General features: G+C 50.9%; 3 protein-coding genes and 1 non-coding gene across 9 annotated transcripts in view; 1 reads left to right on the top strand and 3 right to left on the bottom strand.

Annotated features, from left to right (window-relative positions):
* The window catches only part of ZNF436 (zinc finger protein 436), a 9,662-nt gene extending 3,671 nt beyond the window's left edge, over positions 1-5,991 (bottom strand). The window contains exons 1-4 of one of the 6 annotated variants that reach the window (XM_073903190.1): positions 4,833-5,991; positions 3,437-3,529; positions 2,514-2,640; positions 1-93 (exon numbers count right to left, since the gene is read on the bottom strand). The exon at positions 1-93 is cut by the window's left edge and continues 3,671 nt beyond it. In XM_073903190.1, coding sequence (XP_073759291.1) covers positions 1-93; positions 2,514-2,640; positions 3,437-3,469 — 253 coding nt within the window. In that variant the 5' untranslated portion in view covers positions 3,470-3,529; positions 4,833-5,991. Of the gene's footprint in view, positions 94-2,513; positions 2,720-2,823; positions 3,405-3,436; positions 3,839-3,944; positions 4,327-4,832 lie in introns of those variants that run through there. The other 5 variants (XM_073903191.1, XM_025856922.2, XM_073903192.1 and 2 more) reach the window with 5 other exon arrangements.
* Positions 5,992-8,670: 2,679 nt separating this feature from the next.
* LOC112812421 (U6 spliceosomal RNA) lies at positions 8,671-8,774 on the top strand. Its single transcript, XR_003205278.1, has one exon. It is a non-coding gene; the product is annotated as a U6 spliceosomal RNA (small nuclear RNA).
* A 5,381-nt stretch (positions 8,775-14,155) lies between these two features.
* TCEA3 (transcription elongation factor A3) lies at positions 14,156-50,575 on the bottom strand. The gene is made up of 11 exons (XM_073903189.1): positions 50,286-50,575; positions 44,752-44,814; positions 43,897-44,002; positions 43,249-43,390; positions 35,596-35,658; positions 27,373-27,536; positions 27,149-27,204; positions 24,104-24,259; positions 18,623-18,769; positions 16,617-16,688; positions 14,156-14,352 (listed from the first exon to the last, which is right to left on the bottom strand). The coding sequence occupies exons 1-11, from the start codon at positions 50,352-50,354 to the stop codon at positions 14,344-14,346; spliced, it is 1,047 nt and encodes a 348-aa protein (XP_073759290.1). The 5' UTR covers positions 50,355-50,575; the 3' UTR covers positions 14,156-14,343.
* A 2,842-nt stretch (positions 50,576-53,417) lies between these two features.
* Positions 53,418-69,469, bottom strand: part of ASAP3 (ArfGAP with SH3 domain, ankyrin repeat and PH domain 3) — a 47,496-nt gene continuing 31,444 nt past the window's right edge. Inside the window, 22 exon segments of the mRNA XM_025855959.2 lie at positions 53,418-54,695; positions 54,698-54,731; positions 55,711-55,758; positions 55,760-55,802; positions 56,355-56,562; positions 57,441-57,636; positions 57,771-57,878; positions 57,973-58,040; positions 58,612-58,727; positions 58,887-58,972; positions 59,912-60,089; positions 60,326-60,420; positions 60,656-60,789; positions 60,879-61,075; positions 61,200-61,248; positions 62,623-62,710; positions 63,044-63,113; positions 64,041-64,156; positions 64,337-64,423; positions 64,553-64,628; positions 65,060-65,145; positions 65,363-65,474. Coding sequence (XP_025711744.1) covers positions 54,658-54,695; positions 54,698-54,731; positions 55,711-55,758; positions 55,760-55,802; positions 56,355-56,562; positions 57,441-57,636; positions 57,771-57,878; positions 57,973-58,040; positions 58,612-58,727; positions 58,887-58,972; positions 59,912-60,089; positions 60,326-60,420; positions 60,656-60,789; positions 60,879-61,075; positions 61,200-61,248; positions 62,623-62,710; positions 63,044-63,113; positions 64,041-64,156; positions 64,337-64,423; positions 64,553-64,628; positions 65,060-65,145; positions 65,363-65,474 — 2,233 coding nt within the window. The 3' untranslated portion in view covers positions 53,418-54,657.

Here is a 69,469-nt window from a genome sequence, read left to right as displayed (position 1 = left end):
TCTCAACAGGTCTTTCAGAGGCAGTCCCAAATTCTACATCTTCACTAATCTCTTGCTTTGGATTCACCTCGTTCTCACTCCTAATCTCAAAATCTGTAACAAAGGGTAAATAATAATAATAATACTGGCAAATACACACAAAAAATTTATCTACTGTGTACCAGGCATTGTGCTATGTTCTTTACCTGAATTACCTCAACCACCCTGAAAGTCGGGCATTATGATGATTTCTATGAATCATTCTATGAATGATTTAAATGATTTAAATCCAAGACCCAGAGAAGAGGGACACCTGGGTGGTTCAGTCAGTTAAATGTCTGCCTTCAGCTAAGATCATGATCCCAGGGTCCTGGGATCAAGTCCCACATCGGGCTCCTTGTTCAGCAGGGAGCCTGCTTCTCCCTCTGCCTGCTGCTTCCCCTGCTTGATCGCACACTCTCTCTGACAAATAAATAAATAAAATCTTAAAAAAAAAAAAAAAGACCCAGAGAAGTGACTTGTGCAGGCTCATAGAGTAGAAAATGGTGGAGCCGAGATTTAAATCCAGGTCTGTCTGATAATAGTTCATGCTCTCTACAGTTAATGGTTCTTTATGAAAATTGTATATATTCCTGGTGTTTTGAAAGAAAAGAGTCAGAAACAGAAAGTATAAGAGACTCTATTTTAGAATCTCTAAAAGCCAAGGGCCTAGGTATTTTATGTGTGATTGTGTTGCATGTTATGTTCTTAACTTTTCAAGTCTTCATTATTACCATTATATAATAGTTACTAAGAATCTACTGGGTTATTATGAAAAAAACAAATTTTTATCTAGCTATATCAAGTCCTAGTTGACAGGAAAGGTGACTGCCAAAAGTTACTTGTTACTTTCCAGTGGCCTTTTAATATGAATAGAGGAGGGAAGGTTGGAGGATGCAAAAACAATGCCTGGCTCAGAACATTCCTGACATTAACTAAATACAGTCTTCAAATGAAAATGAAAATAAACCACCACTTTCTACAAGAAACTTTCTACCAGACACTGTATTTTCCAAGTTGTGTTCTTAGCATACTCCTTAACAAAAGGGTTACTAGGTATGCTGGGAGAAAAGGGTCCATGAATAAATTCATTTGGTAAATGGTGCATCCAACATCTTCTTAGAATTCACATACCATTTAACACATTAAAGGTTCTGAAGAGTCTTGAGGTAAAGAAACCTCGTAAATATTACTAACCCAGTTCCAAATTTATTTGGGAAAGGAACTTGTGTGTGTGTGTGTGTGTGTGTGTGTGTGTGTGTGTGTGTGTGTGTTCTTCCATGCTTCAATCCTTCTAACAAGTGCTCCTTGGGCTGGACCACAGCCATATAAATTTACATTTTTTTTTAAAGATTTTATTTATTTATTTGACAGAGAGAGACAGCTGCAGGCAGAGGGAGAGTGAGAAGCAGACTCCCCACCGAGCAGGGAGCCCGATGTGGGGCTAGATCCCAGGACCCTGGGATCATGACCTGAGCTGAAGGCAGACGCTCAACCGACTGAGCCACTCAGGTGCCCCTAAATTTACATTTCTTTAAGATTCTCACTTCCTGCTTTTGTTGGATTGAGTGTAATATTGGGATTAGAGACTGTAATACATCTAGGTAAATAACTTCATTTCTAGTTACTTTTCTAAAGGAAAGATCCAAGAATCTTGGAACATCAGGAAGAGCCCAAGTTTAAAAGGAAAGCCCTCATAGTTGCCTTTTGTTCTGGAAAAGGCTACAGAAATAAAGGTTTCCAAAAAACAATTAGTCCTAATGAGTGGCAGATGACCTAGTGAACCATACACAGTTGCTAACTTCTGTCAAGTCTTACCAGAGGATGAACTGAGTCAAAGACCGTTCAGCTCAAGAATATACTGTTTATTATAGTTACACCCAGACCAAAGGATAGCTAAGAGAAGAGAGGTTTGCAGACCATCAAAAAAATTAGCTTCCCTTCCTAATAGCATCTGTGATCTCATTTAGTTCATGATTCTCCTGAACAACCTTTGACACACTCAAAACCTACAATTGACTCTGAAACATCTCTAGACAAGTACCTGCTCCAGATAAATAAAGGACCTCAGGCAAAGCCAGGGCTCTGAAGCCAAAACAAACACAAAAATGTGGCTTTTGCCCTCCCATGAACCTGGGTCAGAACCCCCCTCATCTTCCAGTAAAACCACCATTTACAGGGGCATTTACATCCTGGCACGCACCATTATGTCAGACCTGTTTGGTCAGTGATCTGTACAAACAGGCTGGAGAATGGTAGATGACTCAGGGCACAAGAAATCTGAATGTTTCTAAAATGGGCAGAAACAGTTTTTCTTTTTAGACAATATGACCTTGATGTTCCTACGCTCAAAGATTTGCCTGAGGACTCAACTCAAGCCAAAAGCCAATTAAATGCTTTTAAAAATCCAACAACTAGGTTGCATTGAAAGATTTAGCCATTTTTGAGAGTCTTGAAAATGTGGGGGTAAAGAAAGAGAGAGAATCCTTACTTACCTAATGAGACAACGTTTCCATAATTCTCCTGCATAACATCCCTGTAAAGGTCCCTTTGTGTAGGGTCCAGAGGTCTCCATTCTTCCCGAGTGAGGTACATGGCCATATCTTCAAATGTCACAGGTGCCTGAAATCACACAACGCTTCCTCATTACTTGGTATCCGGAGGTTAGTACCAGTTTTTCTTCTTGAAATTAGAGACATGGCTAGAATTGTTGAGAAGGCAAAAGGAATTAACTTTGATCTGAAGAGTCGAGAGAAGAAATAAGCAGGCAAAAAAAGAGATGTGGTAGAGAAGGGAGCCATTTACCAGCTGACTGCTCTGGTTCCATGGCCAGATACTCCTGCCCACTCCAGAACTTTATCCTCTGTATGTCTTCTCAGAACACATACAACACCTACATCACTCCACACCTTTACTCACAATGTTCCTCTTTTCATGGAATCTCTTTCTCAGACTAGTGAAATCTTACAATTCTTTAAGGCCCTGTTCCAGTACCAACTGTTCTTCAGTGACCCCTATCCCCCTGCTCCGCTCCACTCCTCCCTCGGACTCTCGAGAATTAATCACTCCCACTTCTTGGTTCCCACACCACGGCACTTTGTTCCTACGACAAATAAAACTGTTATCACGTTGTATCACGGTTAATCGGATGCGTCGGTCTCCCTACAGATTGTGAGCAGGCGGGGAGGGCCCGTTTCATCCATCTTTTGTCTCCCCAGTATTTAAAGGCATACAGCTGGTGTTCAATAAATGCTTGTTAGTGGCTATAATGGCTTGGTACTGAGGTTCCTGGAGGCAGGACACTGAAGCGAGCTAATTACTAATCCCCGGAATTTCCAACAGGGATTTGCAGAGCAAAGAAACGCCGGGACAAGGTGGATAGGCAGAGGCAGGGTCCGAGAAGCCACCCCCGGCTTACCTGGGACCCAGCCATGAGCAGGGTGGCTGCCATCACGGACTCAAGGATTCACCTCCCAGAAGATAGAGCAGGAAAAGCAGCTAGCAGACAGCGCTAAAGGAGGCGAAAAGCAGGGCGTGAGGCACAGAAAACAGGCCCTGCCCACTCCCCAGGGCTGGAGTTCTGGCCGCCAGGCGGGTGGGGAGGGCCCTGGACCCGGGGCGGGTCACTCTCCTCCCTGACCCTCAGGCGCGACCCGCCCTCTGTGTCTCCGCCACCGTAGGGTGGAGGCACTGCAGGAATCTACTAAGACAGCCCCCTGGCTCGGGCCCTCCGGGGCCGGGGGTCAAGCCGATGCTGTCTCGGGGAGGAGGCTCTCAGCCCAGCCCACAGAACGCCTCCGCTCTCCCATCTCGAGGCTGGGCCCTTTCCGGCAGCTACCTCAACCAACCAGCGAGCAAAGCTCGCAAAACCCTCTGCCAACGAGATGCCGAACACTAGGCCCGCCTCTTGTAGCGTGGCTGAGCACCTCTATCACGCGTGCGCCTGCCCCCGTGGCCTGCCGGGAGTTGGAGTTCCATTCTGGCGTACAAAGGCCAGTCAGAGGCCAAAAACCAAGGAGGGAAAAGAACAAAAGGGTGAAGAAAGAAGCACGGCCTCCTAGCCAGGGCGTAGTATCTTCCGCTTTCTTCTCTTGGAGACCACAGCCCGATTAAGCCAGTGAGGTTGCCCTGCATCTCCTCACGACCTTAGAAGCTTATCCTGAGTCGGGCCTTAACTTCCACGTCGGGCCTAATTTAGGCGCTGGCCTGTGTTGGGTTCTTCTGGGGTTAGCCCTCATTTGACAGCCGGGGCCCGAGAGGAAAGCGGCAGCCGCCCACTCCCCAGGGGAGACTCAGCGGCCGCGCTGTAACTTTGAGCTCCGCCCACGCACTACGTCTCCCAGCAGTGCCTGCGGCACTCTCCTCCGGCCACTCAGACTACAACTCCCAGGAAGCCCCGCGCCGCCCGTGCGCTGGCTAGTGCAGTCCGCGGCTTGGCCAGGGGGCGTCCCGGCCCCATCGCTATTAACCCTATAGGGGACTACAACCTTGTCCTTCTAAAGAGGGCGCCCCTTGAGGGGCGGGTTGAGTTGCGCCCAGTGGAGGGGAGGCGAAAACCCTGAAGGAATACAGAAGGGAGGGTGGGGGACAGGGCGTCTAAGGAGGAGCGAGTCAAGCTTCAGGGCTGAGAAGAGTCGTCCTTACCATCCCTGAGAGCTTGTCTCCTAAAAGGATTTCTGACGGTTTCCTGCACGGATGGGCTCTCGGGCCTCTGAGGGCCTGAGCCGGGGAGACAGACCATCAGGATGCTAGCAGTCCCTGACCGGCTGAAGGTGGGAAGCCGAAAGACCCAGCTGGGAAAAGAACAGACTTACCTCTTGACCCGCAAAAGATCCCCTAGCTCGCCGGCTCCAAGATCCGAGAGGCCTCAGACAGATTCCAAATCCGCAGGCAGAGTTCTCTGAGACTTCGGATGTTTGGGAAGATTCTGGAGATCACTGGCAGATCCCGGATATCTCAGCCCCGTAGGTAGATTTCAAATCCGTAGACTTGCAGGCAGAGCCCAGAGATCCGTAGGCGGATCCCAAAGACTCACAGACTCTCAGGCAGCTCGGGGAAACCACAGACTCATAGGCAGACCTCTGAGACCACAGCAGCTAGCCAAGAAACACCAGCAGCAGCTAAGCTGCATTCAGCTGGAGTTCTTCCGAACGGAAGGACTTGAAGCCTTCCCCTTCCCCAGCCAGGATGAGAAAACTAGACAATGGAAGCCCAGCATTAGGGTAAGCAGGCATTCTGCGTGGGGAAGAGCTCTGAGCTCGCTGTAGCCTTGGAGAGGGAAGTGATGGAAAAAGAATATAGCAGCTTATTAGGGACTCCCACCCTCTTCAAGTTATAAATATCCCCAGAACCTTGGCTATGTGCCCAGGAGCCTGTTGTCTCTAACTTTACAGGAGACTTCTCTGCCTGGGCTGGTAAAGGGGCTTTTCTTTTGTTTTGCAGATACATCCACCCACTGAGTGACTTGAATTCCCCCCCTTCACCCCCAACATGACTCCAGGCTATGCTTTTATTAGTGAGTGTCCTGTTCCCAGTGCCCAGTTATTTATGGTTAAATTACTCAAGTGTCTAAAAAGAACTAGGACCCTACCCAGCCATGAGGCGGACTCCCCCACTCCCACTCCTCTTCTCATCCCCAGCTGTGAGACTGGGAATTCTTTAGGTAGCTCAGAATTGTACCATCCTACCCGATCTGAGATTTATTTGGGTACCACAAAAAAAGGGGGGGAAGGAATTGTAGAGGGTCCCCGAGAGACAGTGTCCATGGTGGGAAGAATGTGGGGTATCAAGGTCAGACAGACCTGGGTTGGAATCCAGGCTGTCTGTCCTTTAGATAGTCATTCAATCTCTCCAGGCCTATTTCCCTTTCTGTAAAACAGGGCAATCATACCTCAGGTGGCGGTGAGCACTAAGCGAGGTGATATAAAGCACTCCACACAGAATGAACACTCATATGACAGCTGGTATTATTATTAATCCTGCCTTTGGTGGCAGGGGAGACTTCCAGAAAGGCCTGTGGATGTTTACCCTGGCTCATAAAATCTGGGAAGTCAGAGTGGCCCAAGAGCTGTGAGAATCTGCTGGTGACCTTCACCTCACATGGTGTTTCTGCTGGAAATCCAGAGGGAATTGGAAGTTGGGCCAGCGGGTGGATTCAAGCAAATTGGTAGATTGAGCCCAGTAGAGCAGAGGTATTTGAGCCTGCCAGAACCCAGCAAGTTGAGGCCTCACGCTCAGGGAAACTTCTGGGACAAGGAGGAGGGGGGTCAGTTCAGACTTTTGTGGAGTAATTACACATTTCTAATTGGGCCTAAGGTGAGTTGAGCGCCTGAGCCTCTCAGCCCAGCAGGGCTCCCTTTTCATCCCTTCTCTGACAGATTGCTTTGTAAACTTCCTTAGGCCTTTCTCCCCCTTGCTTCAGTGCTTTAAGTCCTTCTTTGTCCTCTCACTGTTTCTTTTATTCCTCAGGCCTGCCTGGGGGCAGGCTGCTGGCCTCCTTCTGTGGGTCTGTGCTTTTCTCTCTCTTCACCTGGGACCCTCAAGAGGGTGGAGGAGAAGAGAGGCTGAGAGCAAAGGGAAAGCCCCACTGCCTTTGGTGCCCTCGGGGAAGTAGCGGAGGAAAGACGGTGGGTGAGGGGCTTCCTGCTGCAGCCTTCAGCGGGGCTCTGAGGGTTGGGGGTCACTGGAGAAGGAGCTGGCTTCCTGCCCCATTGTTCAGGACTTCATTGTTTCTCAGGAATACTTATTGTATGTGAATTTTCAATAATTAACTGGAAAGCTGCAGGTGTTCCCATCATTCAGGAAACACTGAGCACCTACTGGGTACAGAGGGGGCAGTGGAGCCCCTCATCATGGAAAGGGGCCAGACGAACCACTGGGCCAGGGTCTCCAAGTTAGGCTTTTGACATTATCTCCAAATGGGGTTGGTTATACATTGTGTCAGATCCACTGACCAATTTGGATCCAAGATCCCCTTTCTGTGTCCTTAGGCTTGTTTCTTATTGACAAAGACCGCTCTGCCTGTGGAGCACTATACATTATTGTATTTTAATAAATCCTATCATCATCTTGTGAGCAGCACAATTATGGTGTAATTTTTTTTTTGTATTAGAAGCCATTAATGCATTAAACATGGAAAAATATGCCTCAGTATTTATTTGTGAACTTGTTTTGCCATCTCTTCGTTTTCAAATATACTAGGAGTGTCAAAAAAATCGAAGCGCCTGGGGTTCCTCTTGACCCCTGCAACGAGCAGAGATGAAGCGTCATCCCAGCACAAGGAACTGGGGACATGGAGGACACACCGACTCTGGGTCATTGCAGTCCAAGTGCTGTAGTATATGATGAGCAAGTCTGTGCAGAGGAGGGGGCGGACTGACAGCAGAGGGTAGGAGAGGAGGCTTCCCCGAGGAGGTGAAGTCTGAGCTGGCTTGCAAAGATTGTAGGAGTCTCGGAGGTGGAGAACGAGGGGAGGGAAAGCATTCCAGTCTTCCAGAACAGCATGTGCGAAGCCAGGGAGGCGTGAAAGGACAGAGCTTGTTCCAGGATGGCCAGGATTGTGCATGGCTAGAAGGAAGAGTGTGGGGGTGGAGTGGCAGGGGGAGGAAGCCGAGTAGGGACAGTCTCTCATGTCCCCTTGCCTGCCTGCCTCAGCCTTTGGCTGTGGATCAGCAGAGCTGGTGATGAGGTGCAGATGGGGGGGCTGCCTGGGGGCTGGTCTGGGGTGAGAAGAGCAGATTGACTCTGCAGGAGGAGGGGGAGTGGAGAGGATTGGGAAGGAAGTCCTTTACCAGCTCCTGAATTTCAGCTGGTTTTCTCCTGAGAGGATCAACATTTTCCAAAAAATGTAAACAATTGCATTAAAAACGTAGAACAAATTTATTTAGTATGAGTTAGCCTACTTAAAGGCGTCGGATAGGCCCATATTCACTGAACATGCTTTGCTGTGTCTCACTTCTGTATCAGACACTGTGCGGGGAGACAGGACACGGCCCCTCACAATGACCGTGGGCTGCTGTGAGGATTAAATGGGAGAATGGCGGCAAAACACGGGCACAGAGGAGGCCTGGGCACGCGGGCACCACCATTGTTATGAGGGAAATAAAACACATCACAGATGCCCTGCGAGATGAAGCCCTATTTCACAGTGGCTTGAGGCATGAACTCGGGCCTGGGTTCAAGTTCAGATTCTGTCTCCTAGAAGCAAATTACTCTCTGAACTTTGGTATCCTCGGTTTGTGAAAAGAGTATGATAATATGGGGCGCCTGGTGGCTCAGTTGGTTAAGGGTCTGCCTTCGGTTCCGGTCATGATTTCAGGGTCCTGGGATTGAGCCCAGTGTGGGGCTCCCTGCTCCGTGGGGAGTCTGCTTCTCTCTCTCCCTCTGCCCCTCCCCCTGCTTGTGCTCTCTCTCTCTCTCTCAAATAAATAAATAAAATCTTTAAAAGAAAAAAGAGTATAATAATACAATTCATAGAGACAGAAAGCAGAATAGTGCTTGCCTAGGGCTCGGGAAGGAGGGAATGGGGAATTGCTTAATAGGTATAGAGGTGCAGTTTTGTAAGATGAATATGTTCTGGAGATTGGCTGCACAACGATGTGAATGTCCTGAACACTACTGAACTATATGTATACTTAAAAATGATTAAGATCGGTGCTCACTTTGGCAGCACATACACTAAAATTGGAACAATACAGAGATTAGCATGCCCCCTGCACAGGGATGACATGCAAACCCGTGAAGCATTCCATTAAAAGAAAATGTCAAAACAAAGGTTAAAATCATAAATTTTATGTTATGTATATGTTATCACAATTTAAAAAAGGGGCACCTGGGGGCGCCTGGGTGGCTCAGTCAGTTAAGAGTCTGACTCTTGATTTCAGCTCAGGTCATGATCTTAGGGTCATGGGATTGAGCCCTATATGGGGCTCTAAGCTCAGCATGGAGTCTGCTTCAGATGTTCTCTCTCCTTCTGCTTCTGCCCCCCCCACCCTCTGTGTGCACGTGCTCTCTCTCTCAAAGTAAATAATAAAATCTTTTTTTTTAAGATTTTTTTTAAAGATTTTATTTATTTATTCGACAGAGAGAGAGATAGAGCAGAAACACAAGTAGGGGGAGTGGGAGAGGGAGAAGCAGGCTCCCCACTGAGCAGGGAGCCCGATGCGGGGCTTGATCCCAGGACCCTGGGACCATGACCTGAGCCGAAGGCAGACGCTTAACGACTGAGCCACCCAGGCGCCCCCCCTTTTTTTAAAGGGTGCACCTGGTTGGCTCAGTTGGTAAAGCATGCGACTCTTGATCTCGGGGTTGTGAGTTTGAGCCCCATGATGGGTGTAGAGATTACTTAAAGATAAAATCTTTTTTTTAAATATTTTATTTATTTATTTGACAGAGAAAGACACAGTGAGAGAGGGAATGCAAGCAGGGGGAGTGGGAGAGGGAGAAGCAGGCTTCCCGCTGAGCAGGGAGCCCGATGCGGGGCTCGATCCCAGGACCCCGGGATCATGACCTGAGCCAAAGGCAGACGCTTAACGACTGAGCCACCCAGGCGCCCCACTTAAAGATAAAATCTTTAAAAAACAAAAGAAAACAAAAGAGTATAATAATAGTAACCCAGTTCATGGGGTCTGAGGGTTAGTGGGACAATATAAAGTAAGCCCCTATACTTACAGTAATGACAGTAGCTGACATTCACTAATCAAGTACTTTGTGTCAGGTAGGATTGTAACGTATCCTCACAACCCTTTGAGCCAGGTGCCATTATTACCACCATGTTACAGATGAAAAAGAGAGGCATGGAGAAGTTACATAATGTGCCCAAGATACCTGGCTAGTCAATGCTCAATAATTAATAGATGTTATTGATACTGTGATACAAAGAAATCATCATCATCATGGTAGGATGCAGTGTAATTATTCAATTGTCACAGCAGTTGTGGGAGTTCTGAGAAACCTCTCTTGCGGCCAGGGGGTTAGAGACGACTTCACAGAAGAGGTGCCTCTGGGGAGGGAGGCAGGGGGAGGGGGTGACCTAGGTGAGGAGGGTTAAGAGGTACAAACTTTAGTTATAAAATAAGTAAGTCACGGAGACGAAAAGTACAGCAGGAGTATAGTCAATAATATCGTCAACGTTGTACGGTGACAAGTGGTGCCTATAATCTCTGTGGTGAGCCCTGGGTCATGTATAGAGTTGTCAAATCACTACGCTGTACACTGGAAACTAAGAATGTATGTCAACCGTACTTCAATTAAACAACAAAAAAGATGCACACCTGAGGTGAGCCTTGAAAAATGGGCAAGATTAGGACAGGGGTAGGGGGTGGGGGGTGGGGTCAGAATAGGCAGCCACAGCTGGGAAGGCCCATCAGGTTTTCAAGGGCAGGGCAAATACCTCCCATAGGCCGGAGCAAAGGGGCAGCGGAGGTGGAAGATAAGCCACCCAAGGCAGCAGAGGAGCTTGAAAGTCAAACCAAGGAGTTTGAGTTTTGTTTGCCAGTTGGAGGGAATCCGGTGGAGGAGACTGGGGGGAACGACGCTCAGAGCTGTGCAGGGCAGATGCAGGTAAGGTAGGGATGCTCTGAGCTGGGAGGCCAGTGGAAGGTCTTGGCATCAGTGCAGGAACAAAGAAACCCTGAAAGAATGCTGCTAGTGTTGGGGGAGAGCACGGTTGGACAAGGGAGGGGCAATAGAATCCGTAACTGACAAAGAGAAGAGGGCAAGGGGGAGGGTCAGAGATGGTTCTAGGTAGCGATCTAGCTGACAAACATGAAAGACAGAAGAGGGCACTTAAGAAAGAGAAGATGTGAGTTTAGTTTCAGATTAATTGTATGGAGAGGGCCAGCGTATTGAGAGGAGAAATCCAGAGAGACACTTGGTGACGTAAGTCTTAAGCTCAAGGAATCTCAGGGCTAAAGACAGATTTGGTAGGCTGGATGAGCCTACTAGGAAAGATTTCTCACTCCATATAGTCTTTCAGGTTCCTGTAAACCTTTAGAAAATATCTTCTAAGTTGGTCGTAAGATCTTGAATGTACTTTGCTTTCAAGGTCTTTTGGCCATGACATTGCGGGTGAGAAGTCCTCTCCTTCATCCCAAGCATGGTCTCTGTTTCACCTTCCCTGACCTTGCCTTTTTCCTCCCGTAAGGGAGCCATCTCCCCTCCCCCGGGAAGCCTTCTTGGTGGCAGAAGTTCATGCTAACTCCCTTGCAGCTCGCCCTCTTTGTCTTTGACATGAAGGAGGGGATGGGGTTAAATCATGAGTCCCAGGGCGCCTGGGTGGCTCAGTTGTTAAGCGTCTGCCTTCGGCTCAGGTCATGATCCCAGGGTCCTGGGATCGAGTTCCACATCGGGCTCCCTGCTCAGCAGGGAGCCTGCTTCTCCCTCTGCCTCTCCCCCTGCTTATGTTCCCTCTCTCGCTGTGTCTCTATCAAATAAATAAATAAAATCTTAAAAAAAAAAAATCATGAGTCCCAGCCAACAGGCCGTGTGCAAGGACTGTGTGACGAGGGGCACAGGGTACGGGGGCAGGGCAGAGGCCAGCCCTGCAGGACTTGTGGATCCTGCCAAACACAGTGGGGGGAAATGGAAGGCCTGAAATTTGGGGTGGTAGAGGGGGGGCACTATAACATGATCAGATTTGCAATTTTGAAAAGCCTATTCTGGTCAGTGCAGGGGAGAGCATGAACTGGAACAGGTCCAGAGTGGACACAGGAAGACCAGTTGGGAGGATATTGATGTCTGCTGATGAACACAGTCTGAGGCCTATTCATGCTTTTCTGTGTCCTTTTGTGAAGTGGAAGTGTACTGTATAGATGTGCGGACTGGAGCCGACTTGTTCTTGTGCTGTTTAATCTGACTCACTCCTTTGTAAACAGTAAGGTTATTGAGGGCGGAGATTCAGTGTTTGTACTTTTTCCTGTGTTGTAATTCCCCACGACACCAGGAACACAATGGGTATTAAGACTGTGACTACTGAAATTCACCCCACGGGGCCACCTGAAACAGCCCGAAGTAACATTTATTGACACAGTTATATTGATAATTGTTGCTTTTGGTTTCTAGACATTTGGATGGAAGATTTGATCATGCAAAGAAAAAGTTGGATATCTCAACCCTCACTACTCAAAGCATGGTCTCTGGACCAGCAGCATCAGAATCACCTGGGAGCTTGTAAGAAATGAAAAATCTCAAAAAAATAGAAAATTAAAAATAAATAAATAAATAAAAGTTAACAAAAAAAAAAAAGGCAGGGGACACCTGGGTGGTTCAGTCGGTTAAGTGTCCAGCTCTTGATTTCCGCTCAGGTCATGCTCTCAGGGTCATGAGTTTGAGCCCCACTTGGGGGCTCAGGGCTGGACGTGGAGTCTGCTTGAGATGCTCTCTCTCCCTTTCCCGCTGCCCCTCCCCCCACCCTGCTTGCGTACGCATTCTCTCTCTCAAAAATAAATAAGTAAACGTTAAAAAAAGAAAAAAAAGAAAAACTCAGACTCCCCTCCCCCCAACCCAGACCGGTTGAATCAGTATCTTCATTTTAACATGATCCCCAGGGGATTCGGGCCTAATTTAAGAAGCACCTGGCTGTGTAAACAACACGGCTCCCCACTCCTGTGGGTAATATTTGTACCTCAGGTATGCCATTTATCACATCCTGTCCGGTGTGGAAGACTGCTTATGGTTTCTTTCCCTGCCAGGCCGGGCATTCCTGGAAGGCAGGGGCTGAGCATTGTGTTCGGCTCCGGAGCTTCCATAGCATCAAGCACAATGACAGGAAGCAGAAGACCAAGGTTTTGGTCCTGGTTCTGCCACTGACAAGCTCTGTGTGTTTTATCTTCTGAGAGAAGATTTTCCGTCCTTGGGGCGCCTGGGTGGCTCAGTCGTTAGGCGTCTGCCTTCGGCTCAGGTCATGATCCCGGGGTCCTGGGATCGAGCCCCGCATCGGGCTCCCTGCTCAACGGGAAGCCTGCTTCTCCCTCTCCCACTCCCCCTGCTTGTGGTCCCTCTCTTGCTGTGTCTCTCTCTGTCAAATAAATAAATAAAATCTTAAAAAAAAAAAAAGATTTTCTGTCCTTCCAAATGACCCACCCCAAATCTGACGTTGGCAAGGCTGAAGATGGTGGCCGATTTCTATGCACCATTTCCTTCCTATCCGCCATTTCGTCTATAGGAGGAAGCACGTTATGGGTGGAAGGAGGAAGGCAGTAATCAGTTCCAGAGTGGATGAGGCCCGGGCATATAAGGAACGTGGGCGGAAGTTACTCCCAACAGCTGCCCTAAGAGGGAACCAAGGCAGACAGAAACCAGCCGCCTCCGTGCCATCACACTGTGAAGTAGGCACTCGGGCTGCTCCTATATTTACAGGTAAGAAAGTGGCTCAGAGAGGTTCAGTGACTTGCCCAAATTGCCAGGAGTTCACAGACTCCTGTACTTAGGCCATTTTAGGAAACACAGAGTCCAGGAGGCTCAGCCTGGGGCTCTCAGGAAGGCTAGGGACAGTCAGAGACTGAGACCCTGGACATGCCCACCAGACCTGCTCACAAGGCTTTTCCAGAAGGTTCTAGATTTGCCTAAAGCTCCTATAAGCCTAAAAAAACCAAGCCAATGTCATTGTAGGAGGAGCATGACAAGGCCCCTCGTGGCCCTGCAGACTTCCTCTGAAGCTCAGGCCATGGATGGAGCTGTGCTGACCAGGTTCTGAGCCCCAGGATCTGCAGAACTTGGGCATCACTGTACCCTTCACTCCGAAAACCTGAGCTCAAGAGGATCTGTTCCCTGCCTAGAGGGACCGGGTCTGGAGTCCTTAAAGGCCCCCGAAGTCAGCTATGAACAGGGGATAGCAGAGAGTCTGGGAAGAGATCTTTCTATACAGCGTGGGAGTCCCATCTGCCGATGCCAAGCAGGGTACCAGCTGTTGCACACGTGACTCTGGGGTGGGGTGGGGTAAGCTTTGTGTCCGGCTGGTATTTTTCAATTCACTAAAAGCTGAGAGGTTGGGATGTGAGGGAAGGGACTCAAAGCAAAGGACTGTCAGCCCACAGTCCAAGACATGACACCTCAGCCATGAGGCTCTGAAGTCTCTGAGCTCCTACAAGAGGTTTGTCGACACAGACTCTGAGCATCATACCCCAATCAGGCTCCCCTGTTAGCGAATCAATTTTAATAACAGATTATTAGTTTGCAAAAGAATTCTCCCTCTGATCCCTAAGACCCCACTCAGAATTCAGCATTTTTCTTCATCTTAATTTTTATTTTTTCTCCAGCTACAATGGCTTAGTGCTTTCTCTTTGTTCTTCCTCACCTTGTTCACCGAAATCCTGGCTGGCGGTTCTATCAGCAGAACTACAAAACCAAAAAGGCAATACAATTTTAGAGCTCTCCCGGTGTCACCCAAGGCAGCCAGGGGCAGGGGAGACATGAAAAAGAAGGTAGTATCTGGAGCCACAGAAACCAGAGTCCAAATCCCAGTTCTGCCCTTATTAGCTGTGTGGCCTTGAATAAATCACTCAACTGTAAAATGGGATCATAATTCTGGCCAGTGCAAGAGGCTAGCAGGTAATAAATAAGAGGAAATTCGATGCTGGGCGCATGGTGGGCTTTTAATTCATGGTCAAAAATATCACTGTGACTATCAGTTATCAGTTGGCTAGACTTTAGGCCTCCCACATGGCAATGGGCACTACCTGAAAATGTTGTCAGAAGTCATGTAGCTGCCATCTCTAGTGGGCCCTGTCGCTCCAACTAACAGGAATGAAGGAAGAGGAGCTGGATTTGGAGCATGCAGAATGTCCTCTCCCCAACAGTAATAATCACAAGAGCTACCATTTATTGAGCACTTACTCTGGGCTAAGCAATAGTACATCCTCATGATCACCCTATGAGGTAGGCACTATATATATCACTCCCATTTTCACAGGTAAAAAGCAATTCAGACAGGTTTAGTGACTTACCCAAACTCCCATAATACTGGTAGGTAACAAACTCAGAATAATAAGAATGGTGGTTTCTGTGTGCCAGCCCATAAGTGCTCAGGGCTTTTTTTGTTGTTGTGGTTGCTACAGGTTGTACACTGCACAAGAGAGCCTGGCCCCAGGGCAAGTTGGGGCTGAAACTTAGCTCCTGCCCTGTTTGCCTAGCTCTGTACCCTGGTGCAAGGCTATGACCACTTGGGAGGCAGGGAGACCTTTTTTTGATTTGACAAAGATACTGTATGAGCTATCAGCTGTTAATAACAAAGCTGTTAATGCTTTGTTTATATTACCTTCTCTAATTCCTCAAAACAGCTCTGTAGACTAGATATTAATACTCCCTTTTTATAGATGAGGAAATTCAGGCCTGGAGAGTTCAGGTCACTTAGCAAAGTCACTTTGTAAGTGATAAAGGTAGAATCTGAACCTGATGCCAAAGCCCACACTCTAAACCACTAGGCCACTAAGCTGGCCCCATCCCTAAGTGCTCAATAGGTGAATAAATGAAAAATACACCATCATCTGACTTTTACCTTAAAAAATATGGCAGTTCTAATGAGGCCCCAGGGCTATCAAGGCCCTTAGTAAGGTTGCAGAAAACTCAATCGATCAGGAATTTGGAGTATTGTCTTTCAGGGCTCCAAACTGCATGGCTTTATGTTTGCTAAGTATTTTTCAGTAGCTTAATTTCCTCGCCTGAAAGTGAGAGTAATATTGTAAGGAACATTTCTCATAGTTGTTTGCCAAGTGTGTATGCGTATATAATAATCTTCACATCAGCCATGGGAGAAAGGCATTATCATCACCCTTTTGCTCAGGGAGGTGAGTGACATGCTCAGGGCCACACAACGAGTAGGGCAGAGTGGGACCTATAACCAGGGCTCCCGAATCCCAGCCAGTCTTAGGCTCCTTGCTAAGTACCTCAGAACTTTTGGAGCACTGCCGGCTGCCTGGTGGCCCAGACATCACCCAGTGCCCATGCAAGTCAGACGGTAATGGAAACTGACATTAGTCACACGATCACACTGAGTTTTTTTCAGAAGAAGACGTGGCAGGAAGGAGCACTCTGGGAGGAGTCTTTGCTTGGCTCCCATGCCTGAAAACAAAACCTCTGTCTTTGCAGGGGCTGGGACACCCCAGATTACAGTCTTGGGTAATGTAGGGCTCTTCCAGAGCTGCCTTACGAAGGGAGGATGACCTGGGAGCTATTTGGTGGCAATGCCCCCTGACAGGGCTCAGTCTTCCTGTCATCCCCAGCTCTGGCAGGGTTCAAAGGAAGTCCCATCTGTGAAAGCACTTTGCAAAGAGGTGCAGTCCAAAGGCAGAGTGCTGTTGTTTTCCCTCCCTTCTGTGGATCTCAGGAGGCTGACTTGCATCTGTGCTCAAATGACAGACTTGCCCATCCTGTGATAAAATGTGGACTGTTCCTCCCACCCGCACTGGGTGCCTTCCAGAACAAAAACATGCACATGTGACCTCTCCCCGCCTCCCCAACAACCGTCTGCCTCTATCTCCAGCTCTGCAGACCCACTCTGCACAGGCTGATCAGCCCCCCTTCTTGGCTGTGGGTATAGTACTCCTTCTGTGGGTCAGCGGCTGTGGATGACAGGGAAGGGAGAAAGTTACGGACATACAGACCTTCCAGCGATTGCCACATTCATTGCATAAGACAAAGGTAGTCATGGGCTCATCAGCACTGCGTGTTTGCACCTGAGAGAGAGAGAGAGAGCTGGACCATTCAGGAATTCACCCCCATGCTCTAAGACCTGCCATAGCTCCCACTGTCTGTAGCAGTAGGTCCAAATCCCAGAGCTTGGCACTGCTATTCCCGACCCATTTCGGCAACTCCTTCATCACTGAGAACTCCAGAGTGTACACCTCCTCTCTCAGGCCCATCAGCTCACCTCCAGTGCCTCACTGGCTCAACCAGTCCTCTGCACTTTCACTTTTGTTCTTCATCCTTCTGAACTGATCCCTCTTCTCTTGCCTCAAGGCTCATCTCCTACAGGAATTATTTCCTGACTCACCTCTGAACACACCCTATCCGCTGACCCTCACTGGTCAGAACTTCAGGGAGCTGGAAGCACCCTTAAAGATCTTCTAGTTCGTTCCTCTATCTATCTATCTATCTATCTATCTATCTATCTATCTATCTATCTATCTATCTATCCATCCATCCATCCACCTAAGTGGGCTCCACGCCCAGCTCCCAGTGCAGAGCTCAAACTCACAACCCTGAGTTCAAGACCTGAGCCAAGATCAAGAGTCCGACACTTCACGAACTGAGTCCAGGTGCCCCTCCCCCTCATTCCTTATGTTAGAGGTGCAAGACTTGAGGCCCAGAGAGGAAAAGCAAGCTGAAGATCAGTGGACCCCTGGGACTCTTTAATGTCTTGTTTCCTAGTTTCTCACACCTTTGACCAAACCAGGCAGATGGCAGGAATCGGGCTTCCTGCGGCAAATCCCTTCCATTTGCAGATTTAACAATTACTCTTCTGATTTTCTACAGCCAACCCTGGATGAGCATGACGTGTTACTTTGCTGACACTCACCTCTGACTGTGATGTCAGCTGGGAGTCTGTGAGGGGGGAGGCGGTGGGTAGTTGCAGGGCTCCTGAGTGAGCCCAATGGTGGGCCAAGAGGGCACAGCTCAGCCCAGCCTCCTTACTGCAGAGTGGTAACACGGGAGGGACAATAACACTGGGGTTTCTCTGTGCAGAGAAAACTCGGCTAATGGGCGGTTTACTTCTGGTGGGAGGCGATGCACAGGAAACACATCACTCCACATGGAAATGTGCTTGGAAGAAAGCAGGAGGCTTGCACAAGCATCCCTGAATTCCTGAATGGGGATTCTTTGAGAGACTCCTCCAGAACAACAAGGCTGGCTGTATTTCTGCTGCAGCCACAGATTCCCGTGAGCAAGGTGCTCTTGATAAACCTTGCTTGCCCAGCAGATGGAAGAATGAATAGAGTTCTAGAATGACCAAGTACAAATTAGAATCCAAGAAGAGTGGTGCCCCAAGAACATAATATGTACAACTCAGAAACAGAGGCAGTTCTTGGGTTTTAAGTCTTTCAGAGGAGGGGGCTCCACAGCCTTTTGCGACCCCCCCCCCCCGATGCCAGGACACTGGTCTTCAGCCTTAGGACTTGGGGCTAAATACCTTCAACTCTCTGGCCACGTTGGCTCTATTACAGGCAGGCAGAAAAGTTTAGATCAGGGTTTGTTACTATCTCTGCCATTTATGACTGTCTTGGCCACCTTAGACAAAGCTGCGAAGCTTGACTCTTGCCTGGGCCTCAGTTTCCCAAGTATGAAACGAGGGAGCTAAGTTTTCTATTGCTAAGTTTTCCCAACCATCTGTGACTCTACAGATGTCCGTGCCTGGTGAGTCTGGTTCCTCCTATTCTTGCTTCAGGGCAGGCCAGAGCATGCTGGCCATGCCTCACAGACCCCAATCTGGGTGATTCTACATGCAGGAGAACATTTTCTAGAAGACACGGGTGCAGCATGGTGGTGGACCAAGACTTGGCCTTCTCTCTGCAGCCTGGAGTTTTAGTCCTTTCTCCCCATCCCCCCCACCCCTGGCTCCTCCCTAAGCTGCCTCTCCACCTCCAGGCCCCCATAGTCCCCTGTCCCACACCTGGTTATAGGTACAGTTCTTCTTCTTGCATTTGCTGCACTGGAAAAGGTCAGTGGTGGTGCCGCCTGTCTTGGCCATCTGGTGCTCACGGATTGCCTCCTGGGTCATGGCGTTCCTCAGTTCCCTCAGCTCATCGCTGGCCATTTCCTGGAGAGAAAGCAGTCTGCCCTTCAGGGTGAGAGAGTCCCAGGGGCCCTGCCCCCCACCCGGTTTCTAGAGAGCCTGAAAAGAGGAGAGGGGAACATGCTGGGCTGAGGACAAGGAGCTGGAGGGAGGCCTGGACTCCTGGCCTTGGCCCAGCTTGGAAAAGGCTATACCCAAAGAGTCTCCATCCCGCTCTGGGTGGAAGGACAAACCTGCAGGCTCTGACTGGGCCAAGAGCAGGAGGGCGTGTGTGGGAGAGCAGAAAGCAAACAGCTTCCGCCCCAGGGGCAATAGCTTGTGTACATTTCCTCAGATCTGGTGCTCACCCTGCCTGCCAGGACCTTGGGTACCTGCCTGAACCTCCTGCTTGAGCTGCCTGGACGGTGACCCCCTGATCTGCGCTGTTCCCTTTATCTTTCCGGTCTGGACTTGACCCGGTGCCTATCCAAACTGAGATCACGGCCTGCTGGGAACCTTGACTTGCTGTGGCGACCCTGACCCACGCGGGACCCGAAGCTCCTGGGTTCACATAGCTAACTGCTCCCCTGCATCACAGAACATCTTTTTCTTTAAGGTCCTATAGAACAGGGGCACCTGGGTGGCTCAGTCGTTAAGCGTCTGCCTTCGGCTCAGGTCATGGTCCCAGGGTCCTGGCATCGAGCCCCGCATCAGGCTCCCTGCTCGGCGGGAAGCCTGCTTCTCCCTCTCCTACTCCCCCTGCTTGTGTTCCTGCTCTCGCTGTGTCTCTCTCTGTCAAATAAATAAATAAAATCTTTTTTTTTTTTTAAAAGCTCTCATAGAACAGAGTCCCCCGTCTCCTGTCAGCTCACTGCAGACACTGAGTGTTTGCATTATCCAGGTCCTACCTTTATCCATCTCCCTGGCTGTCTGACTCCCCTTTAAACCTCTGCCAGAGGACAGCAGAGGAGGGGACACTCAAACTGGAGAGAGTTCTAGGTAAGGTTGGTTTAGGGGAGGAGGGATGGCCGGAGCTAATGTTAAAAGGAGAACCGGGGCGCCTGGGTGGCTCAGTTGGTTGAGCAACTGCCTTCGGCTCAGGTCATGATCCTGGAGTCCCTGGATCGAGTCCCGCATCGGGCTCCCTGCTCAGCGGGGGTCTGCTTCTCCCTCTGACCCTCTTCCCTCTCGTGCTCTCTATCTCTCATTCTCTCTCTCTCTCAAATAAATAAATAAAATCTTAAAAAAAAAAAAAAAGGAGAACCTGGCGCCGGCTAAACATTTCCACTGTTGCTATCTATCCCAACTCTTTAAACCACAGAAAACAGAGTTGGCAAAAAGGTCAAGTGACTGTAGTGTGCTGACCACTGCATCATCACCACCTGGGCTTCCTGATGAAATGCAGAGTCCTCTGAATCCAAAATCCTAAGGGCAGGCCTGGGAATCTTACTAGTGCCCTGAAGTTATTCTGGTGCATGCCAATGTGTTAAGTCCAGCCCTATTAAGTTCAAGGACTAGGTCCTAACCATGGGCAGGAGTATACAGAAAAACAAATCAACCTGGGGCCATATAAACAAAAAGCAGCTAATTTTAATTTGGGGGAAAATCCAGAGCATAATGCATTCATTCAAAATGTATTGAATGTCAATTTACTGAATGCCTTTAACTGCATTTGTGTGCTGGTGAATGGGCCTTGGCCTCACTAGTGCCCGATTTCCATAGTGTAAATGCTCCTCCCACGGCCAAATTCAAGCTACGAATGTAGTGTAACTGAGTGCAGAGCTAAAAAACAAACAAACAAACAAACAAACAAAAAAACTGAGTGCAGAGCTGGGAATAGCTACACAGGATCACCTCTCTTGAGCTGGTAGGTGCCGACTGCGGACTGCTGCTTCTGAGCCCTAAGGATTCAGATATGAAGATTTGCTTCCTGTCCCCAGGTAATGCTAATCTGGCACAGCAGCCAGGTATTTAGACAGGATTGTGAGATAGCACAGGAGGTACTTAATGCGGAGGTATACAAAGTATAGGGGGAAGCCCAGCGTAGGATGGCTAACTGCTTCGGGGCAGGGGAGGTTGTTAAAGAAGCTGACACCTTAACCAGTCTTGAAAGATAAGCAGAAGTTCCCAAGGGAGACAGCAGTTGAGAAAGAGAATAGTAGACACAAAAGATCAGGCAAGAATAACGCGTTTGGGGAAGGGTGTTTGGGGATGGGTTCAAGCTGGGGCATGTGGCAGGGGGGTCAGATCGTGGAAAGGGGGGTTCTGTGTGCCAGCTAAGAAACAGAGAACAGAAAGAACACCCACTCACCAATCCATTTACCTGTCTCTGCCCTGCCTCATCGAGGAGGTAGTGTCAAAGGCACGTGGAGTGAACACAGTGCTGTAGTAATAGTATAGTTCTATAATAAGGTGGGGCATGAGGATGCAGATGGAGCGGGAGAGGACACTGGTCCTTGTGTGTACACATCTCTGGAGGAGGAACCCCGAAGGTGAACCCCGTGAGTATGTGCTGCACACCTATGCGGTGCCGGGTACGGGTCTCAGTGCTGGGCGAGCAGCGGACAAACAAAACCCCCCTCCTCACGGGGCTGACCGTATAGCCACTCAACAGCTCTAAAGAACATCTCAGAATCAACTCCATTCTGGGATACGTCTGGGTAGAGAGGAGAAGAGGGAAGACTGAGGGAGACACGGGATGCGGAGAGGGACACCCACGTCCACGGGCATCCGCTCTCCCAGGCTCTCCCTGTCCCCTGAGCCAGGGCACAGCAGGCCGCCCAAACCCAAGCTGTTCTTTTTCTTACTGGGGCAAAAATGGTCTTCTATTTCTTATAGAAACTTCCTGCCTGGGGCCAAAGAGGTCCCCAAGGTGAAGGTCTCCACTGCGTTCGGTGCCTGGGCTGCTGGCAGAGGGTAGGGTCCTTGGTGCCTGGCCCCGTGGAGGACCTGCTAAGTTCTCGGCTTGCCCCTCTTGGTCTGGTCAGCCTCTTCATGGGCATGGGTTGACCCCCTGATTCTCTTGCTCTGTTCTAGTGAACGGTCCTTGGGTGGGGCCACACCATCCACACATCTGGCTTTGGCCAGTTACTTTGCTGGGTTGTCTCGGGCCTGTCTTTGTCTTAATCCAGACACTCAGCTCCATTCTGACCTCTAGTTTATGGGAACTTGCTGGGTTTGGCTCAAACCTGTGTCTATACCTTGCTCTTGGTTCTCCTGGGCCTGGTCTCCCCATGCCTTGGATTGCCTGGAAGAGTCTCTTGGTAGCATTCCTACAATGCACATGCATAGAGGTAGAGGGACCCCAGAGCCATGGAGTGAGGGACAGGGACGAGGAAACACAAGGCCAGGTTTCCATAAAAGTCACAGCTTCTCCTTGCAAGGAAAGAGAAGATTCTGTAAAGCCAAGTTGCAATTTGTAACTCTGGGCATACGTTGCTATTTGCCTAAAAAGATCAGATTTTTTTTTTTTAAGATTTAATTTATTCATTTGAGAGAGACCACACGTGTGCCAGAGAGACAAGCTGGGGGAGGGGCAGAGGGAGAGGGAGAAGCAGGCTCCCCACCGAGCAGGGAGCCCAACGCAGGGCTCGATCCCAGGACCCTGAGATCACAACCTGAGCCGAAGGCAGATGCTCAACCAACTGAGCCACCCAGGTGCCCAAGATCAGATATTTTGAATTAAGCAGAGAACCCCGGTTCACCTGTGCCAAGTTCCCCATTTTTATACTAAAGCCAGGGCTCACTCTTGTTTTGGGTATTTGAGGAAAGCAATGAAGAGAAGAAATGTATATACCCCCGCTACATCCCCCCCCAACATATACTAAATACCAAGTACACTGCACACACCACACACATTACACACCACACATATCACAAACACATACAGGCACACCCTTGCCAACAGTTTCAGAGGGTTCCTAGATGTCCTGAGGCACAGCCAGACTCCAGGATCCCAACGCACTTCCACTGCCCTTGTCCGGGCCACTTTGATTTAGTGGTGCTTGCACGGAATCCCCTCGATCAGCCCTGGCAACAAAGGGCCACTCATACCTGAGGGTGTACAAAAGGTGTTTCCAAGATGTGGGCTCTGAAATAAACCGATCTGGGTTCGAATTTTTATCTGCCACTGACTAGTTGTGTGTGGCTTCAGTTTTTCTCATCCATAAAATGGGGATAATTATTTCCTCTTTCACAGCATGGTGCCCAGGGTTACATGAAATGGTCAGTGACTGAGCCTATCATGTACGAATTCTGGGGAGGGCTTTACATGTATTAACCCAAACACTCACATATATTAACTCATTCAGTCCTTCACGAGGTAGCTATCATTTCTTATTTTTATTTTTTAAGGCGTGGAGCGTGGAGCCCAACTCAGGGCTTGAACTCACAACCCTCAGATCAAGACCAGAGCTGAGGCCAGGAGTCAGACGCTTAACCCACTGAGCCACCCAGACACCCCATGTTAGTTATTATTATTCTTCCTGTTTGACAGATGAGAAAACTAAGGCACAGGGAGGTTAAGTAGCTTGTCTAGGAGCACACTAAGTGTGCTAAGGGAGAGAGGCAGAATTCAGACCCATGCAGTTCTGAAGCTTGTAGCCACTGCCCATACCTCCTCGGACAGGCTGTCCCCTTTTCCTTCCCTTCTTGACCCCTTCAAGTCGGGTCAGTCCTTCCCTGCTCTAAGTTCCCATGGTGGCTCGATCATGGCACTTACCACCTCTGTACTGTACAAAGTTGAAAATATGTCTGTCTCCCCACCTTGGACTGTGTTCCGCGGAGACAGGCTCTGCTAATCTGGCTTGGGCCCAGGACTGAACGAGGCAGGAGAGGGAGGTAGACGACCAAGCAGTAAAGAGTGGGTGCTCTGGGGCCAGACAGCTTGGCTTCTGGCTTTGACATTTTCTTTTTCTCTTTTTTTTTTAAAGATTTTTTTTTTTTAAGCAATCTCTACACCCAACGTGGGGCTTGCACTCACAAGAGCCCCTCTGAGATCAAGAGTCGCACGTTCCACCGACTGAGCCAACCGCGCCCCTGGTTTTGACATCTTCTAACTGTGTGTGTAGGCAAATCAGTTAACTCCTCTGAGCCTCAGTATCCTCTTCTGTAAAATGGGGATACTAAACATTTCTACCTCAGATGCTGTGAAGATATAATTGGCCAATGAGCCTAAGGCACTTAGCACCATGTTTAATTCATAGTGGCTGTGTTCACTATCCTGATGGTCCAGAAGCCCAGAGGGATGGGGAGTCTGAGAGGGTCTGGCTGAAAAAGCCCCCAGGTCGTCTCCCCTGAGTCACAAGGCACAGACACGGGCAAAGCCAGAGGGGCCTGGCCTCCGACCCCACCACTCAACGGTCCCAGCCCCACTCTCACCTCTGCCGTCATCCTGGCAATGAGCCCAGCAGAAATGGTCCCGCTGAGCACATTCCTCCTCAGGCTGGGGTTCCTGGGGTCTTTGAGGTTGCTGATTCGGCTGCGCACCCGGTTCCGGTACTTCATGTCCGTGCTCTTGAGCTCCTGGTAGATATGTGACCAGATATGTCAAGGACCAGCGAGCTGCTCGTGGAGGGGCACAGAAGGATGGGGAGCCACTCCCTGAAGCCCGAGGAGCCCCAGGACCATCTGCTCCTCTCCTCGGACTTGTACAGGGATTGGGCACCTACGTGGCCTCTGACCTCCGAAGTGGGGATCTCACTCGGGCATTTAGGGTCAGCAACGCATCAGGGACAGCAAGCACTGTGGTGTCCGGGCCCCCAGGGATGGGCATCCTGGGTTTGTCTGAGCCTTTTATGTGACTCGGGTGAGTCACATGACTTCTTTGTGCCTCAGTTTCCTTATTTATAAAATATAGGGCTGTTATGAGGATTTAGCAGGCTACACCGCATGATGCACTAGGCTGGTGTCTGGGATATCAAGTGCTCAACATTTAGGGGCTGTTAAGTTGAAGACAGTGATGAAGATAACCCCCAGTTTTGAAGGGCCTCTGGAAGGTAGGAGTCCAGCTATCAGAGGAAAACAGATGATGAGGAGCCTCATGTTGAAGGCTCAGAGAGGTATTGCAATAAAGACCTCATTTTGTTCAGTTGTGTTCCCAACATATTCGAGCATAGAACCCCCTCCCCCCGCCCCCTCTCCTTTTTTCCCTAGAAAGACCTATTACCATGCCATGGAACCCACTTTGGGAATTGCTGGTCAGTTACTTCTCTCATGAATAGATAAGGAAGCTAAGACTTAGAAAGGACGCAGGGGCCCTTGCTCAAGGTCACAGGGCAAATTCCCGGCAGAGACAGGGCGGGAAGCCAGACGCCCCTCCGACGGTAATGTTCTCTCCTCTCACGCGGCAGGAAGTCGCCCCTGACCACCGACCACAGCGAGCTCTCTGTCCAGACAGGTCGCCCACCCCCTCCTCCCTTCCCCACCCTCTGGAGGGGACTCAGGACATGGAATCCAAAAGCCAGGGAACACAGCCGCAGTGTCTTGGTCTCCCACGCCAAGCAGGATCAGGAAGACAAACCCTTTGCTGGGAAGAGCCATATGCGAGAAAGGCTGTGGGGAATCTGGACGCATGGAAACAGCTGACTTGCTAGAAGTGGTGGGAGCAAGGTGGTGTTAGCTATTTTTTTCTGCGATTGCTGTTTTTTTTTTTTTAAGGTTTTATTTATTTGAGAGAGAGAGAATGAGAGATAGAGAGCACGAGAGGGAAGAGACTCAGAGGGAGAAGCAGACTCCCTGCCGAGCAGGGAGCCCGATGCGGGACTCGATCCAGGGACTCCAGGATAATGACCTGAGCCAAAGGCAGTCGCTTAACCAACTGAGACAGATCTTTTGGGGACCCAGAGCATTGAAGCCCCCGGAACTTATCCTCCCCCTTATCTCCCACTTTCTAAGAACAAAGAGGTAAAGGGCTTGATGCAGCTCCGATTTCCTGTCCTTCAGAAGAGGGAGGAAGGGAAGGAGGAAAGGCCAGGAGTGGAACCATGTACCAGATCACCCGGCCTTTGCTTCCAACTGGGCTTGAAAGTCAAAGGGACCTGTTTGGAGGGATGACTGCTCGGAGAGAATAAAGATGAAGCTCAGAGTTTCGCTCTGTGTTCCTGAATCATTGGGATTGATGAAAATGTACTTGGTGAGGAGTTCGATAGCCTCAGACGTGCTAGTTAATAATTAAATGACGGAGGCGCCGGGGTGGCTCAGTCGTTAAGCGTCTGCCTTCGGCCCGGGTCATGGTCCCAGGGTCCTGGGATCGAGCCCCGCATCGGGCTCCACGCTCCGCGGGAAGCCGGCTTCTCCCTCTCCCGCTCCCCCTGCTTGTGTTCCCTCTTCTCGCTGTGTCTCTCTCTGTCAAATAAATAAAATCTTTAAAAAATAATAATAATTAAATGACGGTGGAGGGGAAGTCCCAGGAAGTATGTGGGAGGATATCCAGGCAGGCCTCCCACAGGAGGTGACAGCAGGGGAGCAGGTCAGACCAGATGGCCTAGGACCCTCCACAACAGACCCGACTGAGCTCCCTAGGTAGCCCAGGAGGCTTAAAAGGGCCACTCACACCTCACTGTGACACTCAGAACCCCTCTCCCCTGGGGATTCTGTCTCCCTCCCTTGACACCTCTTTGATATGCTGTGGGGGCACAGCAGAGAGGGAGTTTCTTCCCCCAAACAATCCTTTGGTGCACTGGGCCCACATGACTTGGGTGGTCCCCTCCTCTGTCTACACAGCCCCCTTTCAAAGAGTGGCAGGATGGGTCACACGGAAAGAACTCAGGACATGGAATCCAAAGGCCAATGTTTTCAGTCAAGCTGTGGCACCCAGTAGTTCCTGATCCTCAGTTTCCTGATCTATAAAATGGAAGCAACAGCCCCTGCCTCATAGAGATTGTGAGAACTGACGGAGCAGGAAGCTATGCAGCAGGGAATCAGTCTTCAGGGGACAGAAGAGGGGAGAAGGCTGAGCACGAGGAACGCTGTCCTCCCTGTCTATTCTGACACTTGACATTGCAACCCAGCCACGTGACGACACGGCTTGCCTAGCACGGCAGTTGAGCTCCCAGGTTCTAGAGTCACACTTTCTGGGTTCAAATCCCAACTCGACCACTACTATTAGCTGTATGAGCTTTGGCTGGTGACTTCACCTCTCTGAGCCTGTTTACCTCCCTCACAAAATGAGATTAGTCAGGGAACCTACCTTGCGGGATTGTTTTCCACCTTGAACGAGGTACTGCTCATAAACAGCAAGAAGCTGGCAGGTTGCAAGACTTAATAAATGTTAGCTAGAATTAAGAACTCTGGTTCAGCGGCAGAGCAGGGGGCTGTCCCCAGAGCCCTTCCCTACCCCCTCACTGTCCCGGGTCCCTTGCACTTGGGAGACCCTTCCGCTGGACAGTCCAGGCACCCACAGCCCTGGCACAGCTCAAGGATATGATCTTCGATTTCTGACGCCATCTTGTCACAGTTGACTCCATAGTCCTTGTAATTGTCTATAAGAGATTTGGGAAATACAGGCGTCAGCCAGACATGACCTTGGCAGTGGAGCCTGCCCATACCGGGAAACGGAGTGTCCTGTGCCACTCCTGAGAGGGACCACATCTCATCGGCCCTCGGGAAGCCCTTCCCCCCCCGCCCCCTCCCAGCCCAGGCCCTCTCACCTTCGGCCTTCAAGGCTGCTGAGAGCATCTCCACACACTTGTCCCGCACAGAGTCCCCTGTGAGATAGCAGGGTGCCAGGAGGCAGACAGGAGGGGCGAAGGTTGGGGTCAAGGGGCTGCTGGGTGTTTTGGGGGTCTCTGCTTTCGATTTGCTGCTGTTTGATCTGAGGATGACAAACAGTAATAGACATTTTGACATTAAGCGAATAAAGCCTTCACTGAGCACCATTCTGGATGTTTTCATGGGTGATCTCCCTTAATCCTCATGACAACACTATGAGGTAGGTGCTATTTTTAGGTGCTTGACATGGATCATCTCATTTAATCCTCATGACAACCCCAGGAGGCTGTTGCTATTCTTACCTTCATGTTAGAGCTGCATTTTAAAGTGGATTGTAGAGATAGTCGCATTTACAATAATTTGACTCCGGTCACCCATCTGGAAGCCAGAACTGAAACCCAAGCAGCTGAACTCAGGTGCCCAGACTCTTAACCAACCACTCTGCTCTGCAGGTTACCGAACATTGTAACACTGCCCGAAACTACACTATGATCCATTAGACACCGTGCTAACTGCTCTTTCTACCCTCTCATTGAACCATTTACTCACTCATTCAGTGAATACGTATTAGGCCCTTATTCTGCAGGTCATGCGCTAGGAACAAGGGCTAAAGCAGACAAGTCAGGAAAGCTCCATCCCTCAAGGAGCTGACAGTCTAGTGAATGGTGAATTTACCACCACTGAAGAGGGCTGGCTTTTACCATGTGCCAGGCACTGTGCCAGGCACTTTAGGAACATTTTCTAATTTAATCCTCAAAGCAATCCTAGGAGGTAGATACTGTTCTCCTTCTTGTTTGCAGATGAGGAAACACAGTATTACACCATTGAGATTTGAACCCAGGTCTGTCTGATTCCAAAGTCTACTCTTAACTCCCACGATATACTGCCTAAGAATGATCTCATTTTAGGGATGTGTGGGTGGCTCAGTCAGTTAAGCATCTGCCTTTGGCTCAGGTCACGATCTCAGGGTCCTGGGATCGAGTCCCACGTTGGGCTCCCTGCTCAGCGGAGAGCCTGCTTCTCCCTCTGCCTGCCGCTCCCCCTGCTTGTGCGCTCGCTCTCTCTCTCTCTGACAAATAAATAAAATCCTAAAAAAAAAAAAAAAACCAAAAAACGATCTCATTTTGGTTTGGGTTTAAAAACCCACAAATATATATACAGATGATTGGCAGGATAACCATGTGTCCTAGCTTGGGCTGCTATAACAAAATACCATAGACTGGGTGGTTTGTACACTAGATATTTCCCACAGATCTGGAGACTGGGAAGTCCAAGATCAAGGTGCTGGTCAATTCAGTTTTCTGGAGAGAGCTCGCTTCCTGGCTTGTAGACCTTCTTGCTAGGTCCTCACATGGCAGAGAGCAAGCAAACTCTCAGGTGTCTCTGTAAGGACACTAATCCTTTTGGATCAGGGCTCTATCCTCACGACCTCATTTAGCCTTAATTACCTCCATAAAGGCTCCATCTCCCAATACAGTCACTTTGGCCACAATACACTTAAAAGTGGTTAAAATGGCTAAATTTTATGTTATGTGTATTTTGACACAATAAAAAAATCCACCTAGGAAGTTCATGAAATAAGAATAACCATAACTTGCGATATGCAGTGATAACTAATCTGTTTTATATATTTGGTAAATCAATGCATTCAAAATGATAAAATATCTTTTTTCTTACGCTGGAAAAAAAAGGTTAAAATGCACATTTTGTTATATATATATTTTATCACAATAAAAAAGCTTAAAAAAAAAAGAAGTACTGATACATGCAACCAAAAAAAAAAACTAGGCTGAAGCTCGGACTCCAACTGTTGTTGGTCCCTTTCAAGTCCTTGCAAAGAGAGTGCTGGGCGATGGAAGAGGCATCCTCCCGCATCCCGTGGTGACCTGTGCCAATCAGTATCACAATGGCAGCCCTTAATAACTGCATGGCTTAAGAAAGCTCCAAGAGGTTCCACACTGCAGTGCAATTCAGTTCAACAAATTCCACAAGGGATGGGGAGTAGGAGTTGGCCACTGGAGGAGTGGATGGGAAGATGCAGTCTTGGCAGAAATGCACAGGAGTGCGAAACCCATGGTTTGCACGGGCAATGTTGAGGGGCTTGAGGCAGCTGGAGGGTGAGGGTTGAGGGGGCTGGCGAGAAAGGACAGAACTTGTTAAGGGGCTTGTTAAGGAAGGCAAAAGCCAAAGCCACCTTTTAACTGCCTGTTTGCTATTTCTTCCTCTCCATAACCCTGAGAGTTGCAAGTTCCCGGCCCCATTTCACAGATGAGAGGATGGAGTGATAGTTGCACAACTCCCTCCCTTCCAGAGCTGCTTCTACACTACTCTTGGGGTGGGGGCCAGGCAGTCAAGAAGCCTCCACCTTCATCTCTTTCAGTAACCAGCAGGATCAGCCAGCCAGCTCTCAGGCCTCCTAGGAAAAACTGACGCGTGAGAGTTGAAGAAATGAAGGTCCCTTCCTCCACTCCAGAGTCTTAACACACTAAGCCCTTATGGAAGGTCCTAAAGGGCTGCTGCATTTCTTAATTCCAGGGAGTGCCATTCATATTGTCAGCTGGGTACCTTCTGGAGTTGTACAGTGCACAGCCTTGGCAGCTGCACCAGACAGCTCTGGAGCTATGGAAGCCCTTCTTCCCTTCAGGAAGATGATGCTGGGCTTCTGAAAAGTCAGGTCCAAGGAGTTGGTCTGAGAGTGAGGCTGACTGAGTAGCCTAAGCTTTCCATTGTTAAAAATTTGGGGTTACAAGACCCAACATCCAACATCCTGTTGGGTACTCTTCAATGTAAATTCTGCCAAAGACCTTCTTGTTCCTCAGCCTTTGCTGTTTGGCTTGAAGTTGGATGCCCTCTGTCACCACAGACACCCTTGGATCATTGGGAATTTTGTGTTCTCTGGAACCTTGAGATTCCTCAAAGGTGCCTCAGTGCTGCCTCAGGACTGAGATGGGCTGGGGAGGGAAGGCTCTGCTCTTGTAAGGTTTATATTTTGAATTACGAAAAATTTTGTCCAAAGGGATTTCTTAGCTTTTATTTATTTTTAAAAATGCAGTTTGAACCTTTCTGTTCTAGATAAACTTACCCTGGATTCGACCCAACCCTGCCTGACAAGTGAGTGGCCTGGCAGCCGGGCACAGGGCTGGGGAACCTGAGCTCCAACCTGCTCTCTGCTGGAGTCAGATTTCAGTGGGAGGGAAAGGTGTGGGTGAGGGAGGGCTGGGAAGGGTGTAAACTCTAGAGCTTAAGGGGCGGCCTGCAATCAGAAGGAATCTCCCCGCACCCGAACCTGGTCCTGGCCACTGGGCTCTCACCCATAATAGCCCAAAAGCTGGTCTCCCGGCATCCTCTTGCCCCCCTTACAATCCATTTGCCGCACAGAAGCCTGGGGAATGCTTTCAAAAACTCACAGCAGATCTCATCACTCCCTGCTTCTGACCCTCTAATGGCTTCCAATTATTTTCAGCATAAAGTCAAACTCTTCACCATGGCCTCCCAGCCCCCTGACATTGGCCCCTACCTCCCCTCTGATCTAATCGCATGCCATGCTCCCTTTCAGTTCATGGAAGCCCCCCCCCCCCCCGGCCACCGCACTGCTTCTTTTTCTTCCTTAAATACACCGGTTACTCCCACCCTGTACAGTGCCATTGCACTGGCTGCTCCCTCCTCCGGGAAGGCTCTTCCTCCTCCAGATTTGCTTAGGACTGGTCCTCTTCCCGCCAGTCAGGTCTCAGCTCCAATATCACATCCTCAGGGAGGTCTCCCCCAAACAGCCCGGCCAAGCAGCCTATTCCTGCCCTGTAACTCCCTAGCACGTGACCTCATTCATCGCCCTTATCCAAGTCTAGAATTAACTTGTGTGTTTATAAGCATTGTCTGCCTCCATCTCCAGAGTATAGGGACCGCTTTGGCTGGTTCACCACTGTTTCCAGCACCTGGAACAACATTCTGGACCAACACTTGATGAATCTTTGTTGAGTGCATGAATATAAGATGGGTTGAGGGAGCTGGCCACAAAGAGATGAAAGGCACATCCAGGGGGCCTAGGTAGAGCTGAATTGGGGGGTGACAGGTCCTCTTTGGAAGGCTAGTGACCCTACTCCTTGGGATTAAGAGAGTGATCTCTCTCTGAGCCAGTGTCTGTCAACTCCCACCACCCAGGTCAGCCCATCTCCAACTGTGATGGAGCCCCAGATTCTTCCTGGCGCTGGCCCTCACTGACCTGCGTGTCCCATCACCATATCCTCAATGTCTAGGACTCACCAGTGGGGACCCTACAGGGGAGCCTGGAGCATATGCTGCTTGGAAGGACGCATGATAACAAACAACAGCTTTTGTCTGGGGAATGCCTACACTGAGGTGGTATATTTATTAAGAACCCAAGCTGCTCCAGAGCTGAACTCCAAGGCTCAAGGCCTGACACCACCACTTTGTAGCTCTGTGACCCTGGGCTAGTAATGGGGATGACAACAGTACCCATCTTACAGAGTTTCTGAGAGGATTAAAGCACCGAGGAGAATTCTAGTACTGAGGGGTGCCTGGGTGGCTCAGTCGTTAAGCGTCTGCCTTCGGCTTAGGTCATGATCCCGGGGTCCTGGGATCGAGCCCCGCATCGGGCTCCCTGCTCGGCAGGAAGCCTGCTTCTCCCTCTCTCACTCCCCCCTGCTTGTGTTCCCTCTCTCGCTGTGTCTTTCTCTGTCAAATAAATAAAATAAAATCTTAAAAAAAAAAGAATTCTAGTAATGAAGCGTTAGGTAATTTACCTAGTTTGCCATATTAAGTGTGAGTATTATTACCAAGCATTATGCACTGATTGAGAATTTATATGGGTTGGGAAGAGTGTTAAGCATTTTGATACCTCATTTAATCCTCATAATGACCTGGAAAGGGGGTCATAATTATCCCCATCTTACAGATCAATAGACTGAGGTTCAGAGAGCTGAACTGACTTGTCCAAGGTCATCCAACCAGCAAATGGCAGAGTTACACCACAAACCGAGATCTGCCTGCCTTCCAAATTCTTTTTTTTTTTTTTTTTTATTCATGAGAGTCAGAGAGAGAGAGAGAGGCAGAGGCAGAGGCAGAGGGAGAAGCAGGCTCCTTGCCTAGCAGGGAGCCCGATGCGGGACTCGATCCCAGGACCCCGGGACCATGACCTGAGCTGAAGGCAGACGCCTAACCATCTGAGCCACCCAGGCACCCTCCAAATTCTTTTCAACACATCTCACTGTGTCCCTACAAGGCAGAGAGTTTTCCAGGGTCCCCCAACCCAGGCTAGGTTAGGCTGCTTGTTGCCTTCTTCCCCCCACCTTCCGGGCAGGGCACTCCCAGCCCTGGTCCCTCCTCTTGGCTAGGAGCTGGCTGGCTGGCTGGTATTCCCGTCTTGGTGCATTTCAGGCAGCCAGGCTCATTTTGCTTTCAGTGCACACGATTGGAAGTGCGACAAATTGCAGAGAGGGCATCACTGGCGGGAGTGGGGGTGGGGCGTCGGATTTATCAACAGCTTCCTTCTGCTCCCCGGATGTGCCACCGCCAGCTCCCCCAGCCTGCGATCTGACATCACCAAGCCCTTAGAAAAAGTCTCCCGCCCCAGGTCGGAGCTGAGGCACCTGGCGGCCCACTCGGGGCTCCTGCGCGCCACCTCGAGGACATTGCGGTTACTACACCGCCAGGCAAGCCTAGCTGCTGGGTGAAAAGTCAACAATTCAGACAGCTGGGTCCTAAGGGCAGTTGGTAAAGTGCAACCTTCCTCCTTGTCACAGTGGTGCCCTTCGCGGTCTGCTCCCTGATGCCCCAGCTACAGTTCCCAGAGCACCACGCTCACTCATATTACTACACCTTTGCATGTTCCAGTCCCACTGCCGCGCAAGCCCTCTCTTGACTTGTCTACCAGACAAACTCCTTCTCATCTTTCAATTCTGAGCACAAATATATTATCTTCCATGATAATGGAAGTTATATTGAGACTCTCTTCCTATGTTCCCATCGAATGTTATACCTTTGAAAAACATTAAAAAAAAGCATTTGGAAAACAAAAACAAAAAGCATTTTGGTGTCTGCCTCTATGTTAGTGATTTGCTGTATAAAGGCAGAGATCATGAGTTTAAATCTTTGCCTGGGCTTAGAGGCTGCACCTGGTGGGCTCCAAATGTATTTTGTTTGCCCTACTGTGTCTCAGAAAAATATGAATACATTGTCCACATTTAAGATTGGGAGTTTCATATGAACATCTAGATGTCTAGCTTTCCTTAAAAAATAGGAAGACAAGGCATGCCGGGCCTGCATTTCCAGCAACAGACAGCTGGGCTGGATAGTGAGTGCCCCCTTCAGACAGACAGGTACCCTCCAGTCTGCCGTGGTCTCCAGTAGTCACCTACTGTGTGCACATGACCTTGGTCTTTGGAGCATGTTAGGGTTTGCAAGGAGGTGCTCAACAAACGTGCTCATCAGATGGATGGAAGGATGGATGGATGGAGGAAAAAGATGAAATCGAGAGGTAGAGAGTGCAGGAAACAGTCTGGGTAGTAGATGAGGTGGATTTACAAGACTTGCTTGTGTTTCTTTGGATTCCCCACCCCCAATTTGGAACCAGCAGGAAATGGCACAGCTGCTCTAAGGACAAACATATTCTGCTTGACTGACCTTCAGAAAAAGAAAGGATTTAGAGGAGGGAGTCAGGAGACTTCAAGGTCACAAGGCAAAGTCATGAAAGGAATATGGAGGTATAAATCCTTACACAAACACGAAATGTTTTTATTATAACATCACACCCAGAACTGGACTAGTGGTCAGTGTTTCCTTTTGGGATAGAACAATCCTTCATTATGCAGGGTTGTCCTTCATGTTCCAGGACATTTCGCATCTCTGGCCCCTGCCGACTAAATGCTGTCGTGCTCCTGCCTCTCTCCCATTGCAGACTGAATGTTTGTGTCCTCCGTAGAGTCGTATGTCGAAGCCCTAACCTCCCCCCGGACCACAGCGCACGCTCTCTATTTCAGTCACAATCTCTCCTTAGCGATCTCTTCAAGGTTTATGGCTTCAAACAATCCATACTAATGAGTCTGAAACTTAGATTTCTAACCCCGACGTTCTTCCTGAATTCTAACTTGGTATAACAAGTGCCTATTCAACTTCTCCACCTGAATGACTAGGACACCCCTCCAACCCGACACTTCCGGGCCTCAGCTCTGCATCACCTGCGGCAGCCTGATTTACACACGGTCTTCCCCATTCCACCCTTGCAGGGGCTCAAGAGAAAAGTTTTGGAGTCATCTTGACTCTTGATATTCTCTGCTACCCCTCCTCCCCAGTCTGTCAGGAAATCCACCGTCATATCTTGCCTGAATTATTGAATAGCGTCCTGGCTGGGCTCTGCTCCCGCCCTTGGCCCCGACAGCCCATTCTCAGCTCACAGCCAAAGGCATTCGGAAAAATTCCCTCTGGTGATTCCTGTTCCAGAGCCACAATTCTCTCGCCTCACTTACTCACTCCGGCCCTGGCACCTCCCTGCTTCTTGACCCTGCCACCCAGGGTCCTGGGCTTAGAATGACCCCGCTATCTGCATGGCTAATGAAGGGTTTGTTCAAAGAGGGCTCTCTTGACCACCCTGATGACCATCCTTCCCAACCCCCCTCACTCTGCTCTGTTGTCTCCACAGTGCGCGTCCCCTTCTAAATCATTGCCTGATTTACTTATTCTGTGGATTCCCTGTCACCCCTTATTAGAATATAGGCCTCATGACCGTAGAGATTTTTCTTTTGTTCATTGCTGTATCCTTGACATCTAGAACAGTTCCTGGCACATAGCTGCCCCTCAATAAATATTTGATGAATAAATAACTCGATGACTTATGCCATTTCGGGTGACTAAAGCCAGAGATCCCACTCCAGGGATAAGCTCTCAAGACCTCTGTCCTCACTGGGTTCAACCTGACCTTGAGAATGTTCCCTGGATATCGATGGGGCAACAGTGACTCGTCAGCCACCCCAGTGAAGGAGCCATCCCTCTGATTCAGGGTCCCATTCAGTCTTACTGTGTGGGTCCTAGAGTTGGCAAGCAACATAATGTTTGAGGCTTCCTCAAAGAAGCCCCAGGGCTTCTTCCATGAAAGCAGAGATGGGGACACATGCTGAACAGGACTTCTGGGACGGAGAAGCTTTTTTTACCTTTCCATCGATGGCCTTTTTGGAGAGGAGCTGGTTGAAGACTTGGAGTCCACAGAGTCTCTCCTGAAAGAAGAGAAATTGGAGATGAGATTCTTGTAAGCTAGCACCAGGACTGATCTAGAAAGCTCAGAGGCTGGGGAGAGAGCTTCTGGGAGCCAGGCCTGCTGGGCTGAGAGTGATGGAACCCACCTGGACCACGGCTGTCTGGAGACGAAGCTGCAGGTAGTGTGGGCTGCTCACCTGCACGGACCCTCCAGCAAATGAAGCAGTCAAGGGAAGGAGGCCTAATACGTGCCGTATACATTATGTGTATTATGCCATGTATTACTATTGTTTTTTTGGAAAGATTTTTATTTTTAAGTAATCTCCATACCCAAACTGGGGCTCGAACTTACCACCCCCACACCTTTAATTTGCATTACTAAATATTAATTATTAATAAATAATTCTCAGCAGGCTCCCCTCCTCCTTGCTGTCAGGCAAGCCTTGGCTAGCTGGAATCCTTGGAGACTGGCATTTCTGGGACCGCCTAATCTCCGGAGGAGCCGAGGAGTGGAGATCAGCTTTAGTCTCCCCTGCAGGCACCTTACTTAGGAGAAGTGGAGAGAGGCACACAGATTTTGGAGATAGTAGAGCTGTGTTAAATCGGCAAGTGAGGGGCGCCTGGGTGGCTCAGTCGTTAAGCGTCTGCCTTCGGCTCAGGTCATGGTCCCGGGGTCCTGGGATCGAGCCCCGCATCGGGCTCCCTGCTCTGTGGGAAGCCTGCTTCTCCCTCTCCCACTCCCCCTGCTTGTGTTCCCTCTCTCGCTGATGTCTCTCTCTGTCAAATAAATAAAATCTTAAAAAAAAAAATGACAAGTGAAATAGCGCACAAAATTAGATGTATACTATTTCTAAAGTCACACAAGAAAACCAATGCCTAGGAGGAAGAAAGATTAAAAGAAAATGCCATCGGGGCTCCTGGCTGGCTCAGCTGGTAGTGCATGTGACTCTTGATCTCGGGTAGTAAGTTGGAGCCCCACGTTGGGTATAGAGATTACTTAAAAAAAAATCTTAAAAAAAAAAAAGAAAGAAAGAAAATACAACCATGGCTATATTAGGGTGATGGGATCAGAAGTGAAAATTTGTTTCTATTCTCTAAAAAGCATGTAGCTACATTCTCTTTATGATTACATTTCCCCCTTTTATTAGTTTTATAAAATTAATCTGTGAATTGTAACCATCACTCCCCATTTCACTTACCCAGGCTTCCCTTTTTTTTTTTTTTTTAAAGGAATCTCGGTGCCCATCGCGGGGCTGGAACTCACGACCCTGAGATCAAGAGTCGCACACTCTACCAACTAAGCCAGCCAGGTGCCCCCCCAGACTTCCTTTTAAGTCCAGTGCAGGCATCCCCTTCTAACTACTACTTATCATGTACATTATCTGACCAGCTCCCATGTAAATTCTGCAAGCACAGAGTTTGGCGGGGTTTGTTCACTCTCCCTGGGGAGTCCACATCCCCTCGGGCACTCACTCTCCCAGTGCACTGGGACCCAAAGGCTCTGTGCTGTGGGCTCCCCCCCGCCTGTGCCCGAGGGAGTTCTCCGTGCCAGCCAGTGCCAGCCGGCCGGAGGGCCGGAAGTGCTGAGGAGTTAAGGACCCCAGGAGCCGCCTTTAACCAGACACATAGGAGTTGGTGGATAAACACCCCAGCGTCCTCAGCCCTCAAGAGGGTGAACCCGAGGTGTGTTCTCCACAGTCACCCAGAGTTCCCCAGCAGGATTTAAGCCCTGGTTGACCACAGCAGTAGCCTGCCCACTAATACACCCTGGGCTGGCTTCCTTCCCTTCCCGGTCTCACGTCCCTCCCTCCTCTCTGCATTTTCTGAAATCACTTCCCAAGTAAACTCCTTGCACTTGAATCTGCGTTTCAGGGTCTGCTTCTGTGGAATCCAATCTAATATGTTCACTGGCTTATTTCAGGCCAATAGAAGAGTGCCTAGCGCAAAGTGGGTGCTGTATAAATATTTGCTGCCAAATGCCGTGGAGTCAGCCGATACAGAAATATAAAAACTAAAAAAGTGGGAAAAGAAAGATCCCCACTGGTAACCATTGTTAGAGGTCGTTCTTTCCAGTTCCTTTCCGACGTGCACACAAGCACACATAACAGGTAATTCTAAAAAGGGAGGCAGTGGCCAGAGTTGCAATCCCAGCCCTGCCCTGGGCAAGTCATCTTCTCTGAGTATGTGTTCCCTCCCCCGTCAAATGGGGAGAAAAGCATCTGTGTCCAGGGGCTGGCTGGGAAGAAGACGTTTCTGTCCCTACAGCAGTTTTCAGAACATAGAAGTCCTCCGTAGTCCTAGGCGCCTGATTTCTGGTTTCCCAGGTTGTGCAATGTTCCCCGCACAGATTTCCTCCTCATCCTCCAGGTGGTGTGGGAGACAGTGGGTAAGGCAGCTTCAGGGGCCAGCCCTGATTATCCCATGGGCAGATCCATTTGGCTCCAGACCTTCACCCCCAGCTTAAACACAGGGGGAGGCAGCAGAGAGGGAGAGGGGAGGAGAGACCCTTCTTCACATGCCCCTCCAATCCCTCGCTGGACCCTGGGAGTTCCCCTGCAGGGTTCCTCCCCGATGCCCCACGGGGACAGACAGGTGCAGGCCAGAGTGGGAAGCTGGAATTCTTTCAGTAGAAGAAAGAAGGGAAGGCATGAGCCTCAACCCCTGGGACTCATCACTTTCTGGCCCTTCTTCATTGCTTTCCTTTTTTTAGAGCAAACCAGAAATATCTGCAGTTATTGCAAGTGATCATGATGAAAAATAGGAACAAGAAAAAATGCTTAGAATACAATAAGAAGATAAATAAACAGGGACGTAATTGTACATTCTGCCTATAGGAATGGAAAAATTCTGTATATAAGCAGACGCATCTGCTTATATGGGAGGGAAGAGAATGTCCAAAAGCTGTTTCATTTGCTGGAAGTGGCACACTGTGGACAAATTATTTTTCATTTTTATTTTATTTTGAAGATTTTATTTTTAAGTAACGTCTACACCTAACATGGGGCTTGAATTCACAACGAGATCAAGAGTTGTGTGCTCTTCCAACTGAGCCAGCCAGGCCTCATTTTAATTTAATTTATTTATGTATTTATTTTTTCAAAGATTTTATTTATTTATTTGACAAAGAGAGACACAGCCAGAGAGGGAATACAAGCAGGGGGAGTGGAAGAGGGAGAAGCAGGCCTCCCGCCAAGCGGGGAGCCCAATGCGGGGCTCGATCCCACGACCCTGGGATCATGACCTGAGCAGAAGGCAGACGCTTAACGACTGAGCCACCCAGGCGCCCCTCATTTTAATTTTAAGTATCACTAATGTGGTTAGTGTTTATATAATAAATAATGATAGTGAAACATCATTAAGGAAACTAAAAAGAAAAGAAGTTCACCAACAGAGTTGAAATTGGACCCCTGCTAACTTTCCCTACAAGGTGGGGAGACAACCTCCTCATTCCCTGCTTGGTCCCAGTGACAGCTTCATTTCACAGCAAAAAGGAAACCAGCATTAACAACTTAATGTCGCAGAAGAATGGTCAAGTTGTTGTTAAATGTAGGGGCGCTCAGTCGGTTAAGTGTCTGGCTCTTGATTTCGTCTCAGGTCATGATCTCAGGGTCATGAGACCAAGCCCTTCATCGGGCTGCACGTTGGGCGTGGAACCTGCTTAAGATTCTCTCTCCCCCTCCCCTTCTGCCCCTCACCCCTCACTAAAAAAAAAAAAGCATGAGAAAGGTACACAACAAAATGTTAACAGTGGTTACTTCTGTTATTTTCTTTTGTGTTTGAGTTTCTAAACTTTTTACACTAAACGTGCCTTACCGTTGAAATAAACATATGTATGTGGAAAAGTTATAAAATAATATATAGAATACAGGGCGCCTGGGTGGCTCAGTTGGTTAAGCGACTGCCTTCAGCTCAGGTCATGATCCTGGAGTCCCAGGATCGAGTCCCGCATCAGGCTCCTTGCTCAGCGGGGAGTCTGCTTCTCCCTCTGACCCTCTTCCCTCTCGTGCTCTCTGTCTCTCATTCTCTCTCTCAAATAAATAAATAAAATCTTTAAAAAATAATAATATATAGAATACAATCCCATGTTATTGACACAATAAGTACTCTAGGAGTAGTGATGATGCATGCAAAAAAGTCTGGAAGGATATATATGATTACATAAATAATATATATATTTATTATGTATGTGTGTATTTATTTAGAGAGCGTGAGGGGGGAGGGGCAATGGGAGAGGGAGAGAGAATCTCAAGCAGACTCTGCATTGAGCATAGAGCCCGATCCAGGGCTCGATCTCACAACCCTGAGATCATGACCTGAGCCAAAATCAAGAGTCACATGCTCAATAGACTGAGCCACCCAGGCGCCCATAAACGATATATATATATATTTAAATACAGGATTACTATACATGATTATATGTGTTTGTCTCTAGACAATGGATTTTTTCTATTTTCTTATTTGTATTTTTAAAACTTTCTACAATGGGCAAGTAACTACCTGTATAATAAAATAAATATAATACAAAAGTTAAATTAAAACAATAAATATAATTAAAATATATTACAAATAAGACATTTTATTTTTAAGAGGAAAAAAAAACTGAGAAAGGGATGCCCATTTTTCAGGCCACAATACTGAATCTCAGAGACTAAGGGTGTGAATAAGTGACCAAGTTCAGCCCAGAACTTGGCTTTCTGCTCTCTAATCGTCTCCTCTCCCATACCTGGCATCCTTGTAGGCCTTAAAAAAAAAAAAAAATCCCTTTAATGATCATTCAGTGAGATTCTGGGATGGAGCAAAAGGAAATGCACGTGTTCAGGCTGTCACTTTACCCAGATGCCCATAGTCCCTATTCTACAGGTTAGTCGGTCCCATGTCCCATTTGGCATACTCTCCCAATGGTCCAGCCTCTAGTCTTTGAATTTCATCTCATAAGACCCCCTCCCCATCCTGGCCCTTCATTGGCCAGGGTGCTCAGAGCCGGCTCCCGGTGTGGCCAGACCAGCCACAGCATGAACACAGGGAAGGCACTGGTAACAGGTGGCCTAGGGAGCGGTATTCAGGAAACGTTAACTCCGCAATGGGTACCGTGGAGAGGCGCAGGGGCTCCCTGCCAGCCAAGCTTCTCACCCCTTTGCGAAAGCAAAACACGCCGTATGAAAAGTTAAATGTCCGTAAGGATTTCTCCAAGTGGGATATAAATACAAATGAACACAATGAAAGGAACAGAACAACAACAACAAAGATTACAGAACCCTTTGACAAGTATTGCATTTTAGAAAGCAGCCTATAAAATTGGTTGATAAACTATATAGAAAGTCAGCCAAAGAGGGAATAGAAAGAAAAACCATATACCAAAATATTGAGTGACTGTCTTTGGGTGGTGAGAATGTGGGTGTTTTTTTTCCCCCTCTTCTCCATATTTTCCATTATTTCTACAACAGATTTTTACTTGTTTACTTGTTTATTTTTTAAATGGTATTATTTGTTCTGATTTCAAAGCTACACAGGATCACTGTGAAAAGAAACTCAACAATACAGATTTTAAAATTTTATTGTAGTAGAATATGAAGCTCTTCTTAATTATAATCACACAGATGTATTTCTGTTTTTTAAAAAAACAGTTTCATTATTTTTTTCTTATTTAAAAATTAGTACATATTTATTGGAAAAAAATAAGAAAGACACAAATTTGCAAAAAGAAGAAGGAAAAAAACCTTCTCAATCCTACCACCCAGATATAATCACTATTACCATCCTGGTATATATCCTTCTCAACTTTTTTCCTATCCATATATATAAAACTCATTTAATTTTTTTAACTTATTTTTTTTTTCTAGTAAACTCTACACCCAACATGGGCCTTGAACTCACCACCCCAAGATCAAAAGTTACATGCTGTACTGACTGAGGCAGCCAGGTGCCCCTCACTTACTTAATTTTTATAAAAATGGAATCATACTATATGTACTACATCATACGCACAGCTTCTCTTAATACTCACTGAATATTTTCCCATGTCATTAAATTTTTTTTTACCCAGCACTGCCTCTCCATGGAGACCCTATCAGCTTTTTGAACATAATAAGTGGTTTTTCAATGTGTGGGACTATTCTGTGCGTGGAAGGATATTTAGGATCCTTGCCCCACAGCTATTTGAACAGCCCAAACTGGAAGTATCATGGTAGAGGTATGTCTGAGATCTTTCCTTCTACAGCATCAATCCCTAACGTGTTTTCTGCAAAACACTTGTTTTATAGGATTATAATAAACATTCATTTAAAAAGGATTCAGAGATTAAAAATGTTTCAGAAATGCCAGCAGAAATATGTTACACATACAACATGTAGTCTTTATGCTTTAATCTGGTTAATTCCTTTTTTTTAAAAAGTAATCTCTACACCCAATGTGGGGCTTGAACTCACAACCCCAAGATCGAGAGTCCCATGCTCTTCCGACTGAGCCAGCCAGGGGCCCCTAATCTGGTTAATTCCTTAAAATGAATTCCTTATAGTGGCTATACTGGGTCAAAAGGTATGTTCATTAAAAATGTTGATATACCACGGATGATATTATCCATATATAATACCTACTATTATCTACCATCAGATACTATTCAGTATTATCTAAAACTGCCTCCTTACCTATCAGGTGAACAAATGCAGACCTCTTCCACCCACCTGAGGAATTAAGTGCTCTAGTCACATAGGGATCGGGTAGGATTTATTTATACATGGACTTTTATCTATTATCATGGATAAGGCATTTGCGTCTATCTGAAGTCATGCAATTTGGGGGACCCTGGCTAGGTGGGCAAGGGGGAATGGGCATGGAGTTGAGACAGACAACTCTTCTATTCTCAGCAGAGTTCTGGGGGTCTGACAAAGATGGGATCCCATTCAGTCGCATAATAGCTGGGTGGTCTTGGGAAAGTCCCTGCTCCCCAACCTTCGGCTTCCTCCTCACAAAATGAAAATGTTGAATAGAGAGCCAACAAAACACTTTACTTTCTGTATGGTTAAGTGAGTTCCTAGCCCCATTTACCTGGAACCCTGACAAGGGTGGGATGTCAGCTGTGTTACTAGGCAACATTGCTTATAGCAAATGAGCCCTGATTGGTAAATTATGTCCAGACAGGAGGGGCTCTGAATGAAATATAAATAATTAGTGGCAAACCATAGCTTTGGGGGCTGCGCCGAGGACAGTGAATCCTGCTGGAATCCTGGCAGCTTTGTCTTCTAAGTCAGGGGTTCACCACCGCCCCCCCCCCCCTTGGGGCTCTTTACCCCCCACCCGGGTAGAACCGAGAATAGCTCTGGACGCTGTGTGGTCCCCTAGCAGATGAGAAAGGCCTGGGCCTGCCCTGCTGGCACACTGCGCCTCGTGCCCTGGTGTCCTTCTCGGTGAAGCCCGTGCCAGGGATGGCCTATTTGGGTCTTACAGGTCTGTCTGACTGAGCCCAAGAAGACCCTCCCCAAGGGGGCCCCATAGGAGATGAGAACAGTAGCTCCTCCTGGGGCATGAGGATTAAACGAAGTTACATAAACAGAGCCTCTGGCAGAGGACATGACAAGTGTCGGCCCCCTTCCCTCCATCCCAGAAAAAAATACCTGTCTTTGGGCTCTTCGCCTCGTTTTTTCCTCGGTGGAGAAAGGCCTGTCTCTGGCTTCCAGCTAGAGTAGTTGAGCCCTTTTTCCTTCTTTGCTTTGTCTCTCTCCTCTCCTTTTTCCCCCTTGGGGGGTCCAGGGGAGTCTGCAAATGAAAGCATCGTTCTCAAACTGAGCTCTGTCTCTGCAGAACCCAGCACGACTTCAGGGAGGGAGGGGCAAAGGGCAGGGACAGCGACAGCTGCACATGCCCCCAGCACACCTGCACACACACAGAAACACACATTCATACACAGATGCATATAAAACATGCACATGTGCGTGCAAACCCGCACTCATACAGGGGGACAGAAAGACATCTGCACACAGACCATACTCACACAAATGCGTATATATAGACATGTGCTCTCTATATAACATGCAAGCACAAGGAAATACATACATAGAGGCACACGTACACGTACACAAAAACTCACGTCTACACATGTTGCTGTGTGTAGACCAAAACTGGCATTCCCCACTTAAGAGGCCATCTGTCTTTTCTTAAGTCATTCGACAAACATGCACTGAGCGCCTGCTATAAGCCAGGCATGGTCCCGACCCGGGTGATGGGAGAAACATGCAGCCCAAGTCGACCTTGCCCCCTCTCACCCAGCAGCCGCTTCCAGTTTTTGATGAGGACTTTGGCCAAGGACACCACCTCCTTGTCTGAGCAGTGCTTGCGGACCCCATTGACGGCGACTCCAATCCTGGTGGTCTGCAAAGCCAGAGGGTCAGGGGCTGGTCTTCCAGTGGACTCACAGGACTGCCCTAACTGGCAAGGCCTGGCCTGGCTCAACGCCCCCTGTGCCCGGCCCCAGCCTCTCCAGAGCCCCGGCCCTGAGCCGTGGCTGATGTAGTAACACAGGCCCTGACCTGCAGCCCTCAGTGAGGTCCAGGGCCCAAGGCCCGGCCCCCGGCACTGACGGCGACCATGGCTTCGGTGAAAAGCTGAGGTAGTGGTGGGTTCGGCTGCGGCCGAGGACCCCTCACCACTTCCACCTCCTGGTGTCTTTGAGTTCAAGTTTCAGCTTAAGACACAGCCCTGGCGACTACAGCTTGGCTCTGTGCTGATTTTTTTTCAGGGCCAAGAACTTCTGGTAAGGCTTGGGGGTTCGGTGGGCAACAAAGGAGGATCTAAAAGTGGGCAACTTTTCCTTCTCCCTGGATCACTGGCCTCTCAGATCCCATAGGCCCGGGGCTTAGGGATTGGGGTATTTAAGAAAGCAAATCAGTCCTTCTCACAGACCTGGAGGGCCCCCTGTGCTTGGAAGGTACCCGGCCCCCATCCAAGTGCCTCAGTCTCCACCCTCAGAGCGCAAGGCCTCCCCTGCCCCAGCCCTCCCGTCAGAAATCCCTCCCAGACCCCACCCTTGGAGGGCTCCCCTACCCCAGGTCTTTCTCTTCCCCAGAAGGCCTTCCCCATCCCCCAGGCACAGCCCCCAAGGCTTCCCACCCCCGCCCCACCTGGAGTAGCTGGATGGACATCTGACAGCTATTCAGCTTCTTCAGAAGGTCGAGGGCTCCTTCCTGTGGGAGGCCACAAGGTGAGGACGGAGGCCATGGCTTCTGCCCCAGGCCCCTTTCTGACACTGTGTGGTGCGGGAGGTAGGGGGAGATTGCTCAGCTACAGGATACAGGTAGACGAGTGGTGGAAGGACAGGCAAGGGACAGAAAGAGGGAGGAGAGAGGGAAAAGATTCTGCCCCAGCCCAGCTACCTAACTGCATCTCGCACCACCCAGCTGGCCTCGTGCCCCCTGAGCCGGGGCCCAGCTCTAACCACTCCCCCTGGCCCCAGCCTCAGTTCTGCTGTTCCTTCTCCTGGGCATGCTCCCCCCTTCCCTGTCTCGTCCTCTAACCTTAATTACTTCATGGCTTCTTGTTACTGCTTTTGTGTCTGCATCCTCATCTCCCCCCAGCCCCCACTTCCCAACTGTGAGCTCCTGCAGGGTGAGGGTTGTGTTGTTTTCCTTAATAGCTTTATTGAGATATAACTGACATGCAATAAACTGCATGTTTGACGTTTGTATACACCCATGAAACGCTCATCACAATCAAGAGAAGAACATAGCCGTCATCCCCAAAAGTTTCCCTGTGCCCCTTGTGATCCCTCCCTCCCTGCACCCCAAACCCAGGCCCAGGCCTGCTCTCACTCTAGATGCACTTGCATTTTATTTTTTTTAAAGATTTCATTTATTTATTCATGAGAGACAGAGGGGGAGAGAGAGAGAGAGAAGCAGAGGGAGAAGCAGGCTTCCCGCGGAGCAGGGAGCCCGATGCGGGACTCGATCCCAGGACCCCGGGGTCATGACCTGAGCCGAAGGCAGACGCTTAACCATCTGAGCCACCCAGGCGCCCGATGCACTTGCATTTTAAAGGATTTTATATCAAGAGTACTGTGATGGGCTTTCTCCTCTGGCTTCTTTGACTCTGCATAATTAAGATTCATCTATGTTGCTGCGTAGATCAATAATTATTTTCTTTTTCTTTTTTTTTAAGATTTTATTTATTTATTTGACAGAGAGAGACACAGCGAGAGAGGGAACACAAGCAAGGGGAGAGGGAGAGGGAGAAGCAGGCTTCCTGCTGAGCAGGGAGCCTGATGCGGGGCTCGATCCCAGGACCCTGAGATCATGACCTGAGCCGAAGGCAGACGCCCAACGACTGAGCCACCCAGGCGCCCCAGATCAATAATTCTTTTCATTACTGAGTCGTTTTCCATCGTGGAGATACACCACAATTGGCTTATCTATTCACCTGCTGGTGGGACTTTGGGGGTAGTTTCCAGTTATTTGGGCCTACCACAAATAAAGCTGCTAGGAGCATTCGTGTACAAGTCCTTGTATGGACATATATTTTCATTTCTTTTGGGCAAGAAGGACTGTTTTAATCTCTGAAACCTCAAGGTTCAGCACGCAGCTCAGCGCTCCCTGAGTGAATGAGTAAAGCAGAAAGCAGAGGTGGAGAGGGAGAGGGGGAGGGGAGAAAAGGAGCCTCAGATCTGCACATCTGCTGGCTGCCAGGCCCTGAGCAACACTGCCCCATTTCAGCCTTCTCCTTCCTACACCCGCTTCCCAGAGGCCAGCCCTGCTTCCTGTCCTGAGATGGGCTCCCTGGGGAGCACCAGCTGACTGTGTCCTGCATGCCCCTTGCCCTGGTATCATTGTGTGGTTCCAGCTGCCATCCCCCGCCCTGCCAGGCTTCCTTGCCAGGGCCACATCCCAAGGGCTGCCCTCTGTCAGCCCTCAGCCTCCCTTGGAACTTGGGTTTGTAGTAGTTTTTGGAGGCGTAAGCTGCGGATGTGCGTGCGCGTTCATAAACGTGAGGGCATACAACTCTGCATGCGCCACTAATTCAAGGCTTGCTCTATGCTGGGCCCTGCTCTCAGTCCTTCACCTGCATTAGTTCCTTTCACTGTCACACTGGCCCTGCGAGGTACATACTCTTACTACTCAAATTCTTAACGAATTATTACCCCGTTTTCACAGATGAGCAACCCAAGAAACAAGGAGATTAAATACTTTGCCCCAAGTTACAAGGCATTGAACTGGGATTCGAGCTCAGGCCCTTCGGCTCTTACCACGATACAAACTGCATCGAGATGGACACCCAGCTACCTCGATGTGTACAATTATGGAATCTCAATAGGAGTAAGGGCAGTGGTATGCTGCCCGATGTTTAATGCCCAGTTCTCAAAGAAAAAAACCACCTGATTTGTAGTGTTTGTCAATTTCTGCAGTGTCAATAGTCCTCCCGTGGCCAATTTCAAGCTACCAACCTGCTGTCACTGAACTAAAGGAGGTACTGGGAGATGTGCAGAACCACACACCATATGCCGTTTCCACTGTATTGATGTAATCAAAGTGCATCAGCTCTAGACGACAGATGATAGTGAAATGTAGTAAAACAATTAGCAGTGATGAACAAACACTTTGGAGTGTTTATTACCTCTGTTTTTAATATAACTTATTTAATTGTAAGTATATCATTTGATTTTTTAAAATAATGGCTCTCTACATAGGGAATGTAGTCAATGGTATTTTATTTTATTTTTTTTAAAAGATTATGAGAGAGGCAGACTCCCCACTGAGCAGAGAGCCCGACGTGGGGCTCGATCCCAGGACCGTGAGATCATGACCTGAGCCGAGCGCAGGCACTGAACCGACTAAGCCACCCAGAGGCCCCACGTCAATGGCATTTTAACAGCATCGTACGGTAACAGGCGGTGGCTACACTTGGGGGGTGAGCACGGCATAATGTATAGAGCTGATGAATCACTATGTCATACACCTGAAACTAAATGTCACGTTGGCTGTCAACTACCGTCGATTAAGAAAATAAAATAACGGCTGTATTTCACAACCAGCTTGCAAAATTCCTGAAAAATGGCCATTAAGTGGCCCTTAAGCTGGCTGCAGCTCACCACTGTGAGTGTGTCTCTGTGTGTCACACTGTACAGCTGGGTCGTGTTGCCGAAGAACAGCCATGAGCCCCGGCTGTAGCCAGGCTCACAAAGCCCCGCGCGGGAGTTGCCAGGTATGCCGCTCCGTGTACGGGGATGGGCTGTGCACCCAGCGGTACCTCTGGTCCACGCGTGGAGCTGCGGGTACGCGGCTCCGAGCAGTGTGTCTGTGTGGGAGGATGCCTGTGTTATAATCTCTGAGTGGCTAAGTGTGGCCATTTGGGGGTGGCTGTGCACACGTGTGTGTGTCTTTCTGGAAACATAATGGTCAGTGTGTCTGTCACGTCAGTGCCAGTGGCCGTGTCTCCTATGCAGTTACGTGTGTAGATGCTTGTCCAGCTACTGCGGTGTGTGGCTGCGTGCGTGGAGCTGTGTTTGCTTTGTGCAATTGTGTGTATGTGTCGCTGTGGCTGCTGGTGTTCAGCTGTGTGTCTGAGGCTGCCTCAGTTGTACACGCACAGCATCTGACAAAAGCCCTAAGTAAGTTGCTGGGACTTCAGTAATTGGCAGCGAACCCCAGGCCTGAGCTGCAACGTGGAGGATCCGTCTTATTACAGGAAGTGTGTCCTCCTCTCCCTACCCACTGCTGGGCGGGCCCACTTTTGCTCTAAGGACAGGCGCCACCTCTCTCGGCCACAGGCCCAGAGCTCTGTGCCCACCCAGATGCTGCCAAGAGCCTGGGTGCAGACGTGGCTGCGGAGGAGCTCTATGGTACAGAGACCCTGCGGTCGGTCTGGCCTCTTTCCTGGCAAGAGCGCTGGGTACTTCCACAGGAATCCATCCCGCAGGGACATGGTTTCCTCTTCCCATTTCACAGAAGAGGACATTGAGGCCTCGAGAGGGAAAGCAGAGTGGTGAGCTGAGGGCCATAAAAGGGGTGAGGGGAAGCCAGGGCAGATCCCTTCCTCCTCAGCCAGAGCTCTACTGCCCCGAAACTGCCTTTCCTCAGGTGTCCGTGTCCCACCCCCACTACCCCCGGCCCAGAATCTGCTGGCCCAAGCCCGGGGTCAGCAAGGGGCAGGGCTGTGAGGTGGAATTCAGGGGCTGAGCTCCACCACTCCCAGCTGGGAAAGCGCCCTCTGACGCGCAAGGCTCAGTTCCACTGGTTTTGGAGGCCCTGGGAATGGGGGTGAGGGGAGGCTGGGCGTGTAAGGGTGATAGGGTCCCAGCACTCCGCAGGTTTCTGTGTCCTGCCTGGCTGTCCCAAAGCAGGTGTCATTCTCTAACTCTTACCAAGCACCCGTACAAGTCCTCCCGAGGGCCTTACCTCTCTTCCACCCTCACCACTGCCCGCAGAGTCACTCCTTCCCAGGAGTCTCATCCCTTAGGTGAGGAAACTGGTAGACTCTGGCCTTTATACGGACACCCGCTCACTGTGTCTACTCTAGGGCTGCTTCACAAACCCCATGGCTCCAGTGACTTCCTTCTCCCCTGCTCTAAAGCTTCCCCTAAGGGTCCATCTTTCCCCAAGCTCCCAGAGTCACAGAATGGGCTGGAAAGACAGGTCCGGCTCCAGGACGAGGCTATGGATGGTGGGACTAGGAGGGCCTTGGCACAGGGTGAGGTGGGGGGACAGTCTCAAGGGCTACGCAGGCTCTCCTCTCTTCCCTCTCCGGGTGTGCCCAGGCCCTCCCAGACCCAAGGCCAAGTCTGCTCTGACCAGGCAACCTGATGGCCGCCAGCTTGAGGCAAAGATCATGGTGAGGATCAAACATTAACTTCAAGTTGGCCTGAGAGCCCAGGGCCCCGCAGGTAGGGCCGTCAGTCTGGATTCTCCTCTGGGTCCGGCTCCCTCCTCCACCCCCCAGCCCAGGCCTACAGCCAGTCCCCCTTCCCCCCGCCCCGCGGGCCCTGAGGGCGCTGTGGCTGCCCCGCACCTGTTCGGCCCCCCGCCCGCCGGGGCCCCACCCTGCGGCCAAGTTAAGGGAAAGTTGCAAGTAGAACGGCTCCTGGAGCCAGCAAGCTGTGAGGTTGTGGAATACGCGGTCCCTTGCTGCTCCACCCCAGATCCACTACCAGGGTGAGGGATAGAGGCGGCTCAGCACCCCACATTAGCTCCAGTTCCTTTGCCCCTTCTCGGGCCACCCAGGATTTTGTAATCCACCCCCCTCCCCGCCGTTCCCCCTTCTCCCCCGCCCCGCTGTCGCCGCCACTCCCCGGACTTTGCACACGCCTTGAGTCCCCGGACTCCGAGAAAGTCCTTTTCCAGGACTCGGTCTCTTCGTTCGCTTTCCCGGGCCCTGCACAAGCCACCCAGGGCCCCTGAACCCCACTTGTCCAGAGGGGCGTGAGCAAAAAGTCTCGTCCGTGGGGCCCGCACGATCCTGCCCCGCGCCCTGGGCCAGGCACACGCCCACCCTGGGGTTCTCAGCTGTCCCCAAGGGGCGCTGCGTCCTGCGCCAGCCGCGCCTCTCTCGGGCCCCGGCGTCCCGCACGCGCCTCCCGGGCGCCCAGCCAGCACGCGCCCCCGGGACTCCCGGCTCGCACGCGCCGCGCCTCCTGGGGGCGGGGGCTGTGGCCCAAACTCTGCAGCCTCACCGTGTTCTTTCTGGCCACCATCTTCTCCAGCTTTCTGGCGATCCTCAGCAGCTCCTCTTCCTGGCCCATGCTGGCGCGCGACGCCCGGCGGGGCAAGGGGCGCCGGGGCTGCAGGAGGCGCGAAGGCCCGAAACCCACACGACACACACGCCTGCGGGGGCGGGGCTCTCCCCCCACACCCCCCTCGGCCCGCCCCCCTTGCAACCGCAGGGGGGAGGGGTGACGTGCACTAAATATAGACTTCAAGGACTCGCCCGGGCAAAGTTTGCCCGTGCGGGCGGGCCTAGCCTCCCGAGAGGGACGAGGCTTCCAGAGAGGGCCCTTCACCTCGGCCCTTCTGCCGAAGGAGATTTGGCAAGTGGGGAGGCCGTGGTCCCCGCCACAAGAGGCTGTCTCGGTGAGCGGGGCGCCCGAGGGTGCCCCAGCGCTCTGGGAGGAGTCCTGGCTCCCGCGTCTCTGCGCGGTCGCAGCTCCAAGCGGGAGGACCCAGCTCCGTGCCTGCGCCCAAGTGCAGGCGACTTGGAGCGCTCGGATCGTATTTCGTACGCGATCGTCAAATCCAGCTCCGCTCTACCGGTCATTCGTGCGCACGGCCTGTGTACACGCGTGTATCCAGGCCCCCTGGTTCCATCTACTTTGTTTGCTGCAGTGAGGTTCTGTGTTTCTAACAAGCTCCCCCGAGTGCCCCAGGCGCGGCTGCCCCTAGGACAGCTCTCGGAATAGTCAGGGTTTGGGAGATTCTTAGGTGCACCAAACTTTGAGAAATACTGAAATACTCAAAGAAAAACTTTGAGAAATCCAGGTGCATGGGCGGCCCCTAATTTATTCAGGGTCAGGCCACTGCCTCCCCAGTGGGGTTGGGTCTGGAGGGGTCATCTTGGGTGAAAGGAAGTTCACAGAATTGTGCCCCCACAGCTATGCACACATCTGTGTTCCCGTGGAAGGACCTTCCGAGTGTCCCCAGCAGACCAGGGAAGAGTCCTAAACCAGTGAGCTTAATTAACACAAAATTACCCTTTTGCTGGAAGAGGTGCTTAGGGACCTGGAGGGGAAGCATGAAAAGTGGTCAGTGCTGTGTAGAGGGGGGCACGGTGGCTCGGAGTGTTCAGTGACATCTCTAGACTTTTTTGAGAGAACTTTAGAGAACCCCATCCCAGCCTGGGTCATGACTCTGGCTTCTAACTGCTGCTGAGTGACCTGGGACCATGGTAGGAAGGGATGGGTTTATCTTTCATTCAACAAATGCATTTTGAGTGTCCAAGGCTGGTCCCAGCAAGCTTGAGATGCAGTCTATGGGCAAGAGAAAACCTAAGCAAATTTGGATGCAACCAATTCTGTATTATCACAACTGGGGTGAGGGTCAGGAAGAAGTGAGGATACTTTAAGGACACCAGGAACTGCACCGGTGGAGGTGTCATCTGCTCTGAAGAAATGAAGTTTAAACTTTGGGGCAGAAGTGCAGGGTGGGAGTTGGAGGCAGGAAGAAATGAAGAAACATTCATTCATTCAACATATATTTATGGAGCACCTCCAATGTGCCAGGCAGTTCTAGCCCTGGTCCTCTGGAGAGGAACAAAACAGTCCTCCTGGAGTTCTGGATGTGCAGAGCTTAGGGATGGGAGTGGGCTTGGCGTGTCAGGGCCGGAAGAACTGAAATATTGGTGGGGCTGTAGCACAGAGGTTGGCTTGGGGGCAGACAGGGCAGAAAGCCAGAGATGAATGCGGTCTGACCGCGCCAGCATTATGGACCACTTTTAGGAGGTCAGACTTTATCAGTTTGAGATGTGGCGAGGTCTCTTGGCCAACTCCCGAGCAACCTCTGGGTTGAAGGGACAGCTGTCTGCAGTTATTTAGGACTGCTTTTTTTTTTTTTTTTTAAGATTTTATTTTCAAGTAATCTCCACACCCAACGTGTGGCTCGAACTTACAACTTCGAGATCAAGAGTCACACACTCTACTGACTGAGCCAGCCAGGCATCCCAGGATTGCCTTTAGAAAAAAAACAAAAACAAAAAACAAAACAAAGAACAGAGTTGATTTTCCTCAAAGTTCCACACAGTTCCCACCCTGAGTTGTATGACATCAACAGAAGCCAAGACGCCTACATCATTGGGGCTCAAAGGACCCTAAGAAAACATCAAGTCCAACCCCTTCATTGCACAGATGGGGAGACTGAGGCTCAGAGAAGTCCAGGGTTGCACTGCTCAACCGTATCAAACACTGTTGGTACCCACGTTATTCCCTCTGTCTACCCGTCCTCACTTGGAGATCACAGCAGGCTGTTCCTGGACGCACCTCCAACACCTTCCCACGTCTTGGAATGAAGGCTTCAGAGCAGGCTGAGGTGCTTGGGAATCGACACCCCCAGGAAGGACCCCTCAGCCAGTGAGAAACCAGAGTTGGCGGTAAACACACCAATTTTTTCACTTTCAGTGGGACAATTCAGAGACGTGTTCTTTTTTCTTTTTTAAGCAACTTCTATGCCCAACATGGGGCTTGACCTCATGACCCTGAGATCAAGAGTCGCATGCTCTACCAACTGAGCCAGCCAGGTGCCCCAAAGACATGGTCTAATCAATAGTCCCTCAAAGATCCCTAAGATAAACCCTAGTTCATGGTAGTAGCCCCTCACTAACACACCCCCTATTGCTTTTTGACCCACTGCTCCACTCCCTACCTTCTCATTATTTCCTGGGATCACCTTAATAAACTACTTGCCCTCAAATCTTTGTCTCAGGGCACCTCAAATTGAGACAAGGCCTGTGGCCGACTTAAACTGCTGGGCTCCCGGCCCCCCTGCCAGCACGCTTCCTCCACACCCGTGTTTCTGAACCTGTGCGCCGTTAACATTATGGATGGAATGATGCACTGTTGTGGGGGCTGAGCTGTGGACTGGAGGATGGTTACCAGTATTCCTGACCTTTAGCCACTAGATGCCAGTAGCACCTTCCAGTTGGCAACGGTCAAAAGTTTCTGCATTGCCAAACATCCCCTGGGGCTAAACCAGCCCAGGTTGCAAACCCCTGTTCGTACTGCCCTCTTCCTTAGTAGGTCCAGAGAAAGAATCCCAGGCCCCAGGACTCCCATCCCTTCCCTATTGTTCTTCAGATCCCACAAATGAAACCACTGGAATTTAATCAAAAAAATCTTTTATTAGAGATGGGTGAGATGACAAGTCTGAGATGAACAAAACCAGACGCGAGAGGCCCGGAAGACAACCCTGTTCCTGTGGGATCCCAGACCAGTCAGGGCTCCAGGGTAAACAGCCCAGCCTCCTGGGCCAGACTGCTTCGTTGGCCATTGGCACCCTCTGGCCTCTCCTGTTTGGCCTGGCCCATCCCTGCCAGGGCCCAGTGCCTGGTGCTCATAAAACCGTGTTAGAAACTGATGATGGCTTAGCTGTACCTGTTTTCTAATATGGGGCTGAAAGTCACGGTGGCACTTCTGGGACTGGGAAGCAGAACCTTTAGTCCCTGCCTTCCGGTTCCTATTATTCTCCTTCCTCCTTTCTTAGCTCTTTTTTCCCCCAAGACTGGAAGGCTCCTGACTGTTCCGTTCCTTCCTGCTACCTCCAGGAGAGTAGGCAAGTGGGGGTTACTCCTAGTCTACTTCCTGGCTGGGGAATAGAGCAGAGGTCCCCGGGAGGGTTGTGCTGTCCCTCGAAAGGAGTGCTAGTGAGTATTTACTTAACAGCCGGTACAGCATGAGCACTGGCCAACCAGGATGGGCACAGACAATGCAGTGTCCCATTGGTGTAAGCCAGCTGATTGCCTGTCTGCCCCTGGGCCCGGGACCATCCCCGGGAGTCTAGCCCTGCCCATTCTCAAGCCCAGCCTTTGGGACCAGCGTCCCAGAAGGGGACCACATCTGCAAGACCCTTGTCGTACTCGTGTGGCATCGGGACATAGAGAGAAACTCAGTAAAGTCCTAGACCAATGAATGTCCGCTTGGAGGAGGAGACAGCCGCTTGGCTGGCAGAAGCCCTGGTCTGGATGATGAAGGTGGGCTGGTCCTACTCTCATGGAGTCCCCAGACTGATGGTAGAAACATATTCTGGTCTGATGTGAGACTGAGGGTTCTGCAGCTAGAGCTAGCTCACGAGTATCAGACCCAGCCATAGGGCTCCCTGGGCGGTGACGGGATAGAGGGGAAGGAACCGCCATCAGCCCTAACATGGAAGGGCCCTGTATCCTTGGAGGGGGCAAAGGCCCACGGTAGGGAGGAAGGCCAGCCACAGAGGTGCAAGAGACAGACAGAGCAAGACCCAAGGGAATGGACATCTCAGTTCCCCAGTCTTGTGGGCTCAAGGCCTAGCTCTGAACATTGGGGTCCAACATGGGGCTAGTTCAGGCATGCAAGGGCCAGCAAGGAGCTAGTCTTGCAAAAGCTGCACAGAGTTTCCAGGAGAACCCCTGTCCTGGAGCCCTCTCCTTCAGTGAAGCCAACCTGGGGAGAGAAGAATGAAAATTGACATGTTCTAAGTACCTGTATTATGTACCAGCTATTTGTCTCCCTCAGTTCCACCACTGTCTTATCGTGGATAGATGAAATTATCCCCATTTAACAGACAATGAAACCAAGGCTTGAAGAAGCAAAGCCACTTTTCATGGTCCTCCACGCCCTACAGCCCGAGTTCTTCTTATCACACACGTCTCAACAACAGGTATCAATTAAATGCTGGCTGACGGGATACCTGGCTGTAGACACAGATTGGGGTCTGGTGCCTGACTCCGAGGGACTGAGGATGACGATTCCTCAGAGAGCCCCAGCTCCTGCCCCTGCTGTCTCCTACTCCCAGCACGGACAACCACCGCCGCCACCCCCCCTCCGAGGGATCCCCAGGGGAACAAGGAACAGTGGATTCATGCTCAGCCCAACTCGCTCTGTCCTGTACCCACTCCCAGGTTCCCCAACTAACTATGGGTAACTGTGAGAGACTTCGGGATTCAGCAGGGAGAAGCCGGATTCAGGGTGACAGCTCTTGTCTTGTCCCTATCACATGCCCCTCTGCCTGGCAGCTGGCAGTCCGAGCGGATTCCAGGAGACTCCTACACAAGGAGACACTTAGGCAAACCAAGGGCTGCTATGCAGCTGCCCTAATCCTGCCTCATCTGCAGGGAAGTGAGCCACCAGCCTGGCTGACACAGGTCTGCTCATCTTCCCCTGTGAGAAGCCACAGCTCAGGCCTCCTCACCTCGGCCATCCCTCAAGACCTGGGCTCTCCCCAGCTTCATGAGTCCTGGGCTGGAGTGGGAAGGGGGTGCACCAGGCCAGGGACTGGCCAAACTGTGGCCAGCCGGCCTCCTATGTACTCCGGTCATGGGCAGAGGTCCCCATGACCCCACCCCACCCACCTACTGTTGACCAACTCTGCCTCCCAGGTGTCCTGCCACCGCCCCTCAAACCACAGTCCCAGAGCTCATACCGGCATGTTCCTTGTGGGCAGAGGCTGTCTGGCTGAGAGACAGTCTTCCAGGTTCCAGCCCACCCCGCCGATAGGAGCGAGTGCTCTCGGAGCTGGAAGGCAGGGAAAGGCCAAGGTGACCTCATGCCAAGATCCTCTTAGAGTGGGGGAGAAAGAGCTCAAGGTATAGGCTGGGGCCTAAGACAGGTGGGCAGAGAATCCTCCAGGGCCCCCGGCTGGGTCCACCACAGGCTGCAGAGGCCTGGAACTGGAGCTTTCCTGTGTCTCCTCCCCCAGACTCCAAACTGAAAGGATTGTTTGCCGGGAAGGAAGGACTGGATCGTGGGTTGGAGATGGGACACAGCAGAGATCCCACTAGAACCTCTAGAAGAAGCCACGCGGGTGGGACTCAGCCTTCTCTACTCCATCTGTAGCAGTCTGGGTCCCAGGCTCCTTCCTAGCTCTCCAGGCCAGACTTGGGGGCCGGTGTGTGAAGGGCGAAGGGTCTACTCACCCTCTACTCAAGGGCTAGCATATCTCGTTAGTCATGGGCCTCAGAGCTGGGAGGTGTCCCAGTCTTTAGGCAGGCACCATTTCCAGGTGGGGAAATAAATGATGTGCAGAGGGGTCAGGAAACTTGCTCAGCTGCACAGCTGGGCTCTTACCTGAACCTGACCGGGGGATACATCTCGGCAGGGCTGGCTCCAGATGTCAGGCTGGATCGGGAGGGGCCCTCCTCAGAGCTGGATGGGGTTTGGCTGGAACTCACAGCTTCCACAGGGCTTGTGAGGCTGGAAGGCGTAGAGGCTGGACTGCCCAGGCTCTCAGGGGCCCCGGAGGGCTCTGAGCTCAGGCTGGGGACTTCAGAGCGATCTGGAATCAGAAGTGATAAAACCTGTCTTTATCTCTTACTCTGTTCTCAATTTCAAAGCAATCCTTGGCCTCTAGGGCCTATCACGGCTGCCCCCACTCCCCATGCCACCCACCTGTCCAGTGTTCCCCTCCAGCTTCTCCCCACCATGCTTGGGTCTCACTGGCTGTGACAGCTAGCCCACGCTGACGCGCTGTTTTGCTTCTGCTCCCCTCGCTCCTCAGTGTGGACTCCTCTGCTCATCCCTCGGGCTCAGCTCAGATGCTACCTCGACAGGACGCCTTCCTCAACCACCCCTCGGTCCCAACAGGACATGTTCCCCCTGAGCTCCCAGAACAAGCTTCTTCATTCATTCAACAAACAATTCTTGAGACCAGCCAGGTGCTGAAATACTAGTCAACAGAACACTCGAATTCCTGTCCTTTTGAGATTTACATTCTTTTTTAGGGGGGGCGGGGTGGGAATTTACATTCTATACCATTGTGTCTAACATTGTAATGAATTGCATTCCGGCTTTTATTTCCCCCACTAGGCCATGTCTCAGTAAACCACCCCCCCCAAATACTGGAGACACAGTGGATGGTCAATAAATGCTTCTCTCTCTTTTTATTTAAGTAAAGCATTGAGGAATTTGGAATAAGACAGACCTGGGTTTGGATCCCACACTGGGGACTTAATTAGCTGTGGGATCTCTGACACGTTACTTAACATCTCTGTTCCTTTACCTGTAAGGGGAAGATGATAACCTCTACCTGGTAAGCGATTGCGAGGGCAGGAGGGCGGCGTGGACTAACCCAGGCAGCCTTAGCTCAGTGCGCCGGCACACAGTAGACCCTCCATGAATGGTACGATGAGCATTTTTCTGCGCAGCCAGCCATACCTCCACTGGCATGTCCTGCACGCCCTTGGACCGCCGTCCGGGAAGGGTTTTTGACCGGCAAGGGTGGGGGGCAGGCGTCACTCTGGCTCTGAGGGGCAGCTGATCCCAGGCTGGTGATGCTCTCATAGGTTTTGTTGCTGAGGTCGACCCTCCCACTGGCCCAGCGGGCCTGGGCTGTGGGCTTCAGCGGGGAGCGCTGCAGGGGCAAAAGTATGGGAGAAAGGACAGTCGGGTTCCTCCATTCAGCCCTGCCCCTCCCCTCACCAGGCCCAATCGGGCTCTTTCCATCTGCAGTCTAACAAAGGCCCGAGAGAGGGGGCAGGGACCCACCTTCTCTTCCTCGTCCTCCTCGCTGTCCGAGCCAGGCTCAGTGGCGATTCCCCAGTTGTAGTCCACGTGCAGAGGGAAGGCGAGGGTCCCAGCCTGGGCCTGCTCCAGCTGCCAATAACAAAGCCCTGGCAGTTCAGAGGGTCAGGGGCTCAGCCGAGAGAGGGAAAGGGTCAGGGGCTTCCCCTCCTTTCCTAGACCTCACCAGCTCCTCACACTCCTTGTGCTGCTTCTTCCTGGCTATGTCCAGAGCTGTCTCTCCTGCCTCGTTCACTGTGAGGGGTAAAGTCAAGGGTCATGGTCAAGGTCAAAAGGCATTATAGCTTAGAGGTTACAGTGGGCCTCTGGAATCAGATTGTGTTTGAATCTTGGCTCTGCTACTTTCTGGCTGTGTGAGCTTGGGCAAGTTACTTAGCCTCTCTGGGCCTTGATTTTCTTACCTACAAAATGAGTATAATACTTGTAACTTCCTGATGAGGTTGTCGTGAGGACTAAAGGAGTTCCTATGCCGGTAAATAGTAACTATCATAATCGCTATCATTCGAGTTCAGCTAGGATTTATTCGGCTAGGTACTTTCAGAAACATCCTTTTATCTTCTTCGCAGGTCTGCTAGGTCAGTGGTGTTATACCCATTTTACACACAAGGAAGCTGAGGTTCAAGAGATGAATGGACAAATCCCAAGGTCACAGAGGTGCTCAGAGGCCAGCCAGGATTAGAACCCAGGTGTGTCTGCGAAGTCCGTGCTTGTTACCAGCGCTCTCGGTCTGGGAAGAAGGCAGGAAGCTCCACACGAGGGGTAGTAAGGAAGGGAAGTCTGCTGGGGGAGGAGTTGGGAGCCCCACCTGCGCCAACCGAAGCTCTCCCTTTCAGCAGCAGCCTGAGGCAGTCAGGTTGGTTGTAGAGAGCAGCACAATGTGGCGCGCTCTTCCCGTCAGCAGCCTTGGCATCCAGGTGACCTCTGGGGGTAGGAGGCCAGGGAGGAAGAAAGGGGAACAGGGGGAGGGGCCAAAGTCAGGGAGAACAAGAGGGAGGGGGGAAGGCTTGTGGAGAAGAGAAAGGGACGGGGTCGGGGTGGAGGAAGATGAGGAGGTGGGCAGACGGGCAGGCAGGGTCTCACCCGTTCTGGATGATGAAGTCCACCAGGGGCAAGGAGGCGGGGCTGGCGACTCGGATCGCCAAGTGCAGGGCGAGCTCTCCAGATGCCTGGGTACACATTCACACCTCTGAGTTTCCCCCAGTTCGCCTGCCCCCAACCCAATATCATCCTCTTGAACTCTTGCTGCCCCGACACCTCCAGATATAAAGCTGCCAGAACCCTCAGAGAGGAGACTGCAGGGAGGGAGCCTCATGTTTGGGAAGAGGGCAAGAGACCATTCCTTCATGCTTCCTTCCGTGGCTCTGCCTCCAGTAACATGTGCTTCCCAAACTTGGTTCTTAGCCCCGGCTTTCTCTCTCTGCTCCCCTCTCTCACTGGCCCCCCGGAGAGCCCAGCTAAACCTCAGACTTTCAGCTCTCACTCATGCACAGGCTGTTCCGAATTCTTACCTCACCTAAGGGCTGCACCCTCACTGCCCACTGGACAGCCCCACCAGGATATCAGACAGTTCAAAGACATGACATCCATTTTTCATGTACAGTCAGCAACTCCTGTCCATTTAACCTTTCAAACGTCTCTGATACCCTTCCCCTCCCAACCCCCTGGCTCATGTGATGTTTGCTACTAGAATCACCAATGCAATAGCCTTCCCTGATGTAATCTGACTCACCCTTACCCATGTCCAAAGCTAGCCAAGGAAAAAAAAGATACTAACATTTCTGGCACACATGTTATATGCTTGGCCCTTTATATACATGACTTCATTCTTACTTCAACCCTCAGGTGCTATCATCCACTCATTTCACAGATGAGAAATGGAGACTCAGAAAAGTCAAGTCACCTGCTCTAGATCACACAGCTAGGAAAAGACAGAGCAAGGACTCTGGCCCAGGTCTGCCTGATGGAATGCTCCATACCATTTACCCCTCGGGGTTTGAGCAGATGTCAGAGTGGGGGCAGAGGGGAGTGACAGCTGGTCCTGGAGAAGGACTGGGGAGTATGAGAGAGCGGGTGGGGTATAAGTGGCCCTTGGAGGTGGTCCTCACCTGCCCCTCAGGCCCAGGCAGCAGCTGTCCAAAGTCCTGCCCGTTAGCGAAGGCCTCCAGGACCGACAGGAGGTCCCGGTTGCAAATGGCCATCCGGAGTTTCTGAGGCTCGGGTGTGGACCGGCGGGCAAACCTGTGTTCCACATACTTGGCCACGATGTAGTCCCTGCGCGTGCTCCTGCCGAGGTCAACCAGTCTCAGAGCATGGGCCGTTTCCACCCCGCTGACCCCTGGAACCATCCCACAGGAGCTACGGATCTCCTTTCCCCCGAACCATGTCCTGGACTCTTCCAGATCTGCGGCTCCCTTCTCCCTAGACTTCTGGTCCAAGATCCTCCTGAGACTATGGGAGCTGGGGAAGCAGAATCCCCAGCCAGGACGCACCTCCCAACTCCCATCTGAGAATCCCCTTACATGTCACTCTCAGCTGAGGGTTTAGGGCCGCCATGTGAGGGCAGCTGAGCCTCCATGACCTCATTGAAGCGCGTGTTTCCGATGTTCAAGGCCAGCTGAGGTCGCAGGAAAGCGATGGGGGTTAAGACCAGTGCTTAGGACAGCGCCCCCTGGGGGACCGAGCCTCCAGAGGCCCGGCCCCGACCCTCCCCTTTCCGGATCTTCAGGATCCTTCCCCACCTCGCCCCACCCCACCCGATGCCACAACCCTTGGGCCGAGGAGGCCGGTGCAAGCCCCGCCCCTGAAGAAACCACGCCCCAACCCCACCTCTGGCCCCGCCCCGCCCTCACCAACAGCTCGGAGGGGCCCAGCAGGTCCAAGGTGAGGGACTGCATGCGCGAGAAGCGCACGCCCAGCTCGCGGTGGACGCCGGAGCACTGGATGCAGGTGAGCACGCCCAGGTTGGTGCTGAGCCACGTGGGGTCTACAAGGGAGAGTGGCTCGTACCTGGAAGTGTGGGCCCATCCCCTCCACTGCCACCTCACCCCTCCCCTCCCCGCCCCGCCAGCCCACCTGCAGCCCCGCAGTCGCAGCACTGGCCGTTTCCGGGCCTGCTCTTCACCTCGGCGATGAGCAGCTTTGTGAGATCCTGGGGCTCTGCGTCCAGCCCGGCACCCGCCCAGGGTCCTGGGCCACCGCCACCGCCGGGCTCGGCGAGGAAGGCACTGCTCAAGGCCTCATCCTTGCTGTTCTGTAGCACTGACACCCACCTATGGAGAGGGTGCAGGGTGGCATGGGAGTGATACCCGCAGGGGTGGTGGGGTCCCCCGAGGCTGGGAGGTAGATAAGGCTCCCCTGACCCCACCCCCAGGCTGGCCGTCGGGCGTCACTCACGCCTCACACTCATGTTCATCCTCTGCCTGGAAGTGGTATGTCCTGTTGTCTGTGGGGAGAAGGGGGTATGTCTGGCTCACAGAAACCCAAGGAGCCCTCACCCAACCCACGGGGTCCAGGTGGAGCTTTGTCCCTGTGGAGCCAGGCTCTGCCTAGCTTGCAGTGGGGATGGTAATGGCCAGCAGGGTAGTGGCTGGTAGTGGGCAGTTTCTCAGAAGTCACCTCCAAAGGAGGATCCCAGCAAGGCCCCTCTGTTCCAGGGTCTGGGGAGGTCTCCCAGAGCACAGGACACCGCCCCCCCCAGGTCAGAGGCAGAGTATCCTCCGAACCTACTGCCACCACCCAACGTGGGCCCTCAGCCTCCTGTCTGGTCTCCCTGCTCCCCAACTCCCCCCGCTCCCCGTACCAGCTGCCAGATTGTTGTGCCCAAGGTTCTGATCTAATCACGCCACCCTCCCTCCAGGACCCTCTGTGGCTCCCTACTGCCAGTAAATAAGGTCCAAAACTTTAAGAGGCATTTCCAGGCCTCATCTCCCACCACTCTTCCCTGCGAACTCTCTACTCTGGTCAGCCTGGTCAGACCCACTCTCCTGCTTCCATGCCTTTCATCATGCCAGTCCTGTCTCCTGGAACAATCCTCCCCCAAACTCTGCGTTCTCTGTCCTTCAAGGCTACACTCAAATGCTCTCTCCTCCAAGCAGCCTTTGCGGATTCCCCACAGCAGGGCAGGCCTTTCCCTCCCTTATCTTTGACAGTCCTATATCTGTACCTCTCTCCTGGATACTCCCATCATCTTACTGGGTCCCCACATCACATCCCTGCCGGAGAGAGCTCCCTGAGGATGAGATCTAGGTCTTTCTCAGCCTGCACCGGCCCCCATGTAAAACCTGGCACCAAAGCCTCCAAAAGACGAAGAGTAAGAGTAAAAATTTTAAAGAAATAATAATTTCAGGGCGCCTGGGTGGTTCAGTTGGTTAAGCGACTGCCTTCGGCTCAGGTCATGATCCTGGAGTCCCGGGATCAAGTCCCACATCGGGCTCCCTGCTCAGCGGGGAGTCAGCTTCTCCCTCTGACCCTCCCCCGTCTTGTGCTCTCTCTCTCAAATAAATAAATTAATTTTTAAAAAAATCTTAAAAAAATAATAATTTCGAAAGCCAAATTACCCAAATCCATTCAAATATACTTTACAGAAATAATGATATTTACTGTGGGATGGGGGTGCATTTTAATATTTAATAGGATGTGGATTGAAGCCTCTAAAAAGAGTGTCCAGGGCCTCAGATGTCTGCTGCCTGCAGGGACAGCTGTTTGATTAAACACATGGGGGACTGGACGCAGGCCCCTAACTGAAGCCTCCCGGGAGCTGACAGGTCTCTTAGAGAAGCCCTGGGCAGTTGTCGGGGAGGAGACAGGGACTACTCACGGGTCACCAGGTCAAAGCACTTTTTCTCCTCAGGGTTTGGCCTCACTTGGCACGTTAGCAGGGTCAGCTTCACTGGGGGCCGGTTTATCTGTGGGAATTTGGGGAGAAAGGACACACGTTCCCCTCCGGGTCTCCCAAACTCTCAGGCTTCCATTTTCCCAGTCCGTTAAATGGGCATAATAGTCCTGTTCCGGTTCATGTCTCCCCTCTCCCAGCGCCTCATCGATGTGGAGTGTGGGCCAAGATTAGGTCGGGAGCTTTGAGTCCCAGCCTTCTTCCCACAGGGGGGTCTCCAGCAACTTGGATCCAGGTTTGGGGGCCAGGGCTGGAGGGAGGGTTTGACACTTGTTTGTTCAGAAGTGAAGAGAGGACCTATCGATTGCGCCCTGAGACCCCCCCCCCCCCCCCCCCCAGGCCTCACCGTGCTGTGGGAGATGGTCAGGCAGCCATACTTGACTCCACACTTCCTTTTCTGCCAGACTCTTCGAATTCTAGAGCCCAGAGGGATAGAGAGACACTGACCCAAGGCTCACACCTAATTCCCCTGTATCAGAAAACAGAGTCCTGGACCGGGTCCCTGGCCCCACCCGTATAACCTCCAGGCACACCTCTTCACCTCTTCCATCCCCTGACCCCTACACCCCTCACTTTCTGGGGCTCCCTTCTGATGATGGAGACATAGCCTGCCCTGAGGTACCTCCCAGTCTGATGGGGGAAGCATAGCCCCCACTCTCTGGGAATCCTTATTCTGAAGGGGATCACGTGACCCTGGCCCTCTGAGAGCTTCTCGTCTGATAGAGGAGACACAGCTCCCAACCTTAGGGAACTCCTAGACTGGAAGGAGGATCAGGCTCTTGATCACAACAGATGCATTATGATTAGGGATAAAGCAAGATAAATATTTAGACCCCAAAAATAAAATTAGCAAATCCACGATCCAAAGCTACTTAACACTTCTGTAAGAGGTAAATATTAATTAGTATAACAAAGTTATTCTTCTCTGATAAAAACTGATTAGTAAGTAGAAACGTGAACACATCCCATGGAGCCTTTGCATTTCACACACTGATTTTTTTTACACCAGGGAGCAAGGCACAGTCAACACTTTCATTTCCAGGCATATTCAGTATATTACAGAGGTTAAAGGTAAGGGCATGGGGATGGTCTAGGGCATCGTAAGTGCTCAGTAAGTGCTAGCAGCTGCTTTTATTCTTTTTCAAGTTAGGAACAACCAGTGACTTCTAAGCAGACGTTCACGTGCCTAGGATTCTGATGATTTTGCATTGCTAGGGTGGAGGTCCTGGAACCCTCAGAGTCTACCTAAATGATGAGAACGGTCCCATTGGGCAGCTCCCCCAACTGTCATTTCCTGGCCGTGTGGCTTTGGGCAAGTTACTCAAGCTCTCTGAGTCACTTACCCATCACTCTTCTTGTAGAGAAAGCCCACCTTCTCTGTCCCAAACTGCTTGTTGCCTTGGTGCTGATGGATGCTGTAGCCACCTCCACCTCCTGAGTTCTTCCGGCTCAGATTCTCCTGTTCCTCCGACATGCAAAGGAGACCTTAGGGCATCTGGGTGGGCAGAGCCTCATTCTGCAGGGGTCTCTCTCAGGGACATTTCTCAAGGGACCCTTGAAGTGGGGTCTTCCTCCTCTCCCTCCCTCCACGGTGGGCCTTGGGAGAAGGCGTTCCTTTGGGGATGATTCAGGGGCTGACCTCTCTGCTCTCGAGCTGCAGTGTCCCTCGGAGGGAGTCCCGGAGCCGGGTCAGCTTCTGGAGCTCCTCCTCCTGGGCTTGACGCAGCTGTGGAACAGAGGGCCGGACCCCACCGTCAGCCAGCAGACGGGCCAGGCGCACAGGCCAGAGCAAGACGAGCAGAAGCCCGGAAAGACAGGGGCTTGACAGTGGGCCCAAGGCTGAGGCCCAACTTACCGCATGTACAGAGGCTGCCAGCTTCTCGATGAAGGGGGACAGGCTCTGAGCAGCCTTCCAGCCATCTTGGAAAAAGCTAAGGGGTATCAGGCCAAACAAGGGATGAGGAAGATGAGAGAGAGAAGCAGGAAGTGTGGGAGAAGGTGCTCCAAGGATCACAGGGCAGCTGGGGGCAGTATTCTCTGTCAGGCAGGAGCCGGCTCTCTGGAGCCGAAGTTGTCTGGGTCCAGATCCCACTCACTAGCTGGGTGATGTTAATAAATCTGAGCCTCAGTTTTCTGAGAAAATGGGTTGCTGGGGATTGAGCAGGAGCCAATGTGTAAAGTACTTAGCGCTGATACCTGGTGAGCACCCACCAAAGAGGAGCCGTGGAAAGCACTACCAACAAGGCAGACACAGAGTCCTCGAGGGCCTGCTAGACCCTGGGGACGGGCCTTGTTTGGTGTAGCCTGAAGGGTTAAGGGGCACGGGTCACGGGGTGGGGGCGGGGACAGGGGCGAAACCTACTTGTGCTGCGCATGGAAGAACTTGATGAGGCTCTGCAGGAAATCAGGACCCTGCTTCATCTGGCTCTCCCCGGCTCTCAGCAGATACTGGGGAAGGAGCAGGGCCAGGCATGCAGTGTGAGCAGAACCTGAATCCTGGGGGCAAGGGGCTGCCATCCCCATCCCGGGCTAATCTTCTTGGCCATCACTGAACTTCAGTGATATCCCTCTTGGCCAGAACCTGTGACTGGGCCCCCCTGGGGGTTCAGGAGACGAAGACAGGAAGACACGTCCCACCCCACCCTCACCCCGGCAGCACCCTTACCTCACACATGTGCAGCTGGAAGACACGCCGCTCTCTCTGGGTGTCCTGGGCCACCTCCCCGGGGCTCCCTCCTGTCACCCTGGCCCGGTCTCTCTCCTTCTCCAGCCTGGCCCTAGGCCCCAAGGAAAGAGAGGCCTGAGCGACTCTCACTAGAGCCCCTTTTGCGTCCCACCGCCTCTCCACGCTCCTCTCTGCCACAAGCACACGAGAGAGGGGCCTCCTGTGTGGCAGGGCTGGGGTACAACGGTGAACAAGGTGGATTCGGGAATCCACAGGCTGGTGGGGGACAACGACGTGGATCATATCACAGCCATGATGAGAGCCATGGAAGGCTAAAAGGGGGATCCGACCTCGTCGGGCTGCTCAGGAAGTGCTGTTCGAGGTGAGATCTGAAGTCTGAGAAGCTGCCTGGAGGCAGCGAGGAGCATCAGACCACGTGACTGCTGGAGGCAGGAGGCACCAGGGCTCAGGAGTGGAGGTGGAGAGGAAGTGGTTTCTGGTGAGCTGCAGAGGGGCCAGATCACGCAGGGCCTAATTCAGATCATGTCAGGGTTCCCAAGAGCAATGGGAAGGAGTGGAAGGTTTTTATGCAGGGAAGTGGTGGGCTCAGATTAGGGCCAGGTGGGGTTTGGGGTGACCAGTACGACTTTGCTGGAAGGGATTTAGGGCCTCGTGGCTTAAAGGATCACAAAGTGCCTTCATACTTCTGAGCCCACAGAGCTTCCCACTTAAAGCTTAGAAAACCCTTGTTCTTTTCTTTGTAAGTGAGGACAGTGCCTCCCATGCTTGCAGCTAAGTGTAACCTGGGCCTTGCCCCCACAGATCTCAAGGGTTGGCTGTTTTCCCTCTTTGGGGATGGGTGGATCTGTGTGCAATTGATTTCCTGGAAATCCCACGCCCAGCAGACCACCCACTCTCAGCAGGAGAGTGTTTCCACATCTGGGGCTGGGCACATGTAACCACAGCTCCTTTGTCAAGGAGATGTCTTGCTTATCAGTTTTGCTTTCAAGTAGGTGCCAGACCTGAGCAAAGAAGACAGCTGTGGGATACATTACAAGCATCACTTCCCCTCTCCAAGCCTCTGTCTCCCTCGTCTGCAAGATGGGGATCCTTATCTGTACCCAAATGACAGAGGATGCAAAACTTAGCATACAGAAGACCCTACAGCTGTTATTATCACAGGCCCCCCTAGGCCTTAGTTTTTCCATTTGCAAACTGGGGAAGCAATGGCCTAGGCAGAGTTCATTCTGGCTTTAAAGTTCCAGGCCTCACTGAGGTCAGGCCTCCAGGACAGTGTTTATATGCAGAATCTGTCCCTGGAGACCCATAGAGCAGCTTCTCAACCATGGAACTACAGATACTTTGTCCAGACGATTCTTTGATGTGGAGGCTGTTCTGTGGATGTGGGATGTTTAGCAGCATCCCCAGCCTCAACCCACGAGGTGCCTGTAGCTTCTCCCAGTTGCGACAGCCAGAAATGTCTCCTGGGGGTGACGGTGGGGGTGCAAAATCACCCCTGACTGACAACCACTGCTCTAGAGTGCAGTTCTGTAGGTGTTCTAGAAAAATTTCTTAGGAGTGGCTCTTTTACATTTCCCTAAGGCTTTATGATATCCTGAGAGGGAGTCTGTAGCAGGGCAGTGGAGTAAGGGTGGGGAATGTCCCTATGACCCGGGCCTGGGTCATGACAGATGCTTTTTGGGGGATCTGAAGATGAGCAGCAGCCGAGAGAGGTGATGGCTGGGCCGGTAGGGTGTCAGCAGTGAGCCTGGCAGCTTGCTAAGGAGGGCAGGAGACAGAGCAGGCAAAGGGGGTGGGGGGCGGGGGGGGGGGGGGGGGGGATCTCCCATAGACCTCGCTACCACATCTTCCAATAGTGAAAAATGAAAAATAAGCTAAATGTCTATCAGTAGGAAGTAGTTAAATAAATTATGCTGCGGCTAACTATGGGAATACTATGCAACTGTTACAAAGGATGAGGAAGCACTATATGCACTAACATTGAGAGACATCTGCTCCAGAGTAAATGGACAAAAAGGAAGCCCAATAGGGTACAGTGGCTAGAAACGCATAGTCTGGATTTGAATGGCAGCTCTCTCACTTAACCTTTATAAATCTTTCTAAGCTTCAGTTCCTCCATTTCAAAACTGAGACAAATACCGTCTTGTACTCAGATGGTATGATGCATGGTACGGTCCCTGGCATATGGTAAGCCCTCAATAAATAGCAGGATTATGATGATGCTAATGATATTGATGGTTATGGTAATAACCACTGGTGATTCCTTTATTTAGATTCTATTCATTCATTTGAGAGAGAGAGCAAGCAAGCACAAGCAGGGGGAGCAGCCGAGGGAGAGGGAGAAGCAGGCTCCCCACTGAGCAGGGAGCCCAACTCAGGGCTCGGTCCCAGCACCCTGGGATCACGACCCGAGCCGAAGGCAGACGCTCAACTGACTGAGCCACCCAGGTGCCCCTGGATAATTTTTTTTTTTTTTTTAGCATAGGGTGCTTCCTTATTTACTTATTTAATTTTGGGGTGTGTGTGTGTGCAGGCTCTAGTGGAGATTAAAGGACAGAAGCTAGTTAGCTCAGGATGAAGACAAGCTACAGAGATTTACCCCACCAAGGCTGACCTAGTCATCTGAGATGACCTGCCACCTCAAACTACTAGCTGGGGAGTGCTTTTTATTCTCTCACACCCCTGGCCAGAAAAGAGCAAAACTCCTATTCCCTCAATGTCCTCAAAGGTTCACCAGTGGTTCATAAACATTTCAACTTCGGACATATTTTATTTCCTTTGAATGGAGTTGCCAGAAGAGGAGCAAAATGAACAGGGAGTGAGAAGCAGGGAAATGCTAGTTACTGAGGAGATTGAGAGGAACAGAGAAGGGGACTTTGGGCACAGTCTGGTATTCAGACAGGGACTGGGGGTCAGTGAGGAGGACGGTGGGGGAGGAAAGGAATCAAAACTAATCATGCACCTGCCAAACTGACACCTTGAACAGCCTCTCCTGTGATGCCTCCTCCCACCGCCCTCCCGTCCACCCAAACAAAACCACCTGTCTCTCCTGCCACCCCGGGGCTCATACTGTCCCTGTGGCACCACCACTTTGTATTTTCGTCACTTATCGACCCACCTCTCTTCTCGCTTACAAACCAGTGGGATCCACTAAGGCAGGGATTGTGGTGGTGTTTTTTCCCCTTACTTCTTACCTGTAAGTTGGGGATAATAACAGCCCCTTTCCCTGCCAAGGGGAGTCAATCTGATAATAGATCTAAAGAGCTTATCACAGTTCCTCGGACAGAGGAAGCTCTTAAGTAAGTATAAGTATCAGCTGCCATTATTACTAATTATTATTTTTAAGCACTAATATTATGCCGGGTGCTCCGCTAGACCCTTCACATACTAAAGTGATAACCCCGTGGGGCAGGAATCATTACCCCATTTTACAGTTGAGGAGCCTGAGGCTGAGACAAGTCACAAATTGCTCGGCTGTTAAGTGCTAGAGCTAGGATTTGAATCCAGGTCCGTCTGACGCTAGAGCCTTGGGGACAGCACTGGTAACCAACACAGTGCCTCAGATTTGCTTCATCCCTCCTGCCTTGCCTGGTCCCCCCAGCTCGTGACAGGCACAGTGTCTTTTTTTTTCAAAATGTATTTATTTAATTTTTAAATTTTAATTCCAGCATAGTTAACGTATGGTGTTCTATTAGTTTCAGGTGTACAGTATAGTGATTCGACAATTCTATACATTGCTCAGTGCTTGTCACAGTAAGTGATTTATTTATTTGAGGGGGGGCAGAGGGAGAGGGACCGAGAATCTCAAGCAGACCCCTGGCTGAGCGCGGAGCCCCATGCAGGGCTCCATCCCACGACCCTGAGATCATGACGGAGCCGAAACCAAGAGCCGGTCGCTTAACCGACTGAGCCACCCAGCTGCCCTGTAGGTGTACTTAATCCCCAGCACTATTTCACCCATCCCCCCACGGTGTCTTTTCTGACAGGTCACAGTCAGGGATCGTTTTACACAAGATGAAGCCGAGCCCCAGAGAAGGGACGTGACTGTCCCAGATCCTGAGCTGGTCAGGGGGAATGCTAGGGGCC

This window comes from Callorhinus ursinus, unplaced genomic scaffold, assembly GCF_003265705.2.
Source record: "Callorhinus ursinus isolate GAN/ISIS: 27379988/994484 unplaced genomic scaffold, GSC_fseal_2.0 scaffold18, whole genome shotgun sequence".
In the NCBI taxonomy this organism is placed as follows: domain Eukaryota; kingdom Metazoa; phylum Chordata; class Mammalia; order Carnivora; family Otariidae; genus Callorhinus; species Callorhinus ursinus.
This window is presented reverse-complemented; position numbering and strand designations above follow the sequence as displayed.

Coding starts and splice junctions, on each gene's coding strand:
- TCEA3 (XM_073903189.1), bottom strand. CDS start 50,354: ATGGGCCAGGAAGAGGAGCTGCTGAGGATCGCCAGAAAGCTGGAGAAG. Junction 44,003..44,751: donor TGTCCATCCAGCTACTCCAG/GTGGGGCGGGGG, acceptor CTGGCTTTGCAG/ACCACCAGGATTGGAGTCGC. Junction 27,205..27,372: donor AGCAGCCTTGAAGGCCGAAG/GTGAGAGGGCCT, acceptor AATCTCTTATAG/ACAATTACAAGGACTATGGA.